At 38.2% G+C, this 65,310-nt stretch overlaps 1 protein-coding gene across 1 annotated transcript; it reads left to right on the forward strand.

The window, feature by feature from the left end:
- Nucleotides 1–25,533: 25,533 nt before the first annotated feature.
- Nucleotides 25,534–51,414, forward strand: SLC38A11 (solute carrier family 38 member 11). The gene is made up of 11 exons (XM_009910405.2): nt 25,534–25,641; nt 26,066–26,140; nt 28,829–28,963; nt 31,006–31,071; nt 33,098–33,204; nt 33,732–33,811; nt 43,859–43,929; nt 44,784–44,945; nt 46,694–46,806; nt 47,471–47,602; nt 50,834–51,414. The coding sequence occupies exons 1-11, from the start codon at nt 25,587–25,589 to the stop codon at nt 51,077–51,079; spliced, it is 1,242 nt and encodes a 413-aa protein (XP_009908707.1). The 5' UTR covers nt 25,534–25,586; the 3' UTR covers nt 51,080–51,414.
- Nucleotides 51,415–65,310: the final 13,896 nt, after the last annotated feature.

The following is a 65,310-nucleotide window of genomic DNA, read 5'->3' on the forward strand; positions in this document are numbered from 1 at the left end:
TCAACCTGATAAAGAACAAAAATTTTCTAAGATGCAGAAATGAAATAATCTTTCACTGCAGTACAAATCTCCAAGAATTTTTTTTAGCATATAAATAAGAAGTTTAGACTATACAAATAATTATTTATTCTGTTAACATTGAACAAACATTTTGTGTGCCTTTAAATGACACTTTAACCAGACTAATTCAAGACTCTGAAGATGCAACAGAAACAATTCAAATGACCCATTTCGAATACCTTTCTGCTACACACTATTATGATTGAAATAACCTACTTGGTTCTGAAATTTCTAACAGGCAAGAAATAATTTCTTCAAATACTCATAACAGCAAACAGAAATAATTCATAACAACACGTCTTCATAGATAGTAAGAGTGATGCTGAAAATGTGCTTCTCTTTCACCCAGTTTCCTAGACAATAATGTGAAAATCACTCTATAGGTGGGGAACATTCAAAAGGGAAAGAAATTAAGCATTTATTTTTGAAGTCTGTAGGACTGGAATTATTCAAAATAGGAAGGATGCCTCAGACTTATAAATATAAAAATTAGTGTTAGCCAAAGACACCGGAAAAGGGATTAAAAAATAACAATAAAACAGTGCACAATATAAATAACACCAGCATCAGAGCTGTAAAACATTGGGTATATGTTTATTTTTAATGCTTTATAGAACATTTCTGAAAAGGTATCAACTAAACAAGCAGATGGAGGATATAGTTAAAAATCACCTCTACAGCTCTCACAAAAGAGAAGACTCATTTATCAACCCAGGGCTTTTGGTCCTACCATTTATTGATTTTGACTCGTCAGAAAAGAGTAATTTTTATCAGTTTCTCTTGAAAATCACTTTAGATGCCATATTTAGCAAGGTACGTCCTTGAGTCACACTGATATATCTGAACCTGAGTTGAGTTAGACGCAGACTGCATCTAACCAGCTTTGTATTATTTGGCCACTGCTTAAGATGCACTCTCAGAACTTTGTATGAATGAGTTTTAGTACTTTTAAAATGTACATTCATAATTTTACAAATCACAAAAATGCTATTCTACCCTTTTGGTAGTGTCAGCAAATTTAGTAATTTACAGCAAGAAAATATTTATTTAAGTTACTGAATTAAACAATAACCTACCTGAAATGTTTTCATATGACATCATCTACAAAATAATTGAACTAAGAAAGAAAGGAATTTAAAAGTCCTTACAATTTGTTTGTCCTTTTATGGCTAACATTCTAGGTAGTTATTCTTGTGCAGTAAATAGAACAAAGCTACACCAATACTAGTTTAATTTCACTTATATCTAAATCCTGTTTCCTTAAAGAGGGGTTCTTACCCACTGTAAAAAAATTCCTAAGATCTATTCACTCAATATATTTAAATTAACAGTAAACAGTGAAACAGTTTTTTCACAAAACTTTCTGATGGCTTACATATTTGACCTCCTCCAGGGTAAGTGTCTTTTCCCTCTATTTTATTTACAAGAATATACAGCAACCATTTAAAGATTTTTTTTTTCATACATATCAGTACCCCAGGAAGTGTGCTTTACTGACATAATTAAAAGGCAGCTAGGCCTTGTTACAGTGAAAATGAAAAAAAAAAAAATCAATGCTGAAGACAATGCATTGCTTAGCTTTCAAAGAATCCTCATCATAAATAAAAAGCACCATTTTGCATACAGATTTGTCTGACCAAGAAAGTGAAAACCCCTAATTTTTCTGCAGCATCCTAATACAAGACAATTTAATACATTCCAGGAATTCACAGTATTCCAATGTGCTCAATTGCATCACTCCTGCCTAATATTTCATTTTTTTCTGTTTCTTAGACCTGAACCTTTAACACAGTTAAAAAGGCCTCTGTAACAAAAACAAACAAACAAATAAACAAAAAAACACAAAACAAACAGAAAAAAACCCAAGCAAAACCTATTAGTGATAGCCTCTGAAAATAAACAAAAATTAATTAACAATTCTACATATCCTTAAACTCCTTGACAGTTTTAATAGCAGAAGGTGAATGGTACTAAGAACCGGACCCACCAAGACTTCACTATTCATAATGTAGCACTTAATGGGACAGTAGAAAAAAAGTTGGTTTGAATAATTTAATTTAATAAAAAGAGGTGAAGGGGAAGGAGACACAATAATGTTGCAATACAAAAGCAGTATTTGATTCCCAACAATTTCTTGCTTTGAATTCTACTAGAACATAGACTATTTCTGGTGTGAGATTCATTCGCTACACATTTCAGAATTAACTGTAGTGAAATGGGATCCAACTCTTGAAGGGTAAACTAGATGAGTGAATTTGAATCTAGTTAAAGCCCACATTGATCAAAATTATGAATGAGAATTTATTGCTCAGTAGTCCTCCAAGTTCTAGTTTCTGAAGGTCTTGCAAATCACTCCTGGCAAATTTAGAAACTAGAATCTACACATTGTTCCCAGTAGACTGAAAACACAACTACGCCAAGATATGCAGTAAGCCCTTCTCTAATCTCTAATCTCCAACTCCCTTCCTGTTTTCCCCCTCCCCCCAAATACTTCTCTCTCATATTTCATCTCATTGGTAGATAGGAAAGCAAGAATGATGTTCCTGAGTCAAAATGTCCTTGTGTTAGTCTTAAGCACAGAGACTTATGGCAGCTTAGGCTGTGTCCCTCCTGTTCCTGCCACATCAGTTACACCTCTGGCATTCTGAGTGTCCAACCCAGTAGGTGGACACAGGAAATAGCATATTTCATATCCATAATATCCTGAGCCCTATAAATCCATCTGCAAAGTCATTCTCTTCCTCTTTCTTCCCCCTCTGCTCCCGTGGGAGATGCTCCCTGTTGGGTAATGGTGGGGGTGGCCTCTTAGGCCTGGCTAATGCCAGGAGGAGAAGCAGGGGAGGCAGTCTCAGACCTGGCCAGCCTGAGACTAGCCTAGGAGTGGGGCAGGGGGGAAGAAAGAGGCCTGAGGGTTCTCGGTATACCCTCAGGTGGGGAGAAGGGAAGTGTTGGGAGGCCTTGGGGCGTGCTATAGGGGACTCTGTATGCTTTGTGATTCTTTTCTAGGTTCTGTAAAACACTTACTGCTTTTCCATTTAAGCTTTCCATCACTTCTGAAATCCATTTGTGTGAGTGTTATTCTTTTGCCCCTCTCAGGGGCAAGAGAGGATCTGCCTGGCCTCAATCCAGGACAAGACTTTAAAAAACAAAACTGAATTTGGCAGAAACTGAACATCTTTTTATGTTTTACAAAATGGAGTCCTGCAAGTAAATTCAATTTGTGGTCAAAAGAGACACAATGCTTCTTTCAGATGCATGGTAGGATAGCTCAAAATGCCTGTAAAATGTGCTCACTGATGCAAATGCTTAAAACATTATCTACTGCCAGTAGCTGCACCACTGGCAGTAGATTACAAGTGCAGAAAATTTCAATCTACTATAGCAGAAAACTGACACTTTATACATGTGTACCACTAGGCAGAAAAGCCTAGGAAAAAGAATAAAAGTGGTTTTAATAAATATAATGGTAAAACCAAAGTTTTAGATAAAAATTTTTGTATATCATAGAATCTTATCTGAGTTGGTGCTGATGCATAAAAAAACATTTAACAAAATCAGGTTTACTACCAATTTTTACTTATCACTGCAAGAATGGGCCTTTAAAACCAGAAAAGGAGACTAACTGAGATCTATATGCTTGAAAGCAAAGGAACCAGGTTCCACTGGCCACCTAGCTCTTATGACTAGTGTAGTTCTCAGTTTTTAATTTCTCAATGCATTAAATATCATAGAATCATAGAATCAATAAGGTTGGAAAAGATCTCAAAGATCATCAAGTCCAACCTGTCACCCAAGACCTCATGACTACTAGACCATGGCACTAAGTGTCACGTCCAATCCCCTCTTGAACACCCCCAGGGATGGTGACTCCACCACCTACCTGGGCAGCACATTCCAACAGCTAACAACTCTCTCTGTGAAGAACTTTCTCCTCACCTCGAGCCTAAACTTCCCCTCATATCTCATATTGACTATGGATGCTTCCATCAAAGCTTCTTACATGAAGCGAAAATCATGTTGTGCAAACATTTTTAAAGGCTATTCTTTCTTTTTACTGTCACACTCCAGTGCCAAATGAACATTTCCCATCACCCGATGACAGACTGGGCTATGAGAGTGGAAACTGGAAAATTTCTTCCATGAATCTGTATGGAGTAGTAGAGCCATGGTGGGAAAGATCTCAGAATCCACTGGTCTAAGCATAGTTCAGTATGTTTACAGGGAAGTGTACGAGCACAGGACACATTTCTGCTCCAATGAAAGATTCCACCACAGCCTTTTTCTATATTTCAGTCTCATTAAGTACAGCTGCCTGAGATTTATGTACATATCCAGCCATGTGATTATTTTTTTTTTCTCCAACATATTATCTGGATTCCAAAGAAATTGAATAATTATTTTGTTTCAAAGGGACCTCTTGAGATCACCTTGCTTGGAGCAAGAAGTGTCACCCCAGACCAGGTTGTGCAGGACCATGTCCAGATGGCTTTTGAGCATCTTACAGATGAAGACTCTGCAACATCTCCAGGCAAACTATTCCAGTGTTTGAACACCCTCACAGCTAAAAAGTTTTTTCTTTTGTTTAGAGGGAATTTCAACTATTTAAATTGTTGTCTCTTGCATCTTGTCCTATCAGCAGGCACTACTGACAAAAGTATAGCTCTCTGTCCTTCTCTCCCAGCAGGCACTTACACACATAACAAGATTTTCACTGAACCTTCTCTTCTCCAGGCTAAAAGTCCCAGTTTCCCCAGCCTCTTTTCATATGATAAATGCTCCAGTTCCTTCATGCCTTTGGGATCCTTCTACAGACTTACTCCAGGAAGTCCACAATTTTTCATACTGGGGAGCCCAGAAGTAGATATGGTACCAGTGCCAATACAGAGGAAAAGTATCACCTGCCTCAACCTGCTGGCAGTGCTCCTCCTAATGCAGCCCAGGATGCTGTTGGCTTTTTTGTTTTTTGGTTTTTTTTTTTCTGTGAGGGCACTTTGCTGGGTCATGTTCAACACTAGAACCCCAAAATCTGATTCCGCAGAGCTGTTTTCCAGCCACCTGCTCCTCAGTTTGTATAGAATCATAGAATAGAATCATAGAATCAATAAGGTTGGAAAAGACTTCAAAGATCATCGAGTCCAACCTGTCACCCAAGACCTCATGCTACTAGACCATGGCACCAAGTGCCACGTCCAATCCCCTCTTGAACACCTAGCAGGATGTAGTAGCAGGATTTGACACTACCCTTTGTAGAACGTCACAAAATTCCACTCTGGCCAGTTCTCCAGCCCATTCAGGTCCACATGAATGGGAGCACAAACACTTGGTGTATATTGCTGTGTAGTAACCCCTCATCATTTTTATATTGCCTACAAATCTGATGAAGGTTTACTCTGTCCCATCACCAGGTTATTAACAGAAAATTAATAGGGGTAGACACCAGTCAGTGATTTTCCTCCAATTGAACTTTGTGCCATAACATTAGTCTTCCGCAACTAACATCATAAACTTTGGTTTGCTTCAAATTCATCATTTATATTTTTATTGCTATGACAAATGCCATAAATATTAATACATATGCTATTAATTAAATAACTCTTCAGTAGTTATTCTCTTCAAATATCTGCAGCCAAAAGAACGTTCTACACCAAAATGGAAAAAAAATCTGAGTACTGAGAAGCCTGAGAGCACGTGGATTTAAAATAGTGACTAAAGACAGGTTTAAGTCCCTGTGTCCTCAGTCTGTGGCACTAATTTCTCAAGACATTTTTATACTGTGTTATCTTTGTGCTATTAACAATACTATGCATATTTTATCACCATTTTTCTTTTGACAGAACTAGGTCTCCATAAACATGCACAGATCTGGAAGCAAAGTAAAAGTGTTTGAAAACAAACATCTCATCTTTGAGCAGTATATAAAAGCTAAAACATTACAGTTGTTTTTACTATTACTGACCTTGTATTATAGAAGGGGGTTACACTGGAGTTTTGTTTTTGTTTTTTTTTTTTTTCCATATTAGTATCACAACAAGAAGCCAAAATTGTAACAGCCTTTTAGAATAGAATAGAATAGAATAGAATAAACCAGGTTGGAAGAGACCTTCAAGATCATCACGTCCAACCCATCAACCAATCCAACCCACCCAAACAACTAACCCATGGTACCAAGCACCCCATCAAGTCTCCTCCTGAACACCTCCAATGATGGTGACTCCACCACCTCCCCGGGCAGCCCATTCCAATGAGCAATCACTCTCTCTATATAGAACTTCTTCCTAATGTCCAACCTAAACCTCCCCTGGCGCAGCCTGAGACTGTGTCCTCTTGTTCTGGTACTGGCTGCCTGGGAGAAGAGACCAACATCTGCCTGTCTACAACCTCCCTTCAAGTACTTGTAGAGAGTAATAAGGTCACCCTGAGTCTCCTCTTCTCCAGGCTAAGCAACCCCAGCTCCCTCAGTCTCTCCTCATAGGGCTTGTGTTTCAAACCCCTCACCAACTTCGTTGCCCTTCTCTGGACTCGTTCCAGCAAGTCAACATCCTTCCTAAATTGAGGGGCCCAGAACTGGACACAGAACTCGAGGTGCAGCCTAACCAGTGCAGTGTACAGGGGCAGAATGACGTCCCTGCTCCTGCTGGCCATACTGTTCCTGATGCAGGCCAGAATGCCATTGGCCCTCTTGGCTGCCTGGGCACACTGCAGGCTCATGTTCTGCCTACCATCGACCAGTACCCCCAGGTCCCTCTCCACCTGGCTGCTCTCCAGCCACTCTGACCCCAGCCTGTAGCTCTGCATGGGGTTGCTGTGGCCAATGTGCAGAACCTGGCACTTGGATGTGTTAAATCTCATGCCGTTGGACTCTGCCCATCTGTCCAGCCTGTCGAGGTCCCTCTGCAGAGCCTCTCTACCCTCCAGCAGATCAACTCCTGCCCCCAGCTTGGTGTCGTCAGCAAATTTACTGATGATGGACTCGATGCCCTCGTCCAGATCATCAATAAAGATGTTAAAGAGCATGGGGCCCAGCACTGATCCTTGGGGCACACCACTAATCCTTGGGGCACACCACTAGTGACTGGCCGCCAGCTGGATGTGGCACATTCACCACCACTCTCTGGGCTCGGCCCTCCAGCCAGTTCCTAACCCAGTGCAGTGTGCTCCCATCCAAGCCATGGGCTGACAGCTTGGGCAGGAGTTTGCTACGGGGGACGGTGTCAAAGGCCTTGCTGAGGTCCAGGTAGACCACATCCACAGGCCTCCCCACATCCACCAGTCGGGTCTCCTGATCATAGAAGAAGATCAGGTTGGTCAGGCAGGACCTGCCCTTCCTAAATCCATGCTGGCTGGGTCTGATCCCTTGGCCATCCTGTAAGTGCTGTGTGATTGCACTCAAGATGACCTGTTCCATAATCTTGCCTGGCACTGAGGTCAGGCTGACAGGCCTGTAATTCCCTGGCTTATTTCTTCTGAAATTTCTTCTGAAATCAAATTTCTTCTGAAATCAAAGCTGCGATTCATTCCTTTCTTGAACCACCTTTTCCTCTTAGAACTCCTAGGAAAGCATGTGGGAAACATGCTCGAATTCCAGCTCTCTGGGCTACAGGACACTTACCACAAGGCCAAAGATTCTTAAAATTCATGATCACACATTTTAGCTCATTTAGTTCATGCACAGTCACTGATGGATTTTTTAAGACCCTGAAGTATTCCTTAGAGCACAAGGATCTGAAGGTAAGCTCAATTACACAAACAAATAAACAAACTACCACCAACACAAGTAATCAATGACACCACTCACTCACTGAACATTCAGGTTAGGAATGTGAGGGATAAATTATACAACAAGACAAGTAAAACCCTTCCAAAAATATTAATGTTTTTATCCTCAATACCTTAAAGTGCTATCAAGCAGCTCAGGAAGGAGCAAACTCAATAACTGGATTACACTAGGTCAGGTTCTATAATAGTAAGCGGAGTTTCGCTATCAAGGATGTACTACTCAAACAGCCCTTCATCTAGCTTGAGGCATGGAGAATCCAATCTAGTTGAGTCAAATGTATGCAATTAGCAGAGTAAAAGTAGTGTGTGAGCTATACTTCTGGACCAAGGTTGCCCAATAACTAGATTCATCTTGTATAAATTGATTCTTGCTATTTATAGATGCCAAGTGATGGGATCAATATTGTAGCATGCATTTTGCATGTGTAACTAACTGGGTGTTATTCTCTGCCCACTAAAGGTATTTGAATCTATATATGTAGTATATGTTTTGCAATAATTTACTAAATTACTTAACACCTTAAAATGCTATACATGCAAAAGCTGCTTTCATGTTAAAGAAAAGCAGCTAACCAAAACAAAGTCCACAGGAAAGGGTTTTTAACATGCATTGTTTTAGATACCTGCTTTGTAAATGATGGTCTTCTTCCATAAAACAAATACATTATTAAACATCCGTTAAAAAATGTAATGCAGTGGAATGTATAAAAACACCCAGCTAGATTTAAACCAAAAAACCCAAACCCAAACAACAAAAACAATTATAGGAATTGTGACTGAAATATCTCACAATCTGGAAAGAAAAAAATTAGTTAAGTAACTCCTTAAAAAAAAATTGTACTCAAATGCAAACACAAAATACAAATTAAAGACAAATTTAAAAATAACACTGAAAAAGAAAGTGCTTATGTATAATACCTACTCAGATAGTTTTAAGTTTGTTTCACATCATTTGTAAAGAAATTGTTGAGGCTCTTCACCTAAAATTGGGCATACTCTATTAGTTTCAATTCTTGGCTGCGACATCCTTTCAGCCTGCCCCTACACTGCACTCTTGTGAGCTAGTGCGGTAATGCAATAGCTCAGGCTGGCTTGTTTCAATAGTATGCGGTTTCAATAGAGATGCACAATGGGAAAGGAGTGACAAAGCAGTTGCACGCATGGGAAAAAACTCCTTGGCCTTAATTTGCAGTAACTCGTTATGCAATTCCATCTTTTGGCTGTAACAGGAATCAAGATATTCGAATCCCCCAGAGCAATGTGTGTTTCTTGGCTTTAAACTGATCTGCGCTTACCCTGCCTATGACTGTGACCACGTTCATGCACTTCTGAACCGAATCTGTCCACCCATACCAATAACCTGAAGCCCATTACCTGGATCATGCAGACATTTTCAATTTTATATTCAATTTATGTTTTTAAGGTAGCACCAGTAATCTTAAAACAATATGGTATCTCTACTGTTGTGCCGGGTGGGGGGGGGGGGGGGGGGGGGGGGGGGGGGGGGGGGGGAGGTGGAAAGAAAGAAAAAAACCCAAAAGCAAACCTACACATTAGGAAAGCCTGGGCAATGCTCTTTAGCTAGTTTTCAGTGATACAAAGGGCATGCTTATTTGCTTATGTTACATTAGTAAAAACAGGTAGCAAGGAAAGGAATTGATGCAGGATCACCTTAAATAATTAGAAGTACAAGAGCAGTAATCCATAACTATATCTAACAATGGGAACTAACTGCAGTCCTTTCTGCAATGTCACTAATGGTTGCTGTGGAAATAACAATGTCATTAAATCCAAAACCAAAAGCAGGGAGCATCTGGAAACTCAAAGCCCAGTCTGCAGCATCCCTAGTGTTAAATTTCTCATGTTAAAATTTATTTACAGGATTTTATTTCTCACCCATAAATCATATTCTCTCAATCCTCTTTTCTGCCTCCCACCCAGCTGCACCTCCACCCACTCTACTTAAAGGCTGTACTGTTTGTGCAAGGTAATGTTCATCACTGCATATAGTAAAATGATTTTACCTTCTGTTACCCAACAGTGCTTCTTTTTCACTCCATATCATTAATAGTTAGTCATAGAGCTATTAATCATTCTCTGAACCCTAAAATGAGATATCACTGATAGATTTATATCCTTAGCAACTGCACATAATATGGAGAACTGTATTTTGCTCAGCTGTATCATCACATGTTCCTATTTCTGCTTGCAAACAGACTCTTGTTGTTGAAGAATGTGTGTCAACAACAGGCTTCAACAAGATATTTCACAGCAGTTAATTTTTAAAACACCTCCCTAGCAATGTCACTAGTTTGATTTACTGCAGTTGTTCAGCTCAAATGTAGATCTCTGTCAGCTAGTATTCAGATGGGTACCTATTACACCTTAGTTCTATTATAAAAATATATACATGCATATATGTCTCTCATTTTGTCTGAAATACTACTGCCTCTTTATATGTAAAGAGACAGCAGAGACATTAAATTCCCTAAAATATTTAATATGGTGAAATATTTCACATAACAAAAAGTATTTCCATAAATATAAATGCTGCTTCCCATTATGCTATTTTACTTAAATTATTAATATATTTTGATCAACTTTAGTGCAAGTGCACAGCAGGGAGTGCCCCAAATACAAGAAATAAGACTGAAATTCTTTGCAGAAAATGGAATTGTTTCAATAGTCATAATCAAATTTTATATTCACTAGGGAAAACATGGACTTTAAAAATTATGTATCTAACTTTAAATGCATGTTTTCATTAGCATACTTTAATATAATAAAGGAAAGGATGTTGGAAGACTACTTTTGGTACACTAAGCATGAACTGGATTCCAGTGAAATCAGGTAGTCTGTTGACCCAACTTGAATAGATATTCTGTCATCTATAATTTACTGCTTTCCTGAGAATATAACAATGTTTAGAAATTAGGAGAGTCATATGGAGACAGGAATGCCTAGAAGCTGACAACTCTGTCAGTAAATTCTCCATTCAATAAGGAAAACAAGTTTACTGCTCAAATAGCACATCTTGTTTCTGGGTGTTTTCTGGATAATTTTGTTTGCTTGTTTGTTCCCCATTATTAGCAGCAAACTTACAATTCTGCACTCGTACACTACAAGGAAGCCAAAATCTCCAAACAACACACCTAATACCTAAGTACACAAGCGGAACTTTTGCTTATGCTGTACTATAGCTACATCTGCTTCCACATACAGACTGCTGATAGGATCTACATACCAACCAAACTGGAGGAAAAAATAAACAAAAAACATTTATGTGGCTATTCATTAACTAATTCTACCATTTTGCTCCATTTGGCCTTCTTTTTGTTTTCCTTATACCAGTGCCTCACTTTCCTAAAATTTCCAAAGGTCTGTCTTGAGCCACTGTATCATACAGTCACATATATTTCACTCCTAAACCAGGTAGAAGGAATTATTTAAATTTTGAACAAGGGAGGTGAGAACTACAGGGACCACTGTTATTCACTCAGGTTCCAAAAATAGCCAGAAAAGTCCATTACCCTTTTTTCTCCAAGGATATCATTAACTTAGACAGAACAAGGAGGCTTTCTGTAGGTCTGAAGGAAGTAAAGAAAACAGAAACAGAGAAGCAGGCAAGGCAGTGTTTCTTGAGGAGCAAAGGGTAAAGTCAGGCTTCTGAAGAGATAGCAATAATAGCAGTGCAGATCTAAAATGCGTAGGGAACTACTTAACCAGAGTACATCTGCATGTACTTTTTTTTTATTAAGAAAGAAAATCAATGTCAGAGAGGACAAATTAAATGAATACAATTATCATACCACATGCCACCTCTATGTCTATCAGATAGATATTCTCAGGTAAATGATGAACCTTTTATGTCCAGCTCCTAGAAAAGGTGCCTTTTCAGGAACACACATATGAAAAGTATGGTTCAAGCCTTGAGAGGGAGATCATATTTTGTAATAAGTAACTTCAGCTGAATTTTCCCTTGAAAACAGGTATGTGCATATATTCACATGGTTGCACACACAGCTATCAAGATTTTCTTTTCTTTATCCCCATTGAAAGTGCTACTTTGGGTGTTAAAAGTTTCTCTTGTCAGTTATCTGTACTGAAAATAGTAAAAGAATTTTTTCTTTTTATTAGCAAACACTTTATTGTTATACCTCATGCAGTTATCCATTCCTTTAGAAGGTTTTTATTGCTAATGGAGCTGATTCTTAGTTTTTCCCTGTGACGTTGTATTTGTCACTATTCTGGGCATTAATCCAAGTCTAAAGATAGGAATGAAAATTATAGGCTCTTCCTACATAGCTTTCATTTTTAGCAGCTTCATGCAGGCTCCACATTAACAACTTCTAACTTTTCTCAGATTTCTTCCTACCTAAGTCACTCTCCAAATGGATCAAAAGCAAAATAAATTCAGACCACTGCTATAAGGGAATTTATTCTCTAACATCTCACCAAAAATACATGTGGGTTTTTTCTCAAATTCAGATAAAGCTGTTTTCTTGTAGTATTTGTTATAGTATATATCACACCAATATCTGAGGAAAAATATTAATGGGATTTCCTTCACAATCGTTCTGTAAAATGGAAGATGTCATTATCCTCATTTTAGCAATAGTGAACTCATGCGCACTGAGAGACTACTGCATGCTCAGCATTGTAAGAGAAGATTATGCTGAAATCAGAAATATCTTTCTGAAAATACAGTCTTTCTCATTCCTAATTCTTCCAGTGTTTTGGAAGATATTGCTGTATATTCTTACTGCTGTTTCATGATGCTAATTAAATGGAATGCTGAATGCAGGTCTTTGATGTGATCTTATGCATCATCTTACCATAACAGGTTGGAGCCTTGATCATGGGTTGGGATTCATTCTTCCAAATGTTAACAAACATTGAAAATGTGAAAATGCTAAAAATGCTCAATATTAACTAACTGGGGAAAAAATCACTCCTAGCCTGAATTAATTGACAGCAAGTCTATTTTGAAGCAAGAGACAGAACTAAGATGTCACTGACGTCATCTGTCACAAAGTGGTATTTGTAAGGCACATCCATATCCTAGTGCTAATGGAAAAACCTCTTTACTCAATTAGATGGAGCCCCTATATAGCAGAAAGGCTATATTTGACTAAACATTGCTCTCTACATGTTAGCCAAATCCTTTGGATCATATCTAGGTACTATAAAAAAGACTTTTTCACTGAACATTAAATGGACATATTGACATATTCTTTCCTTTCTTTCCTCTTGAGACTTTTCCTCTTTCTTCAATTCTCTTTATTTATAATTAAAAAAAAAAGGAAACTATCTGCATATAGCTCTTCAACCTTACTGTAAAATAAAATCAAGAACTGTTGCAAAAAAAAAGTTCTTCACTGCCTTTCACAATGAAAAGTATTCATTTAGGGTTTAAATGAGCAATCAGATGTGATTACAAATTGAATGGTGATTGGGAAGCACTTAATCACCTAAGATAAAATGTTACGAGTGGCAAATCAGAAAATACCTCTGAAAGAAAAATCTGAGAGGCTGCAACCACAATCAAAAGAGAAACTAAATGGAAGGGAAGTCATTAGCAAAACAGCATTTGATAAGCCAAATTGCTTCCTACTTATTTTTGTCTTACAATTTTTAAATCATCACTTCCCACAGTCCATTTCTACTTTTGCCCTCTTTCCTCCTTCCCCTTGTTAGCCCTTTTGGTCCTTCTTAAAACACATCAGTCTTTCACTTACTAACCGCCTTCAAATCTGCATTGCTGTAGAACCTGCTATAGGACTTCACATCCCGAAACAATTATGTCACATACAAAAGTAACAATACACAAGAAACATAACAAAAGAATCCATTACATCCTAGAGGCGTATGCAATAGGTTATCTACTATGGTATAGTCATACAATACCATTTAGGAGTTACACTGTTTGCTTAAATTTTTCCAAGTTTTTATCATTAATATTCTATCCATAAACCAGATTTTAAAATAACAAGCAAGCAAAAGCTTATGGGGATCACGGGTTCCAAAAGCATAGCAAAATTGTTCAGTCACTTCGTACGTCATAAATGTCATAAATCTTTAATATATATCTTATTCAAACACCAACTCTCTTAATCAGATCTGCAAATATCACCTCACCCTCTACATACAAACAATGAAAAATATGAGTTTGAAAATTATCAATATTCATAAATGGACAGACACTTGTAAGGAATGCCAACATCCTGAGATTGCTATGAACAAGTCAACAAAAGATAGGAATCTGACTAATCTCTGACACAACTATCACTTACTGTACTTAACTTTTGTCATGGTTTTATAATATGACACTCTTTTGAGAAAAAGAATTGGAACAGGATCCCTTGACTTTATTTTCCATCCCTGAGAAATCTTTCCAAGTGGGTCAAAATTCCCTCAATGGATCTGAGTTTAGGCGCTGTTTTAATAATTTGTTTTCAATTGCCACTGTGTTGGTAGAAAACTTTTCCACTCGCGTCCGTACAAGCAGTAACTGAAGCAAGCGAGACAGCTGACACTCCAGTGCTTACCGGATCCCACCTACGTTGAGGTACAGACATCGCTAGCCTACAGGAGCCCGTTAGGGATTTGCAGCACGCAACCAAAAGCAGACAAACATTGCCCCCTGGTGTCTGCAGCAAAGAGCGCGTCGTTCACGAACAACTGACTTCTACATCAAATCTTACAGGGATTTCCCACGGGAATTCGCAGCAGAAGCATGGAGGATTGCGGTAATGCTTAATTCCAAGGCCCAGCAAAAAGCTGTGTTCCTTAACCCTTACTGAGTGACTTCATTACAGTATAGCTTAGAAATTATTTGTATTAGTATATACCTCAGTAAGAACCACTCAGTTCTGCAAAAGTAATTAAAAACATTAGTAATGAACCTCAGGAAATAATTAATATTGTGTATTAGGGATACAAAAAAAAGAAAAAAAAAAAACAACGAGGAAAAGGTATTTTTTTCCTAAAGTATATTGACTAGACCAGTGGATGTAATCTACCTTGACCTTAGTAAGGCTTTTGACACTGTCTCCCATAATATCCTTGTAAGTAAGCTCAGGAAGTATGGGAGAGAAGAGCAGACAGTAAGATGGATTAAGAACTGGTTACAAAATAGAGTTCAAAGAGTGGTGGTCAATGGTGCCAAGTCCAGCTGGAGAGTTGTAACTAGTGGAGTCCCCCAGGCACCAGTGATGGGTCCTGTCCTGTTCAACGTCTTCATGAATGACACTGATGAGGGGACAGAGTGTCTGCTCAGTAAGTTTGCTGATGATACCAAACTGGGAGGCTTGGCTGATATGCCTGAAGGCTGTGTGGCCATTCAGCAAGACCTGGACAGACTGGAGAGCTGGGCAGAGAGGAACCTAATGAGGTTCAACAAGGATAAGTGCAGAGTCCTGCATCTGGGAAGGAATAATAAACTGCACCAGTACAGGTTAGGAGGTAATCTGCTAGAGAGCAGCCCTGCATTTTTAAGCTGCTACAAGTATAGATTCAGATCACCACACACTTAAAACAAAGAAAAGAGATTCCCTAAAAAGGAGTAAAGCATTGATTTGTGTTTGTTCTGAACACATTCAAGGAATAATTAAGGGAGTGGGAAAAGGAAGATCTGCCCAAGGTATTTAAAGAGCAGGGTTGAGACCATATAAAGAACATGAAGGTGAACAAGTCTGTGGAGCCCAAGAAGATCCACCCAGAGGTCCTGAGGGAACTGACAGATGAAGTTGCCAAACCACTGTCTATCATATTCAACAAGTCTGATGAAGTCTCTGATGACTGAAAAAGGGGAAACATGACCCCACCTTCAAAAAGGGAAAAAAGGAAGACCCCAGAAACTACAGGCCACTCAGTCTCACCTCTGTGCTTGGCAAGATCATGGAGCAGATCCTCCTGAATGCTTTGCTAAGGCATACATGAAATGAAGAGGAGTTGATTGGTGATAGCCAACATGGTTTCACTAAGGACAAATCATTCCTGAAGAACATGGTGGCTTTCTATGATGGAGTTACATCATCAGTGAATAAGGGAAAAGCAACTGATGTTATCTGCTTGGTCTTGTGTAAAGCATTGGATGCTGACCTGCATTACATCCTCGTCACCAAATTAGAAAAGTATGGACTTGAGGGGTGGACCACTTGCTGAATAAGAAATTGGCTGAATGGCCACACTCAGATAGTTGTGATCAATGTCCAAATGCAGACCAGTGACAAGTGACATCTCTCAGGATCAGTACTGGGACCAGTGCAGTTTGACATCTTTGTCAGTGGTATGGACAGTGGTACTGACTGCACCCTTGGCAAGTTTGCAGATGACACCAAGCTGTGTGTTCCAGTTGACATGCTGTAGGGAAGAGATGCCATCACGGGGGACTTGAGACATGGGCCCAAGCCAACCTCATAAAGTTCAACAATGCCACATTCAAAGTCCTGCACCTGGGTTGGGGCAATCCTAAGCACAAATACAGGCTCACTGAGCAGTCTTGTGGAGAAGGACTTGGGGGTGTCAGTTGATGATAACCTCAGCATGAACCAGCAATGTGTGTTTGCACCCCAGAAAGCCAACCATGTCCTGGGCTGTATCAAAATAAGTGTGACCAGCAGGATGAGAGAGGTGATTCTGACCCTCTATACTGTTCTCATGAGACCTCACCTGGAATCCTGCGTCCAGTTCTGGTGCCCCTAGAATAAGAGGGACATTTATCTGCTGGAGTGGGTCCAGAGGAGGGCCATGAAGATGATTACAGGGCTGGAGAACCTCCCTATGGAGACAGGATGTGAGAGTGGGGCTGTCCGGCCCAGAGAAAGAAGGCTCTGGGAAGACCCTGTAACAGCCTTCCAGCATTTGAAGGGGGCCTGTAAGAAAGTTGGGAAGGGACTATTTACAAGGGTTTGTAGCGACAGGACAAGAGGGAATGTCTTTAAGCTTGAGGAGGGTGGGTTTCAACTAGGTATTAGGAAGAAATTCTTCACAGTGGGGGTGGTGAGACACTGGAAAGTTTGCCCAGGGATGTTGTGGATGCCCCCTGCCTAGAGATATACAAGGCCACGTTGGATGAGGCCTTGAGCAACCTGGTCTAGTAGGTGTTCCTGCCCATGGCAGGGGGCTGGACCTAGATGATCTTTAAGGTCCCTTCCAACCTAAACCATTCTACGAATCTATGAATTAAAGCACAGAATAACAAAGCCAAAACAGCAAGCACTAGTAACAGAAATAAATCTTGTAATACCAATTTTAATCCTTTGAAAACAAAAGCACTGAGGTAGCAGAGAAAGGAACTTGGTTTATTTATGTACAGGACCTGTTAAGTTCTAGGATGGCACATGGCTTCATGTAATCAATGACTCATGAACATCCCGCAGCATACCATCACTTGCAGTATCACCATCTTCCACTATAGTTCAGAAAGCAAATTGAACCAATTCACTAACCAACTGGTAACCACAATACCATTGCACTCAGCATAAATCAAAACTATGCACATAGCAAAGAAACTTAGGACACTTCAAAAATCACCCTTTACACATAAACATGTGCCTGGCACATGCCTCTGTGCCCTTGTCTTCCATTCTCCAAACACTGGTTGCTGGCTATCTCATCAGTCACTTGCACTTTAGTTTCTTGCCTTCAACTCTCATGCTCTTTATTATGTCTATATTCTTTCATCTAAAATAGTTCTGGGGTTTTTTGGTGGTGCTTTTTTGTTGTTGGTAGTGGTGGGTTTATGTCTATAATCCTGTAGTGAGAAATTTAAAGAGACTTTGCAGTGGAGCCCAGTGACAGGACAAGGAGCAATGGGTATAAGCTGGAACACAGGAAGTTCCACCTCAACATGAGGAAAAACTTCTTTACTGTGAGGGGGATGGAGCAGTGGAACAGGCTACCCAGAGAGGTTGTGGAGTCTCCTCTGGAGACTTTTGAAACATGCTTGGATGTTACATCTTTACATAGGCACTGAATCTGAGATGCACAGCAACAATTTCAACAATTTTGAACCAGAATAATTTGGGGGTTGATTTTACTGGATACAGACCCCATGAATTATTGAGTAGGAAAGAAATCACAAGCTTCATATTCTCTTACTTAGCTGGGTTTGAGTGGGATCTAAATTAAATAAATAGTATATTACTTGTTGCAACCAATTAGTAGGGCAGATCCAATTGCAGTTCAAGATTTGTTGTCCTCCAGATGCTTCTCTTGACCACAACTATACAGGACATGTTATACATGAAGCAAAAGATTGTCATTATCACCAAAGTCTGAGGACCCAGGATCAACAAAAGGTTGCCTACACAATACTAAGCCTATACATTTAAAGGCTCCTTGTTCTTCCAGAATATATTATGGACAGGAAGACCTGTAGTGGTCAGGTCAGTTTAGCATTTGTCCATTAACTTCAGAAAGACTACAGGTCAGTTTAGAACTTTTAGAGTCTAAACAAGCATTTTGCTCAAATCGTAATTGTTTTAAGTGTGTTTCTGTAATGCTCTATATAGTCCTTCTGGAGACCAGGTGTTTAAACTTGTGAATTAAGCAACACAAGCAGACTCCTTACAGCTCTAACACTAAGCTGCATTTACCAGCAGTCCTGTCTGTCCTTGCAGGGGTGTCTGATTAAGCTGGGTAGTTTCCATTCCATCTTTCTCAGGCACCACAGAAAGGCTCATTTCTCATGAAAATCTTTTTTAAAAGCTGTTCACTCTAAGAGTGATTATGGATAATTAGGTATCTTAACTCATTTACTGTTCCTTCATATGTCTGTCTCATGGACAAAGACGGTATTAAAAAAAAAAAAAAATTTAAAAAAAAGGTTACTGGACCTTCTCAGGAAGGACAGATGAGTATGACATTAAAATGTGTCAAGTGATTCTAACAATCATCCCCTACAAAAACCGGGTTGTTCTCTTTCTGTTTTCAGTTTTACTAGTTCCTTTAAAGAAAGAGATAAAAGGAAATGAAACCTCTTTCATGTCTGTCAGCTTGCATCACGTGGTGCTTCTTTTTCTAGGCCTACTTTGTATCTAATTTTTCTTAGGTGATTTATCTCATATGTTTTCAGATGATCTAGACCACATCCTTGAAACACACAAAGAGCTTATAGTATTGAGTTTTCTTGGGGTTTTTTTAACTCCTTGTTTGCTTTAATGCTTGTGAAATATGACATTGGTTTTATGGGCATTTAGAAATTTAGTTCTCAAGCAGTAACACTATCAAAGAAAAATCTGTAACAGTCCAGGCTTCTCCACAAAGCTCTGCCAACACAGCCATCTCATCCTGTTATTTATCACAGCTTCCACTACTTTGCTCAGTGGAGATGTCAGGCATATTGGTATGTAGCATCCTGGATTGTTCCTGCAGTCCTTTTAGGCAGTCATATTTATGTTACATTTGCTATTTTCTACTACCTTTTAGTATCACTGATATTAAGCAAAAAAATTAGAACTCCCTTTTCCCCAGCTACAAATTTATGATTCCAAGATAAATATATCTGATCACCTCAAATCGCTTATCTTTTCTGTGCACTGTACCGGTAATTCAGTTTGAGGCATATTCTCTCTCTGGTCCTCCATATGGGAACAGTTCTGTTGTGGAACTCTTCCTAAGATACTCTCCAGTGAACAAAAATTCTTTGTACTTTCTCTATTCTGGTTTTACCATGATTGTTCTTCTTGCTCAATCTTACTTCCCCCCCATGATTCTCTTGCAGGATATCTGGTCATAAATACTAAAGTTACTAATATTGATTCCTTTTTGATGGTTGTTGCTCTAGGTCATTTTAGCTTGCTTTAATGTATTTACACACATGAAGATCTATGATCTGTTCCTATTCCTTTTATGGACACAACTTCTTTGTGTCTTTCTTTTTGGAAGATGATTTTTGTTTTATAATTGTCCTACAGTGGGGGTTTAATTGTGTTGGAATCCTTCACAGCTTGGGTCCTCCACCGCAGCCACAGGAGTAAGCAATTGTACAAGCTGCCCTGCAGCAAACTTCCAAAGAACATAATGCAAATACTGGATTATGGACCTTCAATGAACCTTGTAATTTTATTCACAATGTACTAATAGTCTCATTGCTAAGATTAAAACCAGTATTAAGCTTTTTATACAATAACCACATCCCAAATCACAGCAAAGAGCACAGAGCAGTCCAAGAGATCAAGGACTATTGTCATAGTACAGTAAAAAGACTGTCTATGCAATCTTTTGGGAAGTGCTAATTCATTTTCATAATTCACTGATCGTATACTGAACTAAAGCTTTTAACTTTACAAACACTGTTTGGAATTGTGCCAGTATGACTGATAACAAGTAAAATTCGAGGACTCTTAAATAGGAGGGTGTCACATTCAGGCCCTGGCTCCCTCACATGTTAAGAACTGCATAGCGGGAGCTTAACTTAATACACATCAAGTAAATGCCTAGAGAATGCTTCTGATTAATATAAAGACACACAGGAGAAAGCATTTGCACAAAACAGAAATTATTTTCTAAGGTAACAAATGCATACTTCAAACTGGAATTAAAACATAATCACAGAACTCAGAGGGACTATTGTAGATCATGGGGGTGTTAGATATAGAGGCTTTGTGAGGAAGTTGCTACACTTCTTGAACATACAAGGTCTGGTGGAGTGCTGTCATGAAAACCTATTATATGCTTTATTACACTCTGCTTTAAAGTAGTTTAATTCCCTGGTTTTAACCAGAATTCTTTGTACAATTGAAGGGGGGAAAAATAAAAATTGATGTTGCTAGTAAATCACAGAAACTTTCTCTGCACCTTAGGCCTCTCAAATTTTCTCTGCTGAGTCATGTCATCTGACTGGTCACACAAGAAAACATGTCAGTTTGTAACTTGTCATGGAACTGATTAGAGATTTTCTTTGAAGGAGCTGAAGCTAATGTGCTTAAGCTATTGAACAAAAATGTCATATATGCTCTTTATGTGCACTTTATTCTCCATATTAAATCACATGCATCATAGATCTTTAAGGACAAAATTACTGATGCATGGCACATGTACTCCTTTAACCACTGCAGTTTACCGCTGCAAAGACTCATTATCAAATATAAGAGTTCTTAAGACTATGGAAAGGAAATTAGCATGCTCTACTTTCTTCAGCTATTTAGTTGTCATCTCTCAGGATTTTTTTTTTCCTATAATGATTTAATCGTATTGAAAATTTTTGGTTCACAGTTTATTGATGGAGTCCTCCAATAACTGCAGTAAGTTCCCACAGTTTTTTTTTTTTTCACTTGTGGCAGCCCTACATCATATGGCTTGTAATACTTCATAAAATAAATGACTGTGTAATTTTTATTTCATTATTGCTTACTGCTTCCTACAAGTTTTTGTTCAAGAAGTATGTTTACTATGTGCAGATTGTTCTGTATGTTTCTGCTGGAGACTGCCTGTTTCAGCAAGTAAGTTTTCAGCAGTATAATTTTGCATCTATTAGTTCATCCTTTTCTTATACTCTCACTATAACCCCTTTAGCTGACTTACCCCCTCTTTTACTTAGCAATTTTTGCAGTAGCTGTCTCTTCTTGAGAAAAAGAAAAAAAATATAACTGTAGTAGTGAGGCCTCTTAAACAATCATGGAATTATAGAATGCACTGGGTTGGATGACCCTTATAGGCCATCTAGTCCAAACCCCCCTGCAGTAAAGCAGGGCCATCCCCAACTAGATGAGGTTGCTCAGAGCCACAGTATCTCCAGGGATGGGGCCTCCACCACCTCTGGGGGCAACTTGCTCCAGTGTTCCACCACCCTTTCAGTAAAGACCTTCTTCCCAATGTCCAATTTAAATTCACCCTCCTCTAGTTTAAAACCATTGCCCCATATCCTATTGCTCCTGTTGCCCTCCCCAGCTTTCTTGTTGGCTCCCTTCACATACTGGAAGGCCACTATAAGGTCTCCCCCAGATCTCCAGGCTGGACAACCCCAGATCTTTGTCTTTGCAGGAGAGGTGCTCCAGGCTTTGAGCATTTTCTTGCCTGTCCTCTGGACCCTCTCCATCAGGTCTATGTCCTTATATTAGGTCAATATCTATGCTATGGACACTGAAAAGCAACAGCAGATAAGTTTTCGCTACACACCCTACAAAGAACGGTTGTTTCATAACTAGAATGCAGAACGGCTTACTTTCTGGAGAGTTTCAAATGACGGAGCTACAGGAGGAGGTGCCGCCACCCCACAAAGTCGGGGCGCCCCAAGCCGCCACCTCACAGCCCCGAGGCAGCTCCCGCCTGCGCATGCAGAGTGCCAGGCAGGGCGCGGGGCACACAGGCACATAGGTTCTCGCCTCCCCTAACGCCGTGGAGGCGCTGCGGGACCCTTCCGAGTCTGCCTGAGAGGAGCCCTGTCCTCGGCCGCCTAAAAGGAGCGGGAAAGCCTGCTCGCCGCGCTGGTCTTGCGCGCTCCCTTCCCCGTCCGAGGGCCCGCAGGGCGCAGGCAGCAACAGCATCGCGTGAAGGAGGCTCTGTGCGGCCCCGCGGCAGACGGCGATGGGGCGCGGCGGGCTGGAGCCGCCGGCAACCGCTGCTCACCAGGTACCGGGGCTGAGATCAGCGACGGCAGGGAGGGGGTGACGTGGGAGGCTCTCGGCGGCTCGGGAAGCTCGCCGGCATTCGCCCGACTTCTCTCTAGTTTTCCCGGGCCGTCGCATGAAGCTGCGGCCCGCTGGGGCTGTGTGAAACGCCCGAGCGGGTCCGTGCTGCAGCTCGGCTCGCCGGCTGTGCTGACGAACTGACAGCAGCAACGGCTTTTTCATCTTTGTTCAGTTCCCTCTTAACGCGTATGAGGAAGAAAGACACGTAGTTTACATGCAGGGAAGAAAATGTTATCTGAGTGGCCTTATTCTTTTGAGGTATAGCCTGGGCGAGGAGTGGCTGGAGAGCAGTCTCGAGGAGAAGGACTAGGGGCTGTCGGTTGATGATCAACTCAACCGAGCCGGCAATGTGAACTTGCAGCCCAGAATGCCAGCCATGCCCTGGGCTGTATCAAAAGAAGGACAAGGGAGGTGATTCTCCCCCTCTGCTCTCTTGAGACCCCACCTGGAGTACTGCATCCAGTTCTGGTGCCCCCAGCATATGAGGGACATGGAGCTGCTGGCACAGGTCCAGAGGAGGACCATGTAGATGATCACAGGGCCAGAGAACATCCTCTGTGTGGACAGACTGGGAGAGTTGGAGCTGTTCAGCCCGGAGAAAGGAGGGCTCTGGGGAGACACTATAAGCGGCTTTCCAGTACCTAAAGGAGAGCTACAAGAAAGCCAGGAAGAGTCTTTTTTACAAGGGCTTGTAGTGACAGGATGAGAGAGAAAGGCTTTAAGCTTGAGGAGGGTAGATTTAGACTAGATAATAGGAATAAGTTCTTTACAGTGAGGGTGGTGAGGCACTGGAATGGGTTGCCCAGGGAGGTTGTGAATGCCCCCTGCCTGGAGGTGTTCAAGGCCAGGTTGGATGAGGCCTTGAGCAACCTGGTCTAATAGAAGGTGTCCTGCCCATGGCAGCGGGGGTTGGAATTAGATGATGTTTAAGGTCCCTTCTAATCTGAACCATTTATGAATCTGAATGAACTGTGTCTGTTTGGCACAGCTAAAACTCAGTTTCACTTGAGGACCCAGTGAGCCCACTACCATCAATACCATGTTGGGTGGCGCTGGTTGTGTAATGGCTTACAGCTTGTTCCTGCAGGAGTGAGTGAGAGGCAAAAACATCTCATTCATGTCTTCACAGCCTTCCATGTTGCCTAACTGGCAATCACAACTCCCAACAGGTGTTCCTTCCCTGTATGCAGTCCAAGTCCACTGTCAAGAGAACTGGTCATCACACAGGGACTATTTCACCTGTGTTACAGTTTCTGCTGTCCTTTATTGTCCTTTTTGCAAACTCAAATGTGTCTAGTTCAAGCAGGGAAAGGATTAGTGTTGATGACAGGGTATTTGAGCTACATAGTTCATGTTTTCTTGCAACCAAAAAGGGAACTGGGCTGTTCTAGTTCAGTGCAATTTCATGAGTACTGTGCTGTGAGTAGCAGGGATCATTAACATTTTGGGCAAAAACGATAGTGATGCTTCTTTTGCTCAAACCAGTGGTGAAATAAAATATAGCCACTGTTGAGGGAGGATGTACCTGTAAAACTGCGTGTGACACGGAGAAGATAAGTAGGAAATAATGGTTTGTGATGATACCAAAACTTTTGGGACTTTGCAGAGATAGTTAATAGTAGATTTTGAACAAAGAAGAGTACCAGGCTCTTCATGTGATGCATAAGTAAAATGTGTCATTTATTGTCACATGACATTACAGATGCTAAGAGAAATACACGACTTCAAAAAAGGGCAAATTCAAGGTGCAATCCATTAAGGGAGTGTTACACTGAGAACATATCTACTTTAAGAAGTCTGGGATGTGTAAACTAATGAAAGCTGGGACAGAAAAATTATTTGCTAACTATCCATTTTTCATGTTTTTATATTCTTCCCTAAGGACTTTCCATTGCCTCTTTTAGAATTTGGATACCAGGCTACTGGACTTTGATCTGAGCCAGTATTACTCATGCTAGTACTGCTTAAGGATTAAAGGTTCCACTTAAATATTTAGCCCTCCTTGAGGCACTCTTATGCTTGCCATCTTATACCCCTATCTACGGATGACTTAGATTTATCAGTCATGTGATTTTTTTTTTCCTCAGGAGTATTAGTTACAAGCATCTGAGTTTGTACTACCTTTTATATATGTTAAATAGCCTCCTGCAACCATGAAAAAGTGATTTTATTTTCATGGTAAGTACACAGGGTTTTCCTTTTGTTGAATACAGGTGGACATTTTCAGCATTGAATTCCTCTTTTGAATTACATGACTTCATTTAAAATACTGTCCTTCTAATCAATGATTCTAAAATGTGCTGTGATGGCAGAGTGGTAATCTGAAGAGATAATCTGACCACTGTGTGCTTATGAAGAAATGGTTTTTGAAAATGACTGTACTTTGTGAAGCTACTGACTACAAATTGTGCTTTGAGCTTCAATTTGTGCCAGACCTCCCCACAGAGCCTTTGTGGCACTAGCCAATTTTATAATGTTGTTAATGATTCATAATTTACCATTGGATGTCAGGGAAATATTTTAAATGCTGGATAAACCCTCGAATTAGAGCATCTTCAGATGTTGTCATACTTTACTAAAAACTCTTGAAATTGTTTTCATTCCTCTGATTCAGTGGTCTGATATAACCAGTCGATATTTTCAGAAATGCTTGATTCACATTTCTGCCTTTGGAGCATGACTAAAAAGCTCTTTGTTTAACAGCCTGTTTCTGAGTTTACATACATTTTTGTCTTTACATGTATTTTTTTTCAGAGAAGAATTAATTACAGAAGATTATGGGTCGGACCTATAAAGGAATTATATGCCTAACATGCCTTTGATTTCTCACTGGAAAAAAAAAAAAAAGGGATTTAGTTATCAAAATACCTCTACAAATCTGAGTCTATGACTTTTTTTTTTTTTTGTAATCTTTAATAGAGCATCTGTAAAATCTTGCAGATCTGAGTCTGCAACAGTTTTTTTCCTTTGTCTTGAGTAGACTGTGCAAAAACCTTGTTCTCACCTATTTTTCTCACATATAATGTTGGTTTTTCTGTCTTTGTGAAATAGGTAGCAACGAATGACCAAACAGCCCTTGTTAGTAAGCCCAGGAGTAAAGGAGGAAACAGTAATATGGCATCAGCTGGGTTTAACATTATCAACTCTATCATAGGATCAGGTATTATAGGTAAGGACAATTTTCTTCAGTATCCTGTGTTCAGCCTTGTTTATATGTGCATGAAGGTCCACTTTGGAGAATACCACTATTGTCTTAATTTCTGCTGCTGTTCCCAAATACATTTTTCGATTTTTATTTGTTTACTATGATAAAAATAGAGAAACACCCTCTGACATCATGTCTCATAGCGATAAATACTTACAGCCTCTTTGCCATAATGGTCAGAGAGAACTGTTTAGGCAGATGCTGACTTAACTTCACACCTAGGCAACACTTTGTTCACTAAAAGGGATCTTTTAGAGGTTATTAAGCATGCTAGTCCAATTTGGGAGATTGATAGTGTTTCTGAAAATCTAAATAATTCTTTATTTTGTTCATCACAAATATGTATTTGGAAAGGTTCTTCTGAAATTTCTCCTTTTCTTCCTTACAGGACTGCCATATTCAATGAAGGAGGCTGGTTTACCACTAGGAGTGCTGCTTTTATTTGGAGTTGCCTATATTACAGGTAGTTTCTGTTTAAAGTGAAAATTAATCCCAGCAGCATTCAGCTGATCTTGGGTTTAATGATACCTGAAACAAATATATCTATGATGATAAATGTGACAATTTTTTCTTTACCTCTCTAAACTCTTGAGCAGATTAGTGAAAGTAGAGAATTATTCTGCACAACATATAAAGTTACTTGTTGTGTGTGCTTTATTTTTGTGAAGTCTAATTTCTTAGATTAGGTCAAAGTGACATTTGAAAGAAATAGTCCTTATTTGTGCTTCAGCTGGTTTAGTCCACTGTTTTTACCCTGATTAAGAGACTGATGCTCCATTTGGTTGTATATCACTTATTGGAAAAAAATATACCACAGAATGAAACCTTCGATTGTACTATGATTTTGAATATTTTATTTAATTATCATTTATCAAAAAAAATAATGGGTTTACCTTCAAGAAGGGATAAGTTTTGAAATCACAGGTTAAGTGATCCCATAAGTAAATGAGTGATCACATCAAACCATATAAATAAGTGCGCTCACATCAGAAGAAAATTTTTGTCAAGACTGTGGATTTAAGTCTTAATGGGACAAACCAAGTCAACCTGAATGGCACAAATTCTGTTACCCATGTGCTAAGCAGCATTAGATGCTTTTCACTGCTTAGACTATCATTTAAAGGTCTGTGTAAATGATTGAAGTTTGACTGGAGAGCAATAGAGCATAAGGAATATGTTCCTTATGAATGGAAAATTTTCTCTATGGCTGGTGGCCAAATACATCAATGAGATAATACCATATACATAGCTCAGAAATTTCTATTACTTTTCTATAGGAAATTAATTTCTCCTTTGCATTTCTAAGTATTTTGAAGACTTTAGAGATACAGGCCTAGAACCTGTGAGTTAAACTGAGCTTTTCAAAGGGCTGGAGCACCTCTCCTGTGAGGACAGACTGAAAGAGTTGGGGCTATTCAGTCTGGAGAAGAGAAAGCTCCGAAGAGACCTTATTGTGGCCTACCAGTATCTTAAAGGGGCCTAAAAGAAAGCTGGTGAGGGACTTTTTAGGGTGTCAGGTAGTGATAGGACTAGGGGGAAATGGGAAAAAAATAGAAATGGGTAGATTCAGATTGGATGTTAAGAAGAAATTCTTCACCATGAGGGGGTGAGACACTGGAACAGGTTGCCCAGGGAAGTGGTAGAAGCCCCATCCCTGGAGGTTTTGAAGGCCAGGCTGGATGTGGCTCTGGGCAACCTGATCTAGTGTGAAGTGTCCCTGCCCATGGCAGGGGGTTGGAACCAGATGATCCTTGAGGTCCCTTCCAACCCTAACAATTCTATGATTCTATGATTTCATTATGTTAAAGATGTAGCTCAATATATCTTGCACAATCAAATTATCACTTTAGTTACAACTTTTTGATTTGTTGCATGAAAAAACCAGGCAAGGTATGTAACATTAGCATTTGTCTTCTGTAGTTTTTACTGAATAGCAGGTGAATAGCTGTTAGTTAGTAATTCTCATAGTATTGCATTTGCATTTATTTTATTTTTATTATACTGAATATAGTCCTAGATTGACAGAAAAATACAATATTAGGGAATTTAATGATACATTTTTCAAATTTTTGTGTATCTTGCTACAAAGATTTAATATTTCTTGTACAAGATCAGCTCAGTATGCAGCATAATTGATAATGAACACTTCTGTATCTCAGGTTTTTTCTGCTTCCAATTATAGAGTGAGTACATATTGTGTAAAGATTGCATATGCTTATGGTAATTTCTGAATCGGCTTACACATTAATAAATGGTATAAATATTATTTGTAAAGACTGTAAAAATGTCATAATTTTGTTCATTCCCAGAAGATAGCAATACTGTTCACAGAAAGGAACTGTTCCTATTGCAGCATAGATTTAGAAGCTAAGTGAAAGTCAGATGAGGAATAGACAAGGTCTAGCTACTATCTGTCAAGATACCTACACCAAGGTAATATTTTTGTACTGGAAAATTCCATGGTGTTCAAATGAAGACCAAAATACAGCTTGACATAACAGCAGTATTTCAAAGTGTTCATTGTAAAAAGATGAGATTCAGTCTGGGTGAAATTCCTTCTTGGATGTCAGCCCTGTCTCAAAGCAAATTGCTTCATACTTTTCCAGATAAATCACTTTGCAAGTGTTTTATTTTAAAAGTATCCAGTAAAAACGTGTATAATGTTTTTATAATAAGCAGTAGATAAACCACAACATACTAACCAGACTTTATTTTTCAAAAACTAGATGAATAGCTGAGTAAAGGGATTGAAGGTTGTAGCACCATGACTCAGGCAGTCCCTGCATTTTACTGCCTTTCAGCTCATGGTGAAATTCTCCATCCAATCAGGAGCTTTCTGCATTATTAATGGAATTTTCCTGTTTTGGTGCTTGTGACAGTTCTTGTTTCCTTTGAGCATACTGGAAACCGATGAAAATGAGTCTGTTTCTGCTGTCCTAATCAGGAAAGATGGGATTTCCTTAGAATATGAACCTCTGACTCCTGGGTTTGGTGGACTGAGATGCGGTATGAGATTTCTCATACCTGCTCTTCCCAGTGCCACTGTTTTCCTTCTCACAGACTTTTTTTTCCTAAGGAGTGAAAGAGACTGTAAGTAACTAACTGTAAGTAGTTTCATACTGTCTTTAACAGGAATTTTATATTTTGACAGATTTTTCCATTATCTTACTCATCAAAGGAGGAAACCTCTCTAGTACCAACACCTATCAAGAGCTGGTCAGAAAAACATATGGTCTTGTAGGTTATCTTATTCTTTCAGCTCTTCAATTTTTATATCCATTTATTGGTAAGATCACTTAAAATATAAATGATTCAGTTTTATAAATAACAAGTTTTTCATATTACCTCATTCTTTCACTGGTTAAATATTGAGAACTCTGTAAAGAATATACTGAATGTGCTTCTTTCCTATTAAAAATATTAAAATTTACTTGGTGTGTTCTGAAAGTCAGTGACTTGGAGGCCCAGAATAATAGAAATGCACTGAAATGTAACAACAAAGAAATTTGTGGATCACACACTTAATGACAGAAGTATCTATGAGAAATAGCATTCTGTTCTAGAATGTGCATCAGAACACAGGTCTGACGTGCCTTGAAATGAAAGGAAGTATAGGAGCCTAGGAGTTTATTCAAGGTATTCAATATATGTAGAATATATATAGAAGTATATTGAATTCATATTTTTCCAAAGATGTAGTATTACTGTCACTGGAAGGCCACTGATCAGATCTTTCTTGAGCATTATGTGCTGTCACTGCTTTTCAAAAGCATTAATTCAGCCTCATACACAATGAGCTACTAGTGAACTGGGCAGTTGACACCACTTTGAAGAAGAAATAGTAAAAGAACAAAGAGGTATAGTCTGGGCAGTAATTAATTGGAGTGGAAGTTTAAAATAAAGTGATATTCTGAATCTATCCCCTACAGTAGTAACATAAGCTTGGCCTTCATCTTATCAAGGCTTAGCAATACCTAAAATTCTGGTGTCAATAGGATGGACCCAGACACTTTTCAGTGGTGCCGAGGGGCAATGTGCGCAAACTAGAACACAGGCGGTTTCTCTTAAACCCAAGGAAAAACTTCTTTAGTTTGAGGGTAACAAAGCACTGGAACAGGGTGTCCAGAGAGTCTGTGGAGCCTCCTTGTATGGAGATACCCAATGGATGCCTGGCTGCGATCCTGGGCAACCTGCTTTGGATGACCCTGCTTTTAGCAGAGGGGTTGGACTAGATGATCTCCATAGGTCCTTCCAACCTCTGACATTCTATAATCTCTGTGATTTTCACACATGGGAATCCAAGAGGTGGTGAATTGAGATACCTAGTCTGGCTTCCTGATAACAAAGTTCCACATCAAAATCCCTGCTTTGGGAATAGTCTGTCTGAATGTATTAGAGGGAGCTGAGATTTTTCAGGGTGTCAAGTTACTCTTTCTGCAGGCAGCAATAGTATGTGTTTACTTAAAAAAAGAGCATAATTATTAGCTCATAGAAAATAAGGAAAATAATTATAGAGATCTTAATCCTTACCATGGAACTAGTTATGCATATGTATGTGCTTAAATTTATTTCTATAAGCAATGTTATGACTACAATTTCACAAGAGTAAATATTTATGCCTTAGTTAAGGTCAATACCATATGTATGCTGTCTACATGGTGAAGACCACATGAGTATATAAATATATTTTGTGTGTATGTGTACATAGGCATGCACACATCTATGCGCTTCTGGTGTATAATAAAATAAGAATGTAGCATTAATGTTAAAGCCACAATTTTTTATTTAATGAGAGGAAGGAATGAAAGTCCATATCTCGTATCTTCATGTATTTTATCCTCCTTTCTTCTGGTTTAAAAATTTTGATGAGTTTTCACATGAGCTAGGAAGCCCTCTGCATTTGATTGCAGGACTGATTATTAGACAGGAATTTTGCTAAAAGAAAACAAGACTTTAAAAATAGAATGACAAAGTATTTGTGTTAGAAACAAACAATTCAAAAGGCCTTTTTTTCCCTTCTTCCGAAATAACTTTATATGGCAAGTCAGTACAATGGCTTTGATTATCAGACTGTATTCTTGCTTAGGTTGTATCTGTTTTAAAAAAGGGAGAGGATGGGGAGCAGTAAAGATTTCGTGTTTCTGTATTTACTTGAAATTTTATTTTATTTTATTTTAATCCTGAAACTTATAAGTTGTTGGTGGCAGCCAGAATTCATGCAAGGAGGATAGTGTCATATAGTCCTGAATTCTACAAAACAGGTGCATTAAATGATTATCAAGTATTTTGTATTTGACTTGTACTAACAAAAGAATTTCTTTCTTTAAGCTATGATCAGTTACAACATAATAACAGGAGACACTTTAACTAAAGTTTTTCAGAGAATTCCTGGAGGTAAGATGCATTTAAAAATTCAGAATGGAAGAAATGAATTGAATAGGAATATAGCATAAGTATTTAGGAATTAGGATCCTGTGTCAGTCTGAAGTCCTACTATTACTTTGTTTCTAAATTGCTCTTAAATATACCTCAAGTTAAGATATATATATATATGTATATATATGTTTGTTTGTGTTGGGGTGGTTTTTTTAGTAAGTCTTTCTGAGGTAAAAACTATGAGTCATAGTCCTTGGTTATTGGACTCAATGAAGAGACCATGTGCTTCAGGGTACTACTAAGGAAGTAGAAGGAGCCTATCACAGTGGTCTATTTACAAGGTCACCATACTTTGTCATCTTTTTTCACTGTGAGAGTGATGTAACACTAGAACAGGCTGCCCAGGAGGGTTGTGTGTATCTCCTCTGGAGATACTCAAAACCCACCTGGATGTGTTCCTGTGTGATCTACTCCAGGTAATTCTGCTGTGGCAGGGGGGTTGAACTAGATATCTTCTGAGGTACCTTCCAGCCACAGTGATTATGTGAGGTATTTTCTATAATAATAATTTAAATACTGGAACTGCACTTCATCTAGTGAATCATTCTGGGTGACTTGCAAATAATATAATAGATTTAGTATATATATATATATATATATACACACTATATATATACTATATATATATATATATAGTATATATATACTATATATACTATATATATACACTATATATATACTATATATATATATATACACACACACTATATATATATATATATATGTATATATATTAGCATATATGTAGTAGTTGGTGATGAACTGCATACATAACATTAATTTCTGATAGATATTTACTGCACACCCAGGTGTGGCATTTTGAGCTTTTTAACTCACAGACTTTTTACCCTTCTTCTGCTGTGAGTTTTCATAGCAGAATCCGGAGCAATTTGTATATGTTTATCATCTACTTTAGCACAAAGACAGGTAAGTTAAAACATTCTTCATGGGCAAATTAAACTACAAAGAATGTGTCTGCAATGAAGTGGAAATTAGTATTTGAATGAACTGTTTGATTTCCACAGAACTATACTTTTCAGCAGATGAAGCCTGCAAGGTGTGAATGCAGTTTTAACTGTCACACTTGTTCTGTGAATACCTCATCCCGTTGATAGTGACATTGAATATCTAAGAATTTATATGCAATACTACTTCTGCAATAGGAGGAACCCCCTGCATGACACGTCTTTTCACCTGGCTGGTAGAATGCCTGCCTGAAAAGGTGTGGGAAAGCATTATAATCTCCCAATGAACAGAGAGAACTGAACATAGACTTTCTATGTCAATTGCCAGTCACTTTCCATCCATAATTGTTCAGCAAGCTTTCATTCAAGCCTGTTATTCATGGCAGCCTGACTGAGATATGTTTTGGTTTAAGTTGGGGCTTAAAAAAACCCTCACCAGTTGCACAAATCTCACTTGCTGTGAGAGAATGTTATAGTGTTATTGCTGCCTTTACATGGTAATATGTATTTTGGCAGTGAAAGCCATCTGACAACAAGTAGGGAATTACTCAAAAGAAACACCAAAATTAACTTGTTTTAGTACTGTTCCTTAAAAAATTGCTAATATTCAACAGCAGAGTAATTGATGTGAACATGCAGTGTCAAAAATAGCTAAAAAGTAAATGGCAGAAAAAAGTAGTAGAATGTTTTACTTGCAGTCTGCCAAAATTGACCCAGATATGATGAAAGAAATTAATGCTTATCTGTATGTAATGCCAGACTTCCAGAGTGTCTGATTATATATCCCATATGTTATTCATTTGGTTTGAATTTGCTGAATTCTTCTGATCATGCACATACTGTGTATGACTTCCTCAAGACTAATTAATATGTATCCTTTAATTCCATGTTACTTAGCTTGAATAAAGGGAATACAAGTCTAGTGAACATCAGTTTGTTACTCTAGCTTTTTTAATGTAACTCCTCTGTGCCTCAAGCCAGCCTCTTACAGAAATAAATTATTTTCTTTTTTGCTTTAGTTGGACCAGATAACGTGCTTACTGACCGTCACTTCATAATTCTTCTTACCACCATCGTTTTTACCTTACCTATATCTTTATATCGAGACATAGCAAAACTGGGAAAGGTAAATCATAATAGCAACTGATTTTTTGGTTTACTTTTGTGTGTATGCCATTAGAAAATAAGTCATAACTTCATGTATTTGAACTCAGTTACATCTGGCTAAAGTATGTTAAATATTTTAGAAGTTGAGACTGTCTTCAGTCTCAAGAGGTATTGGAAAACATGGAATTGTTTAAGTAAAACTTCAGTCTTCAAATGCATCACTGGAATTTTTCCATCTACTTCTAGTAGAATTCAAATCTTGTAAAGCAGTGGGTGAGATAGGCCTGATCTTGAAATGTTGAACACCATTGATTAGAAATGTTTAAATGGGAGTATCACCTAAAATTAGTTGCAATTAGCTACTTAGTCAAAAAGAATAACAAATTAGGACATGATAATATAGGACAAACTTTCTAATTAAAAATATTTGACATGATATTTACAACTTATGTGTTAATTATTCATAAAAATGAAAGGTACAATATGCTGCTGGGAGGACAATCTTTCAGCAGATTAGTGACTGAATTCATGTTTTTGCCTGTACAGGTATCTCTTATTTCTCTGATTTTAACTGTTGTCATTCTGATTATTGTGATGGTAAGAACAGTAACACTCAGTCCACAAGTGTGAGTATTCTTTTAGTTGCCACAAAGTGCATTTTTAATCATATGTACTCTTGTAATTTCACTGTTACATGTATCTGCATAGTTTTGGAGTATGATTGTTTTGGGAGAGACAGATAATTGAAAAAATAAATCTTTCTTAACAGTAATACAAAATGAACTGCTATACCATACCTTATCCTTTATTTTTTTTCTTCTCTCCCATTGCACATATGCAAATCTTACAAAGTCTAAAAAAAAAATCTATAGATAACTGGAAATTGTGGGTGATATGGCTGATAGCAAGTGACTCCTGAATGCGCATATGAGATTGCCTATCATTTGAGAAATCTTTGTTTTGTTCATTATTTTCAGATGGCCTATATTTGCAATCTTAATACAGATAGTATTCTAGTAATATTTCTGTTAATATAATGATTTACTAATAAAAATTGATTTAGAGGACACCAGACCTGATGGCAGCAGATGGGATACACCTGTCTCAGAGTGGGAAAAGAATCCTAGCCCAGGAGCTAGCAGGGCTCATTGAAAGAGCATTAAACTAGATTTGAAGGGAGAAAGGCACAAATCTGGGCTGCCTAGAAATAAGCCCAAGGACAGCACAGGAGCACCTGAGAACAGACAGAAATTGTGACTTGTCACTATAAAAAGGTGGCAAAGCCTTCAGACCAACTGAAGTGACCTACACTAATGTATGCAGCATGGGAAACAAAGAGAAGGAGCTGGAAGCCATTATCTGTCAGAAAAATTATGATATAGTAGCCATCACAGAAATGTTGTGGGATGTCTCACATCACTGTAGTGCCACAATTGATGGCTATAAACTCTTCAGAAAGGATAGTCAAGGAAGGAGAGGTGGTGGTGTGGCCCTCTGTGTTTGGGAGTGTTTTGATTGTAGTGAGGTTGGTGAGTGTTATATTATAGAGTTGAGTGTTTATGGGTAAGGGAGGCCAGCAAAGCAGATATCCTGGCAGGATTCTGTTATAGACCATCCAAGCAGAATGAAGAGATATAAAATATTCTTTAGGCATCTGTCAGAAGTCTTGCAATCACTGGCCTTTGTCAGGGACTTCAACTTCCCTGATATCTGTTGGAAATAAAATACATCTGAGAGGGAGCAGTCCCAGAGGTTCTTAGAGTATGTGGAGGATAACTTCCAGACACTCTGGAATTGGGACAGAGATGATTAGGGAAGGCACCTTGCTGCACCTGTTGTTTGAGAACAGAGAAGGACTTGTAGGCAATGTAACTGGAGGAGGGTCAGCAGAACAGCCACCTTGGACTTCCACTGGCAGACTTTTGCCTGTATCAATGTTATGGGTTTGGTGTTTTGAGTGGTGGCATGGGGCATTGAATATGTTCCCAGCCATCCAGTGGTTGCCTCCACCATTGTGAGCACATAGTGTTTGCCCTGGTGGGTTTGTGATGACTTCTAAAATTCATGGGCAGTTGGGCCACCCCGTTTGAGCCTGTTGCTTTATCAGTGCCATCTACTTGCTCCATGTGGCATCAGTTGGGTGTTGGGTAGAGACTCTCCCTTTGAACATGCAGTCTAGCACTGGTAGTCAGAGAAGCTGTGTTTCAGTACCAATCACCTCCAAGGCAGCTCAAACTCCCTCATATGCTGCCAGTGTTTCTTTTTCAGTTATAGTGTAGTAGGCTTCATCTCACCTGTAGCTCTGACTCCAAAACCCTGGAGGTCATCCTCATGCTTCCCCTGATGTTTTCTGCCAAAGACTCCAAACCACTACAGAGACTAGTGGATGGACTCCCTTGGGAGGCAGTCCTGAGAAGCCAAGGGATCCAGGAAGGCTGGACACTGTTCAATATGGAACTCTTTAAAGGCACAGGAGCAGTTTTTCCCCATGTGCTGAAAAACAAGTTGGTGGGGAATAAAGCTGGCTCGGCTAGATAAAGAGGTTTGGTTGCTGCTTACACATAATTGTTTGTTTCACTGCTGTGATACATGAGTTAATTGCAGGGCATTCATGTTTAATTCTGTGAAGATAGTTAGAAGAGCAGTTGCTGAAGTTATACCAGTTGATGTTATCTCTGGTCCACAAAATGAAGCACTCCAAACAGTGTGGGACTTCCCACTCCCCATCATTCCGAAGCAGCATGTTTTCCATACTGTGTTGAAGGGGTATCTGAAAGAGTGATCTCAAAATCCTCTGCCACACAGGGAAGAGGCTATATATAATGTTTGCTGATAACCTTGTTACTCTGGTAACATGTCTTCTCAACAGTTGTGATGCACTGAAAAACATGAAATGCATGGTTATATTTTTTCTTACAATAAGTAATGTTGGGTTTTGAGTGATCTTGAAGTTTTACTTTTTATTTTTTCAGAAACTTGTACTTTTGCCTTTACAGTTCTTGTTTTCAAAACTGCACCTAGCCAGTTGATAAACAATCAGAATATTTTGTCTCCCAAACATTCTATCAACGTCTATTTTTACTATTTGTATTTTACAGTTAGAAATAGATTTCAATTGTTAAAACTCTCTTTTACTGTCTTGTTAATGGTTTAATGGTATGCCATCTATTTTTTTACAATGAGAATAAAGAGCAGTAATGCATTTTAATATAGGTCAAATCATTATAACAAGTGAAACAAGTAAATAACAGATATACTGTAAATCCTCACTAAAATACAATAGGAGTTTTCAAACTCCTGGCCAGCAGGAGCAGGGAGGTCATTCTCCCCCTGTAAACAGCACTGGTTAGGCCACACTGTGAGTACTGTGTCCAGTTATGAGCCCCTCAGTTTAGGAAAGATGTTGGCTTGCTGGAACATGTCCAGAGGAGGGCAACAGAACTGGTGAGGGGTTTGGAGCACAAGCCCTGTGAGGAGAGACTGAGGGAGCTAGGGTTGCTTAGCCTGGAGAAGAGGAGGCTCAGGGCAGACCTTGTTGCTCTCTACAATGACCTGAAGGGAGGTTGTAGCCAGGTGGGGGTTGGTCTCTTCTCCCAGGCAACCAGCACCAGAACAAGAGGATACAGTCTCAAGCTGTGCCAGGGGAGGTTTAGGCTGGATGTTAGGAAGAAATTCTTCATAGAGAGAGTGATTGCCCATTGGAATTGGCTGCCCAGGGACATGGTGGAGTAGCTGTCACTGGAGGTGTTTGGGAAGAGACCTGATGGGGTGCTTGGTGCCATGGTTTAGTTGATTAGATGGTGTTGGATGATGGGCTGGACACAATGATCTTGAAGGTCTCTTCCAACCTGGTCTATTCTATTCTATTCTATTCTATTCTGTTCTATTCTAAAGATAATTTTAACAATCATTATTATAAGAAACAGTCCTCAGATATGTCATAAAGGAAAAGAATCCTGTTTAATATTGATGATGATTAATTGATGATCTGGATGAGAAGATCGATTCCACCATTAGTAAATTTGTAGATTACACCAAGTTGGGGGCAGGTTTTGACCTGTTCGAAGGTAGGAGGGCTCTGCAGAGAGACCTTGACAGGCTGGGCAGATGGGCAGAGTCCAACATGATGGCATTCAACAAGTCCAAGTGCCAGGTGCTGCACTTTGGCCACAAAAACTCCACGCAGGGCTACAGGCTGGGGTCAGAGTGGCTGGAGAACAGCCAGGTGGAAAGGGACCTGGAAGTACTGGTTGACAGCTGGCTGAACATGAGCCAGCAGTGCACCCAGGTAGCCAAGAAGGCAAATGGCATCCTGGTCTGTATCAGGAATAGTATGGCCAGCAGGAGCAGGGAAGTCATTGTGCCCCTCTACTCAGCACTGGTTAGGCCACATCTTGAGTACTGTGTCTAGTTCTGGGCTCCACCATTTAAGAAGGACACTGAGATACTTGAAAGTGTCTAGAGAGGGGCAGCAAGGCTGATGCGAGGTCTCGAGCACAAGCTCTGTGGGGAGAGGGTGAAGGAGCTGGGGTTGTTTAGCCTGGAGAAGAGGAGGTTCAGGGGAGACCTTATTGCTCTCTACAACTACCTGAAAGAAGGCATTGCCATGCTTCGGTTTATGTAACCTAGTTTGATGTTTGTCTCTTTAAAAAGTAGCAGCACCTTGTGGACAAGCCTTGAGTTTGCAGGCTAACAGAAGTACCAAGCCCTTCTCTACAGAAGCGTGAGCTGGCAATTTTTCTATTCTTTTACTCTGTTCTCATGAAGTTTAGGTGGTATTTTAGCTTGTTCCCCCATCCCTGTTCTTGTGAAGCCATTTTTCCCCCTCTGAATAAGTGTAGAATTTAATGTTTTTTCCATTTATCAACATATTTGTGATTTTTTTGTCTTTTCACCCTGTTCTCTAGTATCCTCTTGTTAACTGCAGATTTCACACTTTCTGTTAAGAATGTTTCTTTCTCTGTTCCATCTTTCAACTTAGTGCTGAATACATTTAAAAGTGCTGGATTCAAGTCAGCTTCCACAGGAATCCTGATCAGATATCTTCACACTTTGATCAAACGACTCTCTAAGAAGTAATCAGTTTTCATTCACCTTTAGATTTTTCAAGGTGAAGATTGCTTTCCATTGAGAAGTACAATGAGGTTATCTGGGGATGCTAAAATGCAATCCATGTTCTACTTGAAAATTATATCTATTATTTGGGCAACAAAGAGTATTATCTTTCTTGAAAACCTTCTGCAGTGTGTTAGACCATCAGTGAAACAACATTACTATTTTTAAGGGTTTGATGTGCTTGAAACTGTTGCTTTCTTTTTTTTTTAGTTGCTATGGGAGTGGAAGAGGTTGTCCATGGACACTACAGGAATGTTGTTTTCTTGATAGTTCTCAGGGAAAAAAACACAACAACCTAATGTATTTATGATGAGGGATTACTTGGTTTAATTTATTTCCTCTTATAACAGATTTGGAATGGGGGTAATTTTTCTCTCTCTTTTTTTTCATTCCTTCATTAATTTCATCCATACAACTATTCTTGTTTGAAGAATATAATGAACTTGCAGACTGAATGTTAGGAAGAAGTTCTTCATAGGGAGAGTGCCCATTGGAATGGGCTGCCCAGGGAGGTGGTGAAGTAGCTGTCACTGGAGGTGTTTAGGAAGAGACTTGATGGGGTGTTTGGTGCCATAGGTTAGTTGATTAGATGGTGTTGGATGATGGGTTGGACATGATGATCTCAAAGGTCTCTTCCAACATGGTCTATTCTATTCTATTCTATTCTATTCTATTCTATTCTATTCTATTCTATTCTATTCTATTCAGCATTCTGGACCCAGGCTTACTCTCCATAGTTAAAAATCTTGATCATTTTGATGATCCATTCTTTATTTTCATCTGCTTATATCTGAATCTTTTTCTACTGTGATAAAAAGAATGGGTCAGAATTGTCTCAAACTGTAAATGTACAGTGTGTTAATACTGTGTAAAAGAATTTCATGCTTCAGAGCTGAAACTCACATTCATTGCTGTAAAAAGTAATATTTTATGTATCTTATAGAAATGGATCTTTTAAATTTGATGTTGTTTGGAAAGAATGTCATGGTGTCAGTTTCTGCATAATATATAAATCTCTAGGAAAAACTTCAAGAGCATCTGCTGCACATAAATAGGATGTGAGAATTACTCAACTGGCAGCTGATCAGAGATGAAAAACCAAGTGTTCAGGAAAAGAAAGTAGAAAGTTGATTCTTTCTTTCAAATAAATAATCAAATAGCAAGCAAAGCTAAACTTTAATGTGTGATGAAATTAAAAAATAAAACAAAGCTACCGTATATTAACTGCTAAATAGTTCATTCAGGAAGAAAAGGGAGTTAAAGCAGATGAATGTAAGTGGGGTTGGCATATAGCTTTGCCATGTTTATGTTCTTTACCAATCAAGATGACTTTGATTAATATACAGTTCAAGGATATTCTGAGCATTACTCATTTTCTTTACATTAATTAAGTTATACACAGCATCTGTGATTTTTTTCAAGATCTTAAAAATAACACAAAACAACAAAACACAACAAACAAGAAACCTAAGAAAGGCATTTTACTTAGAATAGACTTGAATTGAAATTGTACAATTAGTTTCCTAAATTACTAAATCATTGATTTAAACCTAAATTCATCTGCCTTATGGTTCTGGATTATTTTGATACCTGTTGGTTTGCACCTAAACTTGCTGGTTTGTCACTGATCTTTCATCCTAAACAATGGAATCCTTTTGTTAATTCCAACATATAGCTCACCTGTCAAAAGTAAGACTTTGCTTTCTCTGTAGAAATCAGCTTGGCTGCTTGTTATATTTTTCAGTCAGTATTTCATACCTGAAAGCTTGGTTGAGATCAGGGACATCTGTTTCTCTTGCCCTCCTTAAAGATATATTGCTTCTGAAGCATTCTGCTTCTGTATTATAGTTGGCAGCTTTTCTACATAAATGACAAGAAAGGTTTCTGCATAGCATGGATGTTAAGATGAGGAATTTTGTACTCTAAATGTTTTGCAAGAAGTAGGAAGTATGTTGGTTTTAGACTGCCTGCAAGTTTGCCCAACTCTTGCTTATGATATGGATGTGAAATGGCTTTGCCTCCTTCATTTGTTCTTTTCATTTTCCTCTATTCTTATGTAGATAAGCATTAATATTTTTAAAACTTTAAAACTCACTCACATATTCATTTTAAGGTATTTTCTCTTAAGTATGCAGAAGATTAGTAGAATCTTATTTTCTTAACCTCTAGGCTTTATTGTTAGACTTCACTGCCATCCTACAGACAGTTCATATTGTCAGTCTGTCTAGCTGTTCTGTTAGTTTCAGCTGAGTCTTTCCTGTCTGGGATCTCCCTTGGGACATCTTTTGTTCAATCTTGTATTGGTTTTGTTTTTCTAAGAGTCACATTTATATCACCTTTCAGCTTTTACTTTGTCTTGCAGCTTCTACTATACGTGATATACAGTACAGCTCTCAACATGTGCATTTATTAAAACAAATTTCTTCTGTTAACTTTAATTGTGTTTCATCTAACTATTTCTCCTTGTCCAGCATGAAAAACTTGGTGTTCTTGCAGGCATGACCTGTGTTTTCATACACTGAGTGAGGAGCAGTAAGCTAGCTGGTTTTGTCTTTCATGGATATACGCAGCCGCTGCTGTTCTTGTATGAGCAGCAGTTAAAATCTTTCCCTAACAATTCCTAACAAGAATGTAGGTCAAACTGGTCAGAATAAAAGTCTTTGTGGAAAACAAAATTTAAAAATCCATCTTGAACAGTAGTAGCAGGATTGAAAAAGCAAAACAGATACTTGTGATAAACTCTTTCAGCCTTTGTATGCATCTCCCTACACAGATGTGTGTTTGTATGAATGTTTCTATGAATTGACATGTGATACTTCCATTAGGTGATTATTCACTGTATGGCTCTTCTGTCACTAACAGCTGCTGTTTTGTCACAAAATTTCCTCCTTCCCAGCCTGAGGTTTTATTTTATAGTGACATTTTCATGTCACCTGCTCCCTTTTCCAGGAACTTTGCCTAAATCTGTATATCCTACACACTGGATGTGAGGGTGATTTGTTGCTGCTACAGTCAGAACCCTAGACCTGCAGACTCTTGGTTCTAAACCCTCAGAAATGAAATCTCTGGATCTGTTCTTTCACTTAGCTTACATATCACATTTGTATGAAATCCCTCTATTCCCAAAGTATGAAAATGTTTTTCAAAACACAAGCAGCAGTGTGTGACTTACTGTAAGAAATAGTCCTATACTGGTGCATATGTCATCTGCACCCACATGCATTGTATGACATTGCAATCTGCTAGTAGTGTTCATGGATCTGAGATTCTGAATTTTGCAACTAGAATGGAAGGAATTTATCTTCTTAGGCTGCTAAATAAGCAGGATTTTGTTCTTTTGGATTTTTTTTTCCCTAAGTATTAATCCTAATCTGATTTGTTGTTCCCCTGTAAAGCAAAGCTATATTTTGATCTGTTGCATATTGCTAACGTGTAAGGCAGAACTGTGCATAGGAAAAACTAGCTCTTGTGATTTTTATTTTTTAATTCAGTATTTGGCCATTCTATTAAAAATGTTTCATCTAAAATTCACATCTTTTTACCTTCCATTTTTTTTAAATCTCCATTTGTAGGAGCTTATAATGTAGCTACGCTGTTGCACAGGATGTACCATCTTCACAGAAATTAAATGTATTTCAGACAAAAGCATTCTTTATTTCTGTGGATTTAAAATGTTTTGGCCCATAGGGTATTAGATAATCTAAGAGTTACTAGTACAAAGGAGGATAAGGGGACTCATGAATTCTGTTGTAAAAATATAAAGTCAATTTAAATTCTGTATGTTTGATACCAAGGCTGGCCTCTACTGGGTACAGAATGGAAGAGTTGTAATGTTAACTTTCTAGATTCCATTTTTTATATTGATTTTTTTTTTCAACCAGATGTAAATCTTTTCCTGATAAATCATACATTCAGAATTAGGAGTATGAATTGTCTGCAGACATCTCTAGTGATTTGGAATTGGTACCTTCAAGGGAGGCTACTCTGTATAAGGAACTACAGCAGCTGTGTTGGGTTAGAACTCCTATCCAACATGACAAATCCCCAATATCTGTATTCCATCCGTAGTATGACATCTACATGCTGAATCTAAGAGTGTTTTAGGAGGGCCATATTAATCTGATTGAGACTAGAAGCAGTACATTACAGTAGTCAAGACAATATACTTCATCTGACAAGAATCAAGACAAGAACATACTTGGTTTTGTTGCACAGACTGTTCACTTCAGAGTGAAGACTAAGACCCACAGCTTATGAGCCGTAAAGGTTCTGTAACCCTGTTTTTTAATATGGAAAAGTACTATCTGAGGTCTCAAGAAATAGTAAGATAGAAATTCTGAAAGGGAAAACAGCAACATCTTAGTTTATTTTTCATTTGAGGGGGTGGGGATGGAGTTAAAACGTTTGAAAGCAATGAAACCTAAAATAGCTTGTGCCACAAAGGCTGTCAAAACCAGCTAGTTAACAGCAGAGAGAGGGAGAGACAAAGCGCCATTGTTACCATCACAGAAGTGGTGTGCGTGCCATACAGCTTTCTAGAGCAGTAGGAAAATAGCAGCTAAGGTCTCAGGTAGCAGCAGTTTTCCCTCTAAATTAAACCAGATCAATGAAAGTTATCAGCAGACAACTTAATAAGGGCAAGCTTCTCTGTACTGGTCCTTTTTCTGTTCTTTAATACTACAAATGTAATGTTCAACTGTCTTGTAAATTTTCTTTGATTTCCTTTGATTTGTAGTTCCGGAAGAAGGTGTTTTGTGTCCTTCCCCTTTCCTTCATTTTGGTTCTTTATTCATAGAGAAAGGTCATGCATCAAATGGATTGTTACAAAATTTGCTGATGGTTTTCTATGGTCCTCCTCTAAGAATTATAGTTATTTCATATAGTTATTTGGGGGTTGGACTAGCTGACCTTCAGAGTTCCCTTCCAACCCGGACCATTCTGTGATTCTATGATTCAGTTACAAAATTGTGGGTATATCTTAGAGGAGCAGATGATGCAATTTTACATTCTTGCATGATTATGAAAGTCTGTGTTGGCTCTCTTACACTTTGTTTTATCACTCCTTTGGGAACTAGCAGAATCTCTTTACTATGCAGAGTAAAGAAGGGCAAACTGCTTCACTTGATTTCTAGCCTAGGAAAAAGTTATCACAAGACTTCATGGATTATATGTGTAAATTCAAAGGAATAAATTGCCTTTAAATAGCTGGAGATTTTTATTTGAGATAACCTTAGACAGAATCAGTAACAACTTTTACCTTCCCTGTTGCAGCTTCTTGGTGTAGGAAGACTTTACTTATAGGAAGAGTTTACTTATAAAACTGGTCACTGAAAAAGGCTGATATTTTTGTCTGTAAAAACTGGTTACAGAAATACTTCAGTCAAAAGAAGTGGTGGGAGAAGGGTATCTCACTAGCTTAAACTTATTGTTGGTGAGCAATGTGGCCTACTTCAGAGAGCCCTGGAGCTCAGTATTGTACTACAGCATAGTATTTTAAGTTATTTTTATAACTGGTGGTTGGAAAGAGAATAATATATTAAAACAAATGTCTATTTTAGACCCAAATCAGAAAATGCATGGATATTTGCAAAATCAAATGCAATACAAGCTGTTGGTGTCATGTCATTTGGTAAGTAATTTTTTTTCTTCTTTTGATATTCAGATCCACTGAATAGAAATTGCATTTTGTAAATAATACTTTTTTAAATTTATATTCTTGTTTTAGAAAAACATGAAATTGACCTTCAGACATCCATGTGAATGTGACTGTTATGTTTTAAGATATTGTCCCCATCTGTTTCCCATCCAGATCTGAAGTTTAGTGCCACTATAGCAGAAACAATGGTGTGGCATGTGAACACAACTCAGCTGTTCAGGTCATCATACAACACCTGCACCCTAGTGCTAGTCTAATTGATAAACTGAGGAGGTTGTGGTTATTCTGCATCCCCTTGGATAACCTCTAACAGAAAAATCTTACACTGCAATGCATGCATTCTCTAGAGGGTGCCCTCTAGTTGCTTCCTCTTTCTCTGAGGAACCATTCTGGTGAGTTTTCACTCACTTCCAATATCCTCATTCTAAAATCCGTTCCTGCATGGATATTACTCCTAATGATTGCTGCCTAAAATGGATGCCATAGAAATTCTGAAAGTAGTAAACTTAGAACTGCTGTGGGGTTAATAAGCAAAAGAGCAGGAAGAGGACACAGCGGTAGAATGGAGGTGTGGAGGGTGGGAAAGGGTGTAGCATTTTAGGGTAATGTAATCAGAATCATCTCAAGAGGAATAGAAACCATTCTCAAAACAAACAACTAAGTTCAAGCCATTTATTTTTGGCACTCATTGATGGATTAATAGTTGCATTTAATCATCAGTGGATTCAGACTGTGCTGTGTCTCTCCTAGCTTGAAAGGTCCATGGATTTACTTATATGCATATATGCATGAATCCATACATTTGCTTTAACTGTCATGTGTTTCAGCATTCATTTGCAACCATAACAGCTTTTTAATATACGGATCTCTGGAAGAACCGACGTTAAAGAACTGGTCTCAAGTCACACATGTGTCCGTCTTACTTGCTGTTATTATCAGTGTAGTGTTTGCTGCGTGTGGATATATAACTTTTACGGGATACACAGAAGGTAAACTGCTTGGTTCCTCAATTTTGATGCTTCCTGTAATCTTCACATTTCTGTCTGACTTTTGGTGTTAATATAGTGATTGTAAAAAAGCAAAACCAGAAATAGTTACCACCACACCCAGCATTTCTTGTAGTTACTCAACAACCAAAACAGGATACAAAGATGGTAACATGCTAATATGTGTCAGATTCCCAAGTGTAAAGCCTCACCTGTGAAAAGTCTCCTTTGAGTCCTTCCATAAGTAAAATGTTTCTGAGGACAAAACATCCTGTGATTTAGCCACATGGTCCAAGAGCAGAGATCAGTAAGAACAAACATTGCCTTGATATTTCTGCAGGGCACCTGTTATTTACATTCTTATGTATCTTTTCCTGTCTTTGCTGTTATAGCATCCTAGCCCTGACTAAGAGATATTTCCTCTCTTTACATCAGCTGTTCTGCCATAACTAATCCTACTGTCACCTCTGTGGGTATGTAAATACACATATGTGTATAAATGCATATAATCCATGTCACATCATACTGTTTAACATAATTTGTTGAAGTGGAAAAGCTGCTTTCAGAAGACTAAGGCATACATTTGTTGAATGCATTAGCTTCTTCAGCAAAATTACACATTTCATAAGCAGATTTTCTGTTGTTTAGTGCTGTTTGAAATTGTAGAAGGCTTCCAGGCTCTTTTCTCTTCTTTTCGATAGTTGAAAACAGAAGATTTGTAGGATGGGAATTACTGGCCAGTCTGTCCTTTTTCCCTGCTTCCAGTGCTGTTTATGCAGAATAATTGTCTAAGATGCAACTGTCACTAGACTAAGTAAAAGCAGTATATAAAGTATATAAGTATATAAAGCTCTGACTTCAGAGACAGGTTGGGCTTGATGATCCTTGGGGTCTCTTCCAGCCTTAGTTATACTGTGGTACTGTGATACTATCCTTAAGCATATGACTCTACTGTAAGCAGGTCCCTATCAAAATCTTAGGGCTATTTTCTCTGAAGTTCACATTATTGCTTCTTCAGTGCCATTGTGATCGTAAAAGTAGTAAATCATAGTAGAATATAGTAATTGGGTAGAAAAGACTTGATAGATCATCTGATCACTGTCTTTCAGTGTCTGTTTTACTTCAGAGATTGTTATTCTAGATTCTTTGTGGTAAATGCTAAGCAAGATAATGAATTGAATTCTCTAGCAATGCTTTTGTTGTTAGATTTAAGATTTGCTAGGCAATAATCCATATGTTTGTAATGGGCTTTCAGAGTCAGAATATTTTAAATCCTTCACTACAGTTTACCAGCCATGATTAGATGCTGTCAGGGAAATGCAGTTCTCTGGAGATGATTCCCTGGTCTTCCTTGTGTAATTGTTGTTCTAGGAATTAAATATTGAAAGGGAATTTATCTTTTACTTACAAGCTTTCTTTGTGAATCTGTCATGTAGTTATTTAAACAGACACCAGAATCTCATACAAAACCTGTGCTAAGGGAAATATATGACAGATGACAAACTTCAATGTGTATACATTAAAATATTTTTGAACAATAAATGCCACTTGAAATAAAAACATGTCTGCTAGCAGGATAATGTGAAAGTTCCTTCTGGATATAATTAGTGACTAACTACATTTTCTTGATCTGTGTAAGGAGACAGGATCAGAAAGTCTCAGTTACTCCAGTAACCAGTAACTTTCACTTCAGTTTGCATATAGGCAGATGAGATGAAGTTCTAACTAATGGATGTTTTGCTATGCCTCAGGAGATATATTTGAAAACTACTGTAGAGATGACAACCTTGTTACATTTGGAAGGTTTTGTTATGGAATTACTGTAATTCTGACCTTTCCCCTTGAATGTTTTGTGACCAGAGAGGTAAGAATTTATTACATTCTCCCTTTAACAGTGTTGATATGTATTAGTAGCATTCTCACATTATTAATGCATATTGTAGCAGAAGTCAATAGTTGCTTTATAATAAGTATCAGCATATTCTAACCTGATACATGCAATGGGTATGAAGTACTAATTGTGCTGTTTAGATTCTGGCAATGTAATGCTGTATTGCATTTAATATAATATTATCCAATATTATCATAATAATGACTCAGTAAAACCAGGACTGCCTAAAAGTCGCAAGTTTGGCATAAATGCCACTGCTGTTTTTACATTGAGAATAGCTGAAAATAGCATATTTATCATACTTACTAATTTTGTTCTGAAAAAGTGTCTCCCATCTAGGAAATCTATCTGTTCCACAGATACTTGTAAGTAGTTTTTATTCTGTAATGGGCAAATGAAAAGAAAGTAAGTACACCCTAAGTCCTGCAGCTATAACTAAGTCAATCTTGCAAGTGTTCTGTAACTTTAGTAAATGAGCTATTTCAGGAAGTGGATGAAGATGTTTTCTTGAAATGAGGTAAATTCAGCCAGTATATTCTCATGCATTCTTGAGCTTCCTAAGATTAGAAGATACAGAATAAGTTGTTTGTTAACATAAGGATCAAAATAAAGGGTTAAAATTGTGGTTCTGTTTCAGGTGGTTGCAAATGTGTTCTTCCAGGGGAACCTCTCCACAGTTTTCCATATTGTTGTGACAGTTGTTATCATTGCAGTGGCAACTGGTGTATCTTTAGCGTATGACTGCCTTGGAATAGTTTTAGAGCTGAACGTAAGTGAACCTGTATGCTCTTTCTATTTAATGGATCTTTTTTTTTATAAAACAGAACTCTAAAAATTTTGTGTGATTCAACATAATAGTAGAAATGTTAGTAGGAAAAAAAGCAGTTGTTCACTGCTTCAAAGTTGGATAATTAAAGGAGAAAGTGAGTTCAAAAAGTAAAGTTCAAGTGGTAGGGGCGGGCTTTTGGAACAGTTCTGGAGATAGGGCAAGTGGCTATGTGTTAAAGAATTTATTTAAACTGCAGTGGAAATCTTAACTGCATTGCATGACAGAATGTAGTGTTCTTTCTTGAATGCCTGCTTCTGAGGAAGCTTGCAAATCCAGGAACACTTTTCACTAGAGGGGGTTGCTCAGTGCCCTGTCCCACCTGGCCTTGAACACTTCCAGGCAGGAACAACCTCCTCCAGTGCCTCACCACCCTCCTGGACAAGAATTCCTTCCTTACACCTAATCTAAATCTACTTTCTTTCAGTTTAAACCTATTGTGCCTTGTCCTATTGCTACATGCCCTTGTAAAAAAATTCCTTGTAGGACCCTTTTAAGGACTGAAAAACTGCTATAAGGTCTCTCTCCAGGGCTTTATCTTCTCCAGGCTGAAGAACACCAGTTCTCTCAGTCTGTCTTCATAGGTGAGATGTTACAACCCTTTGATAATCGTCGTGGCCTCCTCTGGACCCTCTCCAACAGATCCATGTTCTTCTTATGTTAGTGGCCCCAAAGTTGGAACAGTACTCCAATCAGTCTCTCACAAGAGTGGAGTAGATGGGGAGAGTCACCTCCCTTGATCTGCTGGTCATGTTTCTTTAGATGCTGCCCAGATTTCAGTTGCTTTTCTTGGCTGAAAGCACACATCAATCCATTTGCCACCCAGCCCAGGACCTTGTATTTGGCTTCAAACATCATGAGGTTCACATGGGCACATATTTATTTATGATGAACATGGCTTGGCTAAATAGTTAACCTTCAATTCCAAGTAATTTATTTTTAATAAATAAAGAAGATATGGAAATATTATTACTCCAGTATATAAAAGTTAAAAGGTGGAGTAAACTTTTTAAGGGCAGCCTTTGCTTCTTTATAAAAGTATTTCAGAATTGCCTCCTTAAATCCCTGTCCATGCATTCATCAACAGTTTCAAGCCATATGTTGCATGCTGACCAATGGAACAAAATAAAGGGTTTTTTTTCCTTTGTGCTATGTGATAAATGTACTTTCACATGTATTATGAAACACTGAACTGTTCTGATCCACAGTGCAGTTTACCTGATAACCAAGCAGTAATGAGTGATTTTGTAGTAATGATTTAGCATGCCATACTTCCACTTATATAGAACAAGTCTGAATATTCAGATAAGCTATCCAATTACCCTCTTTAAAACACTTACTTACTTCTTCTCAGTTAATCACTCCCAGTTATAACTTAAAATAATTGCATTCCTACTGTTTTGGCCATGCCTTCATTAAAATTTCTCATTCATGGCATCTGTTGGTAATTTATTACCATCTTTTTTACCGTCCTGTTTTTACATTACAAGTGTAGAAAAGTCACCTGTGTATGTATATACACAGTAGGAAAAACATTTAAATGTGTGCATACTTACACACATGCTTAGTCTGGCCAAATACCCAAAACCTGGTATAATGAATGTAATTAACTATGTATATCTGTGTATATATATATGTGTTTTAGGTTTATTCCATGATATAATATGTTAAGAATAAATTAATACCAGAAAACTGCTAGTAAGTCTTTAGCATAAATAGATATGTGTGATTCCTATTTAGAAGTGTTTTTAAATAACCACTTAAAAGCAAACATTCAATCAATGCAGTATTTTTAGCCAGAGAGGACTAAGAAATTACCTGGTAGACAAGATGGCAGCTTGATTCAGTTACAAACAGAAATTTATAGGCAGGCATTTGAGTGGGGAGCTCATGTCTTGTGATTTGGGGTTTTCTTACTTTTTTTAAGAATTTGGCAGTACAGCTGTATGCATTTATTGTATGTAATAGTTTTGCTTAGAAAGATTGCCAGCAGAGAAAAATGAATAGGCAGTCTTGACATGTGAGAAGGATGATCTGTCTTTTCAGCAGGTTTCGTGTCCATCGAAGGAGGTGCCTTGGCCCTTCACCACAGATGGCATTTGTTGCTGTTTCTCTGACTCTGCTTACTTTTCCCCTGCTTTCTGGTTTTAAAACAAAATAGAAGTGTTCGTGTTTGCCCTGTGATAATTCCCCATTGAAATGGTTCTGTCATATGGGAGTCAAGGGTCCACAGATTTTGCTGTGCTATTCAATTTGGGATGCTGGTTTGTTTTGCTTCACATACTTTAGAGTCTTGGGTTTTATAAAGAAGATACTTTATGCATGTACCTATTTTTGATGTCTCTACTGATCACTGTTAACAGGTTCTACCATAAAAATACACAAAAGTCTGCACAATGACACAAAGCTATTCAGTAGGCTATATTATTATGTCATCATAATTAAAATGAAACAGAGTGTTTGTTAAGCATGTGACAAAGTAAACATTCAAAATTTCTGCATAAAAATTGTCTGGTTTGGCATGTAACTCATATCTTAACATGCAGTGGATTTACTGTAAAAAAGCATTTAAGCAGGTCCTTTTTACCTATCCTGATCTAAGAAAGCATTTAAAGAGGAACTGAATTTTAAATGAGAGGGAAGACTCTACTCTTTCAAAGGGAGCTTTACTTTCATAGGGAAGTCCAGGTAAATCAGGTCAAAAATGCAGAAATTGTTCAGAATTCATTGAACTGCTATGTGATGTTTCCACTTCTTTTTTTCCCCTCTTTTTGAAGGCAGTACTTATGTAGACTCCTACATAGAATTATCTTAGCTGGCTTATGTCAGTTACGGTATTGCAGAACTATTATGTACGGACTTCTACTGTACTTCTGAAACTGAGAAACCTCTGGTAATCAGATTTAGTAGTACAGAAAATTCAACAGAAAGTACTCTGCATCAGCAAAGCAAACATTTTAAAATAAATCTGAATAGTTTTACAGATACTTTCTCAAGTTGTTGTTGATTTCGAAAAGCAAATGTTCCTTATAGCAACATTGGGAGAGGCTTCCATTTTCCGCCTTTACTCTTGTATCAATCTAATCACAACCATTTGAAAATGAAGGGGTTTTGTTCTTCATGTCTAAATACACATGCTTATGAGGGTTCTTTTCTGTTGTTTCCCCCACACAGGGCGTTCTGAGTGCTACCCCTCTTGTTTTTATCATCCCAACAGCGTGTTATCTGAGACTGTCCAAAGAGCGATGGAACCATTCAGATAACCTCATATCCTGCCTGATTCTTGCTGTCGGTGTGCTAGTGATGACAGTTGGGTTTGTTTTGACTGTCTTGTATCCCCAGGAATGTAGCCATGGAAAGGAAATGTTCTATTGCTTCCCTAGTAATGTTTCTTTTCAGAACAGTACACTTCCACCATAGGTAGCAAACCAGTCTCCAGATTAGGTCAGGTACATCCTGCAGCAAGCCATATATTCCAGTTCGAAGGAGAATGGAACAAAGAGCTTTTATATTTTGATATGCACTAAGAATTTTAAACTGTATAATTGTAATTAAATACTTGGCTTCATGCTGCCATCTTTTTCCAGACAAGACTTAAGTTTTAGCAGTTGAAACAGAAGTTCTCAGAGGTGCTTTTTAGTAGACATTATTTGAATAACTTAAAAGCTTCATTTTTTTAACTTAGTCTGTAGTGCTGTTTAAAAGTTATACATTAAATACTTAGGAATGTAAACATCTCCCATGTTTTGTTGCTATCATTTTTCAAATTTTATAATCTTTTAATGTATATTAACTAGTACACTATAGTATAGAGGGTTTTTTTTTAAGTCCTAAAGTAAAAGTATGTCTGGGTCTTTTGTGTATTGAGCTTCTGCTGTTAAGTTGGAAGATGCCTATTCAGTTTGGTTTTGTCCTTTAGTGCTGAAAGCATCCCTTGTGCTGGCTCTTGCATCAAGGGCAATTTTGTATTCTGACTGAAATATAACTGATGCAATTCAACTGTAACTGTTACAATTTGTGGTCTTCTATTTAAAAGATACTGCATTAATAACTCCACAAAAGTTAATTTTAAAAAGTTCAAATAAATGGTCTTTGCAGAAATTTCAGGGCCGACATAAGTAAACTACAGTTGTAACAAACAGAGCTTGATTCTCATGTTTATATGCCTATTTATTATTTCTGAAATGAGATTGAAACATTGATGTATGCCAGGCATGTGCAGTGTGAGCAAATTGTGTAAGTAAACATTCTAAACTTGACTATCATTTTAATGCTCTGAGTCTTTTCAATATACGGCTGTTGATTTTATCATGGTTTGTTAAATTTTGGGGACTTCTTATGTACAAATTTAACGCTAAGGATTCATATATATGTATGTATGTAGATGTATGCACGTATATAAAAATACACACACATATATGCCTAGAGAATATGAGTAGTTTGAAGCTGAGAATGAGTGATATGAGTATCCTCTATATCAGCACTTTGAAAATGTTTTGTTGCCAAACTTGTACTTTGAATTAGATTTTGCATTGTTGTCATCATTGTGATTCCTTTTACCAACCATTCCTTGACAACCAGATGTATAAAGGTACTCCATTTTTATGCAGTGGTGATGTTTTTTGTCTTCAGTTCATACGGCATAACGAAGACTTATGGCTAAATATATCTTTAAATGAGGGCCACTAGATGATAATAACACAGTTTTTAAAAACTGTGCTTTATACATGTTTTAATAATTGGTGAGGGTTTTGGGCTGGTGAGTTTTGTTTGGTTATGTTTGCTTGTTTCTTTCTTTCTCCTTTCATTTTAAGTTGTAAAGCTAAGCTATTAGAACAGTGTTACTGTGCTTTAGTTTCGCTACTTAAGAGTCCAGTTTGAATGTAGTCTTTTGTCCAGGTACCTGGTACAGTTGACAGAGAATATTTTGCACCAGTTTAGATCCGTCAGTATCTGGTTTTTGTCTTAGCTGTGGGTGAATAGTCAGTAGATAGATTACCCTTCTTCTATTCCAAATGAAGGTAAATAATACTTCATTGTGACAGATAAGGAGATCTTTCTGATGAATCAGAAATCTCTCATGTGCCTTCCTGTTGTTTTTTCTGATTTTATTTCTTTTTACTTTGTTTTGTTGAAGTATTTTTCCCCTCTTTCAAGTATTAAATTTTAAGCTATCCTTGCTTTAGAGGGTCAGTGGAATGATTTATAGGATGCATTGTAGTATTGATTCTGCTGAGGCTGTGTCAGTATTAAATTGTGTTAACCCTGTCCTTTATGAAGGACAAGCCTTTCTACTTTACAACTGCAGATGTAGAGAAAAAAAATTCCACAATGCTTTGTAACTTCAAAAGTGTAAAATCTGAGGTAGCAATGGTCAGTTAAATGTTTTCATTACCGATAAAGCTTCTTTTTCTTTTTAAATTTTCTTTTGCTAAAACTAATTGCAGTATTGTAATCACATCCTCAGTGGTTTTCATGCATGAATTTGCCAAGTAATGATGGAGTTCTCCTAATGGTAAGTATACTGAAAAAGGGAAGTGGGATGTCACAGGTGCCAGAATTCAAACTGCTATTTGATTAACGGCTTTGTAGAAGCTATGGTTCCTTCCTTTCCAGCATTACTGTCAGCTGTCAGCTCATGGCTTGGACAGCAACACTCGGTGCTGGGTTAGGAACTAGCTGGAGGGCCGAGCCCAGAGAGTGGTGGTGAATGGTGCCACATCCAGCTGGCGGCCAGTCACCAGTGGCGTCCCCCAGGGATCAGTGCTGGGCCCCGTCCTCTTTAACATCTTCACTGATGATCTGGATGAGGGGGTTGAGTCAGTCATCAGCAAGTTGGCAGATGACACCAAGTTAGGAACAGATGTTGGTCAGTTAGAGGGTAGAAAGGCTCTGCAGAGGGACCTCGACTGACTGGACAGGTGGGCAGAGTCCAATGGGATGGCATTTAACAGGTTCAAGTGCCGGGTGCTGCACTTTGGCCACGGCAACCCCATGCAGAGCTACAGGCTGGGGTCAGAGTGGCTGGAGAGCTGCCAAACAGAGAGGGACCTGGGGGTGCTGATTGACACCCGCCTAAACATGAGCCAGCAGTGTGCCCAGGTGGCCAAGAGGGCCAATGGCATCCTGGCCTGCATTAGGAATAGTGTGGCCAGCAGGAGCAGGGAGGTCATTGTGCCCCTGTACTCTGCATTGGTTAGGCCACACCTTGAGTACTGTGTCCAGTTCTGGGCCCCTCAGTTTAAGAAGGACATTGAGACACTTGAACATGTCCAGAGAAGGGCAACAAGTCTGGTGAGAGGCCTTGAGCACAAGCCCTATGAAGAGAGGCTGAGGGAGCTGGGATTGTTTAGCCTGGAGACGAGAAGGATCAGGGGTGACCTCATTGCCCTCTACAACTACCTGAAAGGTGGTTGTAGCCAGGAAGGGGTTGGTCTCTTGTCCCAGGCAACCAGCACCAGAACAAGGGGACACAGTCTCAAGCTGCGCCAGGGGAGGTTTAGACTCGAAGTGAGGAGAAAGTTCTTCACTGAGCGAGTCGTTCGTCATTGGAATGTGCTGCCCAGGGAGGTGGTGGAGTCGCCATCCCTGGAGGTGTTCAAGAGGAGATTGGACGTGGTGCTTGGTGCCATGGTCTAGTTATGAGGTCTGTGGAGACAGGTTGGACTCAATGATCCTTGGCGTCTCTTCCAACCTTAGTTATACTGTGATACTGTGTAACAGACTTCTATTGAAATGACAAATAACAATGACCTGCTCTATGCTTTCTCAGGACCTAGGAAAGTTCTTGCAAAAAGAAGAACCTTTTAATTTCATAATAAAAATCGTGATAGCCCTTGGATTTTTGGAAACAGTTAAAATGCCCCCAAATACAGTTATATTTATCACCAAAAGGATTCAGAAAACATTTAAGGATATAGAAGTAAAGTTGTTTTAAGTATGTCAGTAGGTAAGTCTTGATGCAACAGAAAAAAATAGGTAAACTTTAAAGGAAACATTACAGCAAAGTACAAACACAGTAAAAAAGTACTAGCAAATATACTTAGTTTAAGCTTTATTTAAGACACAGAAGTGTCTTTCTGTGGCTAAAAAAATAAGGTAAAATCAGCACTTGACAAAACACTCGTTTTAATGGAGCTCACTGAGAAAGAGTGAAAACTAGTAGCTACCTGTGTTACACTATTGGACAGATTTTTGCACTGAAGAGCATACTTTAAGTTTGTAGTTCTAAAGCAGGTTTATTTGGTAAGACAGAGGTATTTAGTATTGCTTAACTACTGAACAAATCACAACCTTTGGCTCCTTATATTTCAGTAGGATAATGTTTTCTTCTTCACCTCAGTGCCTTCTCAGGTTTTTAACTTGTTTTGGTTTCCTAAGCAGTGCAGACTGGGTTTTGTTCTAGCTTTGTAAAATCCATTGGGAGATGTCGCTTGTCTCAGCATGTGCAGAATCTCACCACCGCAACAGGATTTCAGGCACAGGTGTGCTGTGCACAAAAGTGGAAGTAGTGCTGGAAGCAGCAATACCCCCAACTCCAAATGCTTTGTGGTGACAGGCCTTCATCGAGACCGTGCAGAGGGAGAACAGCAGTGTTTCACAAGTACTTGCTGGCAGGGTTCTCACATCAAAATCTAGTAGTGTGGCACACTGTTTCTTCCAAGTTCCTCTTTCCAGCTGAGAAGGCGTTTCAGGACACCAGATGTACAATTACCATTCTTACAGGAGCTAAGCAGACAGTTTCTGACTTTCTAAAGGAGCCTGCTTATCAATCACAGACTTCTGCACATTCACAAAATTTCTTATGAAAGCCTGTCAGATAAAAAACACCTGTGTACTACTATAGAGTCCCTTGAGAATTTTCCTTCCTTCTCTGTTATCTTTGTGGAGGCATCTGAATGGCTTAGGTTTGTTAAAGGGATATAATTCTATATATTTCTCACACAAAAAATATGTATCTGTCATACCACACACGTTATCTGGATCCAATACTGGAAGGATATTTATCTGTTTAATAGATGAACTATTTAGTAGTTGTGACTCAGTAGCAAAAAAACTTAAATGGGAGGATTTACTTGGGCTGTCTGGTGTGAACACTGGATAGAAGTTAGGAAGAAAAAGGAAGAAAGCTAAAAAGTTACAGACTAAAGAAATGTATTGTAATGCAAAACTATTGTAATTTTTTTCCTTGGAAGACTTTGAAACTTGCAGGGGGCTTCTGGGAGGGCTTGTATTTTGAAACTAAAGCAGGATGCCACAAAGAAAGACATCCTGAAACTTTAGTAGGGCATAAAAAGAGAAGCCTCCTCAAACTTAACATCAGTATTTTAACAATGTAAACTGCATTTCATTGGACTGTATTTTTAATTGTTGAGATAAGACTGTTTTACAAGTAATTAATGTTTAGTAACTTGTGCAACAACTTCTAGCCACTGCCTATGAAAAGTGGGATAGTGCCAATGCAGAATTATAAAACAGCAGAATCTATGCGCCAGTCCTATCATGGAACTGGTACAAGTTTATCAAGAATATGACCCAAGAGAAAAGTTCTTAGTGTGAAAAGATGAGGTGAAGTAAATACAAGGCAACTAGATAAACTGTTGTGTTAAAATCTTTAGTTAACTTTTCTTCTCTATAGAACAATAATAAAAAGTTGTTATCCTGGTTTTAACTCAGATGGCAGCTGTTGCAGGGCCATCAGATTCCACAAAGGACAAAAAATACATGGCAGATGAAACCTCTAAAAACTACTGCCGCACAAACCAAAACTGGAACAAAATCGGATGAACCCCAGCCCAGACACTGGGGAAGAAACACACACCAAAAAAAAACCCAAAAACCTGGAACAGGAAGCTTTACAATCTACAGAATATATTACAAGTCGCATAACCCCCAGCCAACCCCTTTCCTGAGCATGACAGGGGTGTGGTGTAGAATATACAGTCCAGCTTTCTCTGTTGCTCTGTGCCACTGCAGGGGAGGGGATATCCCCATCTTCCCATCTCCCATCCCTTGTGCCTCCTAGTGGTGCCATTCAGCTTAAACCAATACAGTTGTATATATATTTTCATCATAGTAGAGCTACCCACTTTAGAAAAAAGAGCACAAATTAAACCATTAAACTGCTGTTTTGCAAATTCCAAAAATACTGTCTTAACTGGAACATGAAAGGATTGCAGAAACATTCCTATTTATGTTACTCCATATTTGGTTTGTGAGTAACCCTATTCTCAGTATTTTTGTGTATGAAACATTGTATCAATTTGCTTGAGATTCCTGCAGATTATTAGCGGCTGTTACAAATTCTTTGCTCTTTCTCATTTTTAGAACCATCTTGATCCAGACTAACAACTTGAGTATTTTTCTCCTGTGTGAAGTGTTAGTGTTCTTTGAAGTTTGAGGGATATTTCAATTCTGAGATGACTCAATCAATTCATAAAGAGCAACCATTTGCATGATCTCTTACTCTGATTTAAATTTTTGTTTCCAAAGTCTCAATCCTGAACTTACATGGTTAACTGAAAATGTAGAATCATCACACAGAATCACAGAATCACCAAGGTTGGAAGAGACCTCAAAGATCAAGTCCAACCTGTCACCACATTTCTATTTACTTCAATTTGTAGAAAGAAGTAAGGTTCAATTGCTTGTTGGAGTATTGTGGGAATTGAGATTTACTCTGGCAACAGTCTACTATGGAATACGGACCATTAGACAGAATGTACCCACACTGACTACAATATTCTCGACAGTAGACCATGCAATTGTAGAATATGAATAAATTAAAAATTCAATTGCTAATCAATAATTCAATACACAAATTAATTAGATAACTCTCCAGCATATTAACAGACCAGCACTTTATATGTAGGCCTTGCAGACTGTACCTTTAGTTTAATATTGAAACTAATTGTTATTTAAATCATTTGATGCTAAAAAATATTTTAGCCGATTATATGCGTTTGTGACATTTAAGTAATTTAGCAGAAGTGTGGGGAGAAAGTGGAAAGATTCAAATGCTCTCTTCTAAACTAGACATTATAAGGCAGTTCAAACTGGAAATAAATTAACAGGATGTAAGTACAGATTTATTATAATACAAAATATTTTGATAAGTGCAAATTAAACAAATATGCATTTTGTGTTCCAGAACGAAGGATAAAAGAATAAGGCTTCCCGTTTGCTAATGATTAAACTCATCAGAATCCATCTTCCTAAAATGGGACATTGTCATCTTTTCCTGGAGGAAATATTAGGTCTTTCTCTTTTTGGAATGGAGTAAAGAGAAATACAAGAAAGGCAGATGGCACTGTATTGCTAGGAGCAAGAGGTGAGCAAGAAGTAATCAAGATGATATATTTGAAAGTGAGGTTCTGTCTTTGTAAATTTCACTAGAAACTCTTTCCAGTACTATCTGAGAATCTGCAAGGAATAAAAGATGGCAGTGACATCTCTTTCTTCCTTGCTGATGAGTTGTGGTAGGGGTGACATATGGTACATTAAGATGAAAACGGTGGCCAAGTTGCTTTCATTTTCAGTGTGCTTTAGAAACCTTTTCAGCTAAAAAACATCACTATGACAGACTTACCTCAACCTATATTAACTACAGAGCAGTTGTTGTAATCTTTCCAACACATCCTCTGTAGCCATGCATTATTACATGAATTCTTTTACTTCCTCTAGTATGGTAAAAATGCATGACTCATGGAAATAATTATTAAATATGTAATAAGAATAAGCGATAAGTTAGCACATACCTTATAATGTCTCGAGATGTTACCAATTGTTGAGAAATTTGGATGTTTTAGATTAAACCAGTAGATGGTGCTCAAAAATTAATTGCAGCATAACAGAGTTGCTCATTTTCAGTTCCATTATTTTTCTTTTTTGTTCTTCATAGAATGTTTATTGGACAAATTTATTAATGAAATGGAAATGTGAATAAGGATGGAAGAATAGAATACTAAACACTTCTTGGGATCTCTGAATCCTTGCCAATTTTCTTCTAGCAATAATTTTTAGGTTTAGTTTCATCATTTAGCATATTCTATTACTTAATTATGTTTCAAATGTTAAGAGTTTTATCTTAAAACTCTAGCTTTCCTCCTGAGATAGTTTGTCTTGTAGATTTCAGAATACTTGTAATGATACTTGGAAAGTTGATGGAAGCTGCAGATGAAAGGTGTTAGGTTTAAAAAATAAAAAAGTCCCTGCTGGAACTTAAAGTAAGATACAACTATACACCATCTTAAGAGCCATGAGAATTTTTTGCACAATATATTAACCATAAAACCTTCAGCAAATCAGAAAATTAAATGTGAATTCCATGTTCACAAAGCAAGTTTTGGCCTGTATTAAAATGCAGTAAAGTTAACATGCTCTGCCATCCTGTTAAGTCTCAGTCCATAGCTGTGACAGCCTGTTGACATGCTGTATTCTAGATGCTGCAAATTATATGTCCAGGTACTTCAAAACCTGGCAGCTTTTCAGTCCTTGCTTTCTTGGATATTTCACTTTCAGGCACCTTGATAAATGCCCACTTCAATTTATGCAACAGTGTGTGAAAAGGAAACTATCTTGGGCACTTCAGTAAACACCACCCGAGGTGTATAGTCTGTTTTTAATTAAATGTATTGCCAAGTTAATGAAACCCTTTTGTTTGCATAGTAAAAGCGTAACATTGGCAGTAACTGCCATGAGGTAGCTGTACTGAAAAAAGAGATTAGACAAAGAATCAAAAATATAACAAATGGCATATTTGTGGTGGCATTTTGTGAAGGAAGGATGAATTCAACTGGTCTGTGGCAGGGCAGGGACATATATAGTGCTAGCTTCCATATCAATGGAGACAGGTGTAGAATTTACAATCAGTTTAAGTCTATGGCAAGTCACATGTTTTGGGTTACCTACATTCTAGGAAAATTCAGGCAGAGTATGCACCACAGTGGAACTTAGGAAGTCAACATTACATGTGTACATACGTGCACACACAAAACCCCAAACCAAAACCACCCATGCATTCCTTGGAAAGGACAGAATGCAATTTAGAAACAGCATGCAAATAAAGAAAGTCTCTGTTCTCTTGCTGTTAATGCATTAATATAATGCCTTAAACAAAACAGAAAAAAACAATGACACACACAAAAACCCCCACCCACCCAACCAATCAACCAACCAACCAACCAAAAAACCACAAACATTTTCAGATAATCACAGCTCTTATAGCGAATCTGTATATTCCTCAGTTTTTGGCATACCTGCAGTACCCATGAGAAGCATTTATCTGTGTCAGGTGTTCTGCTGTAAGCTACTGAGACTGCTGGATTTCCAGTAGAAAATAATTAAATTACTAAAATGTAAATTAGGATGCAAAATGGTGTAAGCATAGATGCAATGTGAGATTTATTTGTGGACGACTTATTGCGACTTACTATCTATGGTAGACTGAGAATGAATCAGACTACTCGGCAAGTCCGAAGTCATACATATGGAGACTTACTGAGTTTCAAGTATGCTGTAGGCATGAAGAGAAAAAGAAAGATATCTTTATAAGTAACAGTGTCACAGTGATGCAGTTCGGAAGTTATGTATGCTGTGACATGTCTTTGAACTGAAAACTGATCAGGTTTATACTCAGTTCTTTCCTGCTGGCATCTTAGGCTTCTATATGTAGAGTGCCTCTCTTTGCTTTCTCAAATACAGGAATGAAGTCATTTGTTCATGTTTTTAGTGACAGAAAAGCAGTATAACAGTATATATTGATTTTGTGGATTGCATGCATTACCTGAAGAGTTACAGACAAATATAAGAAAGTCATTTATATATACAGCCAGAATCATTCAGTACAGCTATTACTCTACTGCATATGAAGTCAGAATTGTAACTTGAAACCAAAGCAAATCATTAGAGTGAATCTACCCCAAAGCAAAATGTTTTGGGCATCTTCTCATAGAAGCGATCAGGGACTCCTTTGGAAATAACAAGGACTACAGTGAATGTTAAATAGGGGCATGGATTTTTCTTTGTCACACCATCATTCTTTCTTGGATTTAATTTTTAGTACTTTTGTAACTTTTTAACTCTTTTTTTGCATATATTTACTGCACTGCACATCATGTCCATCACTCTTCCTTTTCCAGTAAAGACTATGTTTAAAAGCCTTGTTTCCTGCTCTGAATTCATAATAGTCTTCAAACAGTTTTATTCACATTCATCTTTGGCTAGGGGATGAGATCATTCTCTTAAATAAAGTGCATATATTTATATTTTTGTTGATCTCATCCACAGCAGACTTGGCCAATCAAAAAACCAGCATGGATATGCTGAGATGGAGGTCATGGGGCTGAAATGTCACAGAGTTCAGGCATGCAGTAGTTGATGACTGCTGTTTTCCTGTGGAGAATAGGACATGGCAGTGCCAGAGACTCTGAAACCTCTGGCAACATGTAGTGGACAGAGACAGCTGTAGGCTCAGAACAGGTCAATATCAGCCTTGGTGGTTTAGCATCTGTTTTGACAATAGCTTCAACAGGAAGCTATTTTCACCTAGTGCTTGTGGGGTATGTAACATATGGTGAATTCCACAATAAACTGGCCCTTCAGGAAAATGATGTATTGATTACTGGCTCTTGCAGTAGGTTATTGAGGCTTTAGAGAGAGGGTGATGGTCTCTGGATGAGAGGCCACATGGCACACAACTCTCATATCCACAATACCCATCACTTGGCCCTTGATGCCCCCTGGACAGAATAGAGTACTGCTTGGCTCTAGACGTAAATTGTGTGGGCATGCATGTGTGAGAGAGTGTTTTCAGCTCAAAATATTTAGAATTATGTGACAGATGTGCAGCATTTCATGGTACTGGTGGGAAAGAACACTAGCTGGTACAGTCAAACCATACCAATAGTGTTGTAACAGTTAAGCAGCATTGATGAACTAGGGTGCAGGGTTCAATCTTGCTTGCATGTTCCTGTGTAATTCAGCAGTCCATATGCAGCCAGCATTTATGACTGATGAAAAGTCTGTGGTAGATTATCAGATGTCTGCCAACGATATCAGGAGATTTTACAATTTTGAGGCAATGTCAGAACAGGCTAATAAGACCTAATACAGACTTGTTTATTTAGTAGCTACCTAAGAAAGACTTACTGAAATCAATCCCAGCATTATAGCAATTTCTTGTTCCACCTGCAGAGGGCATTCGTGCTATACGTCATTCTCCAGTTGACAGTGAACTCAAGGCATTGTTTATGGTTATCTCAGCTAATGGTGCAAGAATCGGGAACTTTGTGATACTCGGTTTACTGAGCATATCTGCCTTCTGTGAAGACTAAGAACTTAACAGCTGGGTGTATATGAAATAGCTGAAAAATGTGATTGTGAGAAAAGCTCTATGAGATGGACAGGTATTTTCATAAACCAAAATACCATTTTGCTTGCTAAACTGCTTTTCCATTTTAGTTAAGAAGTTTTTTACAATTATTCCTAATTTATAACGCATTTTAATATGGTTTTACATTTAGTTTGCGTACAGTGCTAAACTCTTAAAGTCCTTTTCGAATTCCACAGAGTTTGCACTGACCTTGCAGAGCAAAAGTGCAAACCCAAAAATTTTGGAAAAGATGTAATAAAATCAAACTAGAATGCAGAAAGATGGTATATTATTTTCTTTGAACCAAGAAGCATAAGAAGAAAAATATCACTAAACCAGGGCTATTAATCAAAATATCTTTCAAAGCATTTATTTCAGTTTTAGATTTATTGTGAAAGTGATTGTTGCTTCTTTCTTGAAGAGGGCACATGCCCCTTTGGGAGGTTCAAGAAGTGTCTTCATAAAGGCTCTCGCTACCCTGGAAGTGGCAATGGCAAAGAATGTAGACTAGCTGGAAGAACAGGTCTGATAAATGGTAACCCGGGCCCATTGTATCAGACAATGGCAACTGCAGAACAAACACTGGCAGGGCAGTATTCGTCTGCACAAGAGACAAGCTGAAGCACAGAGCACTTGAGATCCTATTCATGAGAAAGTTGCTGATCCTTAGATGCCTCTGGAAGAGAATAACTGTTAGAAAGTTAGCAGTCTTAACAGCTGAGAATAGAGTTGTAAGAAGCAGAGAAAGAGAGGAACAAGAGGAGTTTCTGCCTCTTTTTGAGACTATTCATTCTACTTTTGAGCATTCGTTCTTACCAGAAGCCATAAGACAATATTCTGAGGAAATCTGTATTCATCATGTCAAAGAAACTGTGAAGTATATCACTTCGAATCCAGGGCACTGAGGTGCGGATAAGGTGCTTGTCATGAAGGTCATCCTTGGCAGCAGACACACCTGTATTGCTAGAACTGCAGTTTCCTTTCATGTAATAATCCAGCATGTATTTGTGAAACCGAGAGTGACTGGATGCTATATTCCAACTTCTAAGTGCCTGACAGCTCTCCCTTTGGATACATATATTTCTGTAGTCTCTTTATACTGTCACAAGCTGTTTGACACACAGCTTTCTCCTCTGAACTCTCATCAGATTTCTGACAAAGCTTATTGACTATTCCTTAGTGGAACTTACATAATAAGTATTTGAGTGCAGTCACTGCAGATGGTGTGCTAAGACTTGCTGCTCTTAATCATGTTTTTAATATGGAGGCCTATCTGCTTATTCACACTCTAAGTAAAATAGTTTATGTGCCTTAACAATTTGAAAAGTGGCTAGGGTTACAGTGATTGCCAGGTGGAAGAAATCCAGGAAAGCTTTTCTTGCTGGCTGACACTGAGGTCTCTGTTGTAGAATCTCCCCATCCTTACAATGGGCTGTATAATATTCTAGTAAATTAGGCTTATGATGCCTAGTGCATGTATAGTGGAGTAAAAATAAATACTCTAGGTCTGCTGGGTCAGGTGTTGCTAAAGAGATTAACTCACACCAGCTACCTTTTGTGTGCCTCTGGGTAGTGAAAGAAGGGACAGGAGGACTTGTTGGAACTTGCTGTTTGTTGTAGGTTTGGCAAGGGATTTGATTCATTTTATTATTCTCCTTTTCTGTTTCATGTGCTGCAGATTAAACAAGAGTACAACTCAGGCAGGATCTGCTGGCGAAGCAGATCCTGAAGCAGATAAGGAGTGGATTTCTAGCAGAAGTGGGGAAAGCCGTTACCACCCCATTCCTTTACCACCAGTTCCATGATGGCAATCATAAAAAAATTTAAGAGATTAGATTATTATTCCCAGTAGGTCCCATTTTTTGTCATGGCTGCTATGTAAATTTGAGGCGTGACTTCAGAGGTGTTGAGCTGAGTTCTACCATTCAGTAAAATCACTGTGTTTTTTCATTGGACAAGGTGAAGCCATTAATAATCTGTGAAAAACACACTTGGTCTCAATGAGACTTCTCACATGAAAATGATAAGCTGTATGCAAAAGCTAAAACATGTACTACAGTTCGGTCCTGAGGTTTTCTTGTAATTTCCAGCATGCATTTTTTCATACCATGTCTTTACCAGCTACTAATTTTCTCTTTCAATACATTAAATCCTTTCTGTTAATCTGTAACTGAAGTAGACTGTTTACAAATGAAATGCTACCATTCTAATCAGATTGCTGTCTACTATGGTATTTTGCAATGTGTGATACTTGCTGGTATCTAAAGCAACCTGGAGAGATCTCTGGAAAGGCAGGTTTGCTGGATAAACATGAGGAGTAAGCTATGTTGCATGGAAGGATTTAAGAAATATTATTTCACTTTCTTCTTCCCAGCATCAGGTTAAAGTTATTATGATTTAAACACATTACAGATGTGTCATATCACAATGAACTTTGATACGTTTTCTGTGCTGTACTCTTGTTTCTTTACTTGGTTGATATTTGTCTTGCACAGTCATGAGAGAAAGCTTTCAGATTTTAGTCTGTTTGTTTTTTTAAGGAATTGTATGCAGCTTAGATTCATGTTTGTAACAGCTATATGTAACTGCTGCAGCTCTTCACAGATTGTCTTCACAGTGACAGATAATAAATTCTTGACACTATCTCCTCTATGTTCTATTTTGCTGAAGACTGCAAAGTGCTTTTTTTTTTCTTATAATAGGCCCCAGACATCTAGGATTATTTCACAGAAGTAACTTTCAGAATATATCTTGTAATTTAAGTTGGACTTGAGAGGGGCTGAGTTAAAACTAGAAAAATGCACATGTATAAGGTGAAAGCTTCAATATTTAACTAACATTTTTCCTCTGAAATGTGCCTCCTGACTTTTTTTTTCTTCTTCAGCACTGTGGTTCAAATCTTTCTCTGAACTTAGAGAAAAGTGTGGAATGTGTTCAAAAATTACACTAATTAGGGATGATCTTTGCTGTGATCAGTAATTGTTACCGGAGCACTTCCAGGCACCTAAATAGCAGAGATAAAAATCTTGATACAAATTGAGAAGATAGGACAGCAATTTCCAGCTATCTGCCTCATACAGGTGAACTGGCTTCTGATCGAAGACCTATACATAAACTGCACAACAAAATCTGCTCTAAGGAGCATCAGGACTAAAAGTCTTAATAAAAGAAAATGCGTAGCAGATAGAATTATGTCATATATAAAGCAAATTGCATGCCGTCCACAAAAGTAAAATTTATTTAGGAAAAAGAAAGGAATTAAGAAGCTTACACATTCATT

Source organism: Dryobates pubescens, chromosome 2 (genome assembly GCF_014839835.1).
Source record: "Dryobates pubescens isolate bDryPub1 chromosome 2, bDryPub1.pri, whole genome shotgun sequence".
NCBI lineage: Eukaryota > Metazoa > Chordata > Aves > Piciformes > Picidae > Dryobates > Dryobates pubescens.

Excerpts from the sequence above, each read along its gene's own strand:
- SLC38A11 (XM_009910405.2), top strand. The coding sequence starts at position 25,587 with ATGGCATCAGCTGGGTTTAACATTATCAACTCTATCATAGGATCAGGT. Across the intron at positions 31,072-33,097 it reads TTTTCAGAGAATTCCTGGAG|TTGGACCAGATAACGTGCTT; the intron begins GTAAGATGCATT and ends TTTTTGCTTTAG. Across the intron at positions 47,603-50,833 it reads GAATAGTTTTAGAGCTGAAC|GGCGTTCTGAGTGCTACCCC; the intron begins GTAAGTGAACCT and ends TCCCCCACACAG.